The 61,313-nt window shown below is 35.8% G+C and overlaps 2 protein-coding genes and 1 pseudogene across 3 annotated transcripts; all 3 read left to right on the forward strand.

Moving 5' to 3' along the window:
* The first annotated feature begins 29,139 nt into the window (after nucleotides 1–29,139).
* On the forward strand, nucleotides 29,140–36,713 carry LOC143595453 (phospholipid-transporting ATPase 2-like). Its single transcript, XM_077074463.1, has 24 exons — nucleotides 29,140–29,608; nucleotides 29,683–29,896; nucleotides 30,001–30,117; nucleotides 31,070–31,162; nucleotides 31,258–31,432; nucleotides 31,538–31,704; nucleotides 31,800–31,904; nucleotides 32,055–32,152; nucleotides 32,249–32,391; nucleotides 32,481–32,577; nucleotides 32,741–32,850; nucleotides 32,932–33,096; nucleotides 33,178–33,332; nucleotides 33,407–33,487; nucleotides 33,562–33,682; nucleotides 33,762–33,868; nucleotides 33,936–34,067; nucleotides 34,149–34,302; nucleotides 34,396–34,513; nucleotides 34,598–34,771; nucleotides 34,855–34,906; nucleotides 35,505–35,632; nucleotides 35,726–35,876; nucleotides 36,263–36,713. The coding sequence occupies exons 1-24, from the start codon at nucleotides 29,484–29,486 to the stop codon at nucleotides 36,596–36,598; spliced, it is 3,318 nt and encodes a 1,105-aa protein (XP_076930578.1). The 5' UTR covers nucleotides 29,140–29,483; the 3' UTR covers nucleotides 36,599–36,713.
* A 3,046-nt stretch (nucleotides 36,714–39,759) lies between these two features.
* Nucleotides 39,760–47,346, forward strand: LOC143595454 (uncharacterized; annotated as a pseudogene). The gene is made up of 20 exons (XR_013146529.1): nucleotides 39,760–40,918; nucleotides 41,893–42,008; nucleotides 42,144–42,352; nucleotides 42,526–42,645; nucleotides 42,758–42,886; nucleotides 42,965–43,090; nucleotides 43,168–43,223; nucleotides 43,319–43,536; nucleotides 43,619–43,828; nucleotides 43,921–44,245; nucleotides 44,359–44,452; nucleotides 44,542–44,650; nucleotides 44,741–45,012; nucleotides 45,094–45,221; nucleotides 45,320–45,554; nucleotides 45,633–45,821; nucleotides 45,898–46,407; nucleotides 46,501–46,743; nucleotides 46,815–46,888; nucleotides 46,982–47,346. The product of XR_013146529.1 is annotated as an uncharacterized LOC143595454 (transcript).
* A 4,496-nt stretch (nucleotides 47,347–51,842) lies between these two features.
* On the forward strand, nucleotides 51,843–60,109 carry LOC143595450 (putative serine/threonine-protein kinase PBL9). Its single transcript, XM_077074460.1, has 7 exons — nucleotides 51,843–52,110; nucleotides 54,690–54,876; nucleotides 58,668–59,496; nucleotides 59,606–59,746; nucleotides 59,823–59,873; nucleotides 59,953–60,067; nucleotides 60,099–60,109. The coding sequence occupies exons 1-7, from the start codon at nucleotides 51,843–51,845 to the stop codon at nucleotides 60,107–60,109; spliced, it is 1,602 nt and encodes a 533-aa protein (XP_076930575.1).
* Nucleotides 60,110–61,313: the final 1,204 nt, after the last annotated feature.

Here is a 61,313-nt window from a genome sequence, read left to right on the forward strand (position 1 = left end):
TATATTTTTTTTACTCTTTTTTAAGTTAGGGGCATTTCGTAAAGAAAATAACTAACGAAGTTAGTGGTTTGTTAGATTGTTTTTCATTCGAACGGCATAAGCTTGATGACAGCGGTGTCTCTCTTAAAGGGTTAACCAACATCTTATCCATGGTTGTAAAAATTTTGACTAGTTGCCGATTAATCGTAATTTGGTCAAAATCGGTTAAAATTCAGTATATGTATGTATATTAGACAAACTACATATAAATTCAAGTTAGATTAATCTTGATTAAGCCCTATTTATCATAATCCATAATTATTAGTTCTTACCACACCGCTCGACAAGTGCCTAACAATTTTTATAATGATATCCTTACCCGAATTCGATCCTAGTGCATTGATGTTTTCCATCTTTTAATGACATACTACTTATTGGATTTAAACCTTAGAACCCAATAGAAAAGCTTATGACACACGTATATAAATTGATAACTTACCTTTAACTTTTATAACTATAGCCTCGTTCGCATAATTTTATAACAAAGTTCATAACGCTTTTATTTCTCTCCAAGAGCATTCTCAACTCAATCCTTAAAATTATGTGAGTGAAATTTGCAAATTATAGGGTGAGGTTGCAAGTGTAAATTATAGAAGAGAGAAAATGTAGTGATTTTTTGTAAATTTGAGAAAACTTTGTTTGCCCAATTTATTTTTTAATATTTGTTGAATTGGTTTTGAGTAGAAAAGAGAAAGAAATGATAAAAGTATAAAAAAATATTATTCAATTAAGCATGAGAGAGAATTGCAGTGTTTTTTTATATAATTATAAAGATAAGGATGAGTGACGAATGGGAATGCTCTTAAAGTGTACTTTATGCAAAAATGAGCCATATATACAAGAAGCGTCATTTCAAACCCTTATAACACATCAAGATACTATTTGATCATTTACCATTTTGAAACTTTGTTTCCTCTACTTTAAATCACACTTATAAATGTTTATAACTTAGAAAACCCCTAATCACACCCGCGTCAACCTTAATATCGCCTTGCCGGAATACACCAAAATTCCGATCAAAGGTGGTAGTCGTTTGAGCTTGGAACCCAACGGGTGGTGAGTAAGCGGATTACTTGCCGAATGCTACAAGAAAGAAATTGTGGGTGTGGATTAGAAGGTAGAGCAGTTCCCAGTTCGGCCAAGAATTATCGCCTTCATCAAGGTCTCTCCGCGCATAAATGTAAGCATCACGAGAATGTGGTGCGATGGAGTTTTTGAGCGTACCTTACCGCCTGGATGTGAGGCCCTATTTATAGTCGAATACGTCTGGTGGTGGAGGCCTGGCATTCGACTACGTGTTTAAGTTGGGTAAGAGGTTTCCTACCATTGCAGCCATGGTGGAGATCGCGGATGCCCATTTGCATTGGTCCCCACTCCGTGATACTTTTGGTCCTCTGCACGGGTGTCTTGACGAATTCGCGCATGGGGAACGTGCATGCATGTGTCGCTATTTTGTTGGTGTTCACCTGACATTCTTTCTCATACTCTTGTTGTGAGGTTTTTGTCTCCTTCCCTTCATATCTTGGATCCGAATTTGAATTTAATATCGGGTTTGATACATACCTCATCACATTGAAAACCTGCAGTTGTATGTAGCCGATTTTCGTCTCTATTATTTTCTGACATTGTTTCCTTTTGATTTTTTATAATTATAATATACTTAAAAAAATTTAATTATTGGTACAACTTTTTTACCTTCTTTAGTTTCTTCTTTAGTTTTCGTTTTCATCGAGCTAACCTTAACACTAGTGTGTGAATTTATCACATGAACACCAACAAGTTAGTTTAGTTTCTTCTTTAGTTTTCGTTTTCATCGAGCTAACCTTAACACTAGTGTGTGAATTTATCACATGAACACCAACAAGTTAGTTTAGTTTCTTCTTTAGTTTTCGTTTTCATCGAGCTAACCTTAACACTAGTGTGTGAATTTATCACATGAACACCAAAAAGTTACCTCAAAAAAATATTTTTGAGTAAATTACAAATTATGTTCATTATGTCTGTGCTAAATTTTATACTATGTATTTTAACTTCAATAAGTGAAGAGAACGTCTCTAAACTCTTATACTTCTTGACTAATTCACTATGCATCCTCTTCCTGATTCATCAATGCAATCATTTCACTCTTCAAAGGAAATGATAACATTTTTCAACAACTAATCCAAATGCTTAGCTTTATAATTCTTCAAATTATGTTCATTATGTCAAGATAGTGAACTCACTCAACAATAATAAACTCTATATCAAGATAGAGTTTCTCAACTCAATACAATAACAATAATATGTCAAGATAGTGTGTTCTCCTCTCAAATCATTACCAAAATGATGAATCCTTATCAAATTACTAGAACAATCTATAGTAATGACCCCTTAAATACACAAGCAAGTAATATGTGGTAGCTTTAAAAAGCTCTTCCTTATGCTCTAACTTTTAATATATTTCTCTTGATCTTTGAAGCTTGAATTCTTCTCGAATTATTGAAGACATTATCTTTGAAAGCATATTTGAAAGTTGAAGATCAAAGGGGTGAATACTTAGTTTAAATAAGCCATCTATTTATAACCAATCATGTGAGATGCAAGGTTTATTGGCTAGACGCTCAGCGGTTGATCCCCAAGCGACTGTGGATGTCCAATCCACTTCACATTAGTTTTGACAATGTAACGTTATGTGAATTATATATCTTGCTTTTTTACCTTCATTTTCAAGTGCTTCACATCTGGGAGAGAGTCTCTATCGCTTCCCACTTATCCTTTAGCTAAACCCAAGCATTTCACTTAATGAGTTAAGCACACTTTGATTTGTCTATCCAAAGCTTCAAACATTTCCTTCTTTGAGTTTGACTTAGCCTTTTGATTATGGTTAAGTCAATAATGTTATGCTTGAATGAAAGACATTCCCAACGACGAAATGTTTCTTTCAGTAATATTTGAGATTCAAATAATAAACATTTAAACAATATTGTTTAAATGTATTTTTATAAACTTTTCCTAAGTTTATAAAAGTTTATAACTTAGTTTGACTATGTTCTTATTAATCTCAATGGATTAATCTTGTTGTTTCACCATCTTCCATGTTGATGTATAAATCTTCATGTGTTACTTGTGAATTAAACTTGTTAATTCCGCTATCTTTAGTCTTGAGTGTGTAGTCTTCATTAAGCACACAATCATACTTATATATGATTAGTGATAATCAATAAAGTGTCAAGGGACATGTGTGTGACATATAACATCATTATTGATGAACTAATATTTTTTCATGCCACATAAGAGTAATTAAGTAATTGTCCACACACTAAGGTTGTTAAAAAATAAACGATTGTTTTCTCAACATATATGTTTATTAATTATTTTTGGGTTTGGTCTTGTATAATCATATATTCTTATCTTTGATGTGTTAGAAAATTTGGATCTAGCTTTTCATTTTCAGATTTAATTGTCATTTTTTTTTCATGTTCTTTGTTTCGTTGTTTATTTGATTAAAGAGTAAATATATAACACATTATTAGTTAAACAGTCAAGATTGTCATTTATTATACTACGTGCTATGAAATGTGTGATAAGTGGGTTGGTCATACAGGAGATACTTAGTAGAACTTTCACATATCACATTAAAAAAAAGATGTGTTATGAATTATGATGGGTGAAATTATGTGGATGAATAGTTCTTTACGGTATAGCTACTCTTCAGTTAAGGTTTGGACCTCTAAACAGGTTTGTATGGATTTTGGTTTATGTTACTTTGTAATTTTGGAATTCAACTTCCTATTTAGTTGCATATATAGACAAAGGGTATTTATTGTGTATCTATATACATGTATACTATATATAGACTTATTGAATTATTGATGCATTGGAAGATTGATTATGAGTTTATGACACACCGACTTATGGCTCGCTGAAAAACTGATTGTTATGCATCAAAAGGTGACGCGCTGAAGAAGTGTACGTGACAAAGTGACCAATTAGTTTGATTATGTAATGCACCGAAAGGTGTCTAGTGAATGTGATGCCCTGAAAGGTGTCTAGCGAATGTGATCAATTGACCAAGTGAATATCGATGTACCTAATGGTGTCCGGTGAATGCGAATTATTGAACGTGTACGTATATTGATTGATAGCTATTATTGGGTCATTGCATTCTTTTATAGATGTTGGTACACTAAGTAATTTTACTCAGACGTGCATATTTTCTTTTTATGCAAATTAGGTTACGGGTTCATTCGGAAATAATCGATCACGGGCTTGGGAAAATTTTTATAGATCATGTGTTTCCATAAACAAATAATTAAAAGATTGTTTTGTATTCAGTTTTCGAATTATTTTTTTGAAATGTGATGTTTTATATATGATGGAAATTAACGTATTGAATTCTACATATTGTATAATATACTATTAGTGACACATCAGTATTAACCAGGATCAGTATTAACCAGGGCTAGGTGTTACATATACACATGCAACTCGCACATAAAGAAGTGCGGTAATTATGTTGCAACACAATGACTCTAAAGTTCTAACCTGATTTAAAGCTACACATTGTAAAAAAAATTTAGGTTCACTTTAATTTAGATGCGACCGTTGTGTGAGAAACAAAGCCCTTAGCTAAATATAAGAGTGAGACTGAACGGATATTTAAGCATGCCAAATAATTTTTTTTAAAAAAAGGCAAACAGTTGCACATTGTCGAAATGTTGATTTGCTTAAGATACTAATAGCTTCGAATAACCCTTGTGCGCTCAGACTAAGCAAAAGTTTAAAAACATGACAATAAAATCATACAATGGTTCAAGGGTTTCCACAGTTCATATATGTAGAATTGTAGACAAAATTATTAAAATAAATCTAATTAGCCAAATTCAACATCATGTATGCATATTCGTAAACATTGACATGCATCAAGCTAGTAACAAGAAAATATATTATGTCAAAGAGGTGTGGATTTGAGCCGAATCAGATTAGTAGGCCAAACTTACATAGGATATTAAACCATTTCCCTTGTACATCACGTAAGAAAATAATTAAATGTCTTTTTAGATTATATTAAACATATTTGCTGTCATTTTCTTGACTTCAGTTTAATGTACATCGTTAGTCGTTATCAACGAAGGTAATTATAAAACCTAAACCAAAAGCTCACCCCCAAATCACCATCCTCGTTCACCAGAGTCAAAACGATTCGACGAATCCAATATGGAAAAAAGGTGGCCATTTGTGGCACAATGTAGGTGGTGTCATCGTAAATATGTGTGTGAGAAGTTGCATTGCTCTATTAGAATTAATAATGATTAATATTTAGCTAATATAAAAATAAATACTAAAGGGTATTTCAGCTAATGGTATCAGGTTGTTAGATTAAAGGGTTTTACATCCAAGTTATGAGGGTTTAACTCACGTTTCAAGCAAAAGTTGCAAATTTAGGATGAAATTAAAGCAACGTATAATGATATTAACAATAAATTTTAAAAATTAAATAGAGCTAAAATTTATTAGATGCACAATTAAGGGGCTAAAATATCAAACAATGGCGAAGCTTTGACTAAGACACCGGGGGGCGGACTCAAAATGTATACAAAATTTCACAAACAAAGGAGGGCGGACTTAAATTTTTGGCCGAAAACGGCTAAATTTACACTACACATAGAAAACTTTGGGCAAAAACGGCTAAAATTTATACTACGTATAAGAAATTCCGGGCGAAAACGGCTAAATTTTACACTACGTATATGAAATTTTGATGGAAAACGGCTAAATTACACTACGTATAAAAAATTTCGGGCGAAACGGCTAAATTTTACACTACGTATAAAAAATTTCAGTAGAAAACGGCTAAATTTACACCACGTATAAAAATTTCGGGCGAAAATGGCTAAATTTTACACTACGTATAGAAAGTTTCAGCCGAAAACGGCTAAATTTTACACTACGCATACAAAATTTCGAACGAAACTAATAAATTTACACTACGTATAAAAAATTTAGAACGAAACTAGTAAATTTACATTACCGCGTAAAAAAACAGGGAGGGCCGGAACCACCGGCCCCAGGAGTTCTTCGTCATTGACATCAAAAAAGATGTCCTAGATTAAAATTTAGATAAATACATCAAAGTTGAAATAAACTACTTATATTTTGGTAATGTGACGAAAAATAAACATGGAAGACATGGCCGTACGGTCCTAATGGAGATACAATCACGTGAGCAGCAGCTGCCGTGTGGCAAGGTTTACAAGTGGAGAGTTATTGGTGGCATTGGTCCCACCAACTAAAAAGATCATGATGACTTTGACCCTTGGAATTTAAGTTCACGTCTTTACCATTAAAATTTCCACGTCACCGTCTCTATCCACATTTGGATAACGTTTGGCGACACTTATATTATCCCTTCACTTTCATACAACTTATAACATGTATAAAATTTGGTTTAAGAGCATTTATAATCCGTCCATCAATATTAGTGAGGGATTTGTAATATGAAGAGTGGTTTGAGTGAAAAGAGAGAAAATTGAATGATTTTTTATATATTTGAAAATTTAATATAGCACCTTATAAATATTTTAATATATTTTGAAAGTGTTTGTGAGTGAATAAAATAAAATGTAATGATAAAAATATAAAAAATATTATTTAGTAAAAGATGAGAGAGAAAATGTAGTGTGTTTTCTTGTAATTTTGAATTTAAAGATAGAAAAATGATAAAAATGCTATAACTTTAAGGGATTGTTTGGTAGTCTCTTAATGACTGTTAAGATGCTACTAAACAACCCCTAAGTAATTTATAAGCTTAAAGGATACATGAAACAGTCCAGCTTCACTATTATGTAAAATAGAATTCAAACATAATCACAAAATTTAATTGAAATTCAACCAAAATCAAAAAATTTAACTGAAATTCAACCATAATCGACAAAATCAAATGGTTATGGTTATGGTTATGGTAATGGTAATGGTTATGGTTAAGGTTAAGGTGTCATTGTTAACCAACTTTAACCGAAAGCGAACCTGAAAATTGTGTGATTTTGATTTTTCAATTTTACAACTCTATTTCCAACTTTTGTACCTCCATTTCTATATTCGAACATTTAAATTCATGTTGTAACTATATATAACCGAGCTTGGAATACCATAACCAAGCTTAGAGTTAGAATTGACATATTTCAACTTCAAAACTTTATAATTGAGCTTGGAGCACCATAACAAAACATTTTCAACTTGAATCAAGAAAAAAAATATATGTATTTGACAATTAACTAAAAATAAATAAAACCAATGGTTAACAGACCATTAGGTTATAGTTAAGAAACTTTTTTTAGTGAGAGTCGAAAGTTTTGGGGAGTTGATTATCTATTGTTATATATTATGTTTTTTCGGTCGGTTTAGTTCAAGTCACATAATAAAAAGAATCTTTTAAGGGGAGGGTTAGTATTCAACGGATCTTTCAATATATGATTTTTATTTTTATATTCGCAAACCAGAAACTTTTATTGATTACTCATTTTTTCTTAATAATCAACACACTATAAACATGATAACGTACGCCTTTTAGGATTTGCACGTAAAGAATTTGATAAGTAATATTTTTGTATACTCAACAATATCCTTAGAAAAGGTCATCTCTATGTTATATAGAATGCTATTCAAACATTAGGAAAAAAAACCTTATTAATAATCTTATAACTAAACAAAAGGATAAACAAATAAGTTATAAAAAAAATAAACCGTAACAGAATATTAGATGAGAGGGAGGGAGAGATATTGACCGGTCATCTCTCACCAAGACATCTGTTTGATTTCAAGAAGGTAATATCTAAACTCTTCAGTCTTATAAACGTCAATAATCGATTGTTGCCGCTTGATTTGGATGTGTTTATAAGTTTCGGCAACTGAGTGTTAGATTTGGTAAAAAAACATTATAAGTAAAGAAAAAAAAATACATGCTATATACTGTCAAAACAGATTAATCTTATAGATTAATTATAACATTTTCTAATAAGTGGCTATATTAATTTCGTTTAGGTTATATAAGTTGAACAAAATAGCGTTCAAGTGAATCGCATAAAATCATTTCAAAAGTAACTGATGATGAAATATGAATAATTTGAGCGTGTTACTGTTGGGCTGGACCACCTAATGGGCCGGGGTTCAGTAGACATTTGTCGGTAGTTAAAAATCCAAAACACGAACCGTTACCGGACCTAATTTCATATTTTTGTCACCAAATAGATTGCCTGTTATTTTCACAAATTACAATTTTATAAATATTTATATTGTAAAAGAATTTCTTCTATTATTTTTTTTCATTTGAAAAATTAAAAATGATAAAAAAATATGACATTTAAACTAAAAGCATGCGTTAAGTAACTCGATTACATTTATATAAGTGTGCTAAAACTTGTAATAAGTATTTATTTGTCTTAATTAGTAAAATGCTTTAAAACCTTCTATAAAAGTTGTAACAAGTATTTGTTGCTTGGGACATGTAGGACATGGATATCACAAATGGAAACGGTCTCATTTTAGCAATGTGAGATGAGTAAATCACAAATGGAACAAAGGGAGAGGATAAATAAGCAAATAAGAAGAGCATAATTATCAAGTCTCGAACCCGTCACCCTACATATGACATGTAAGAGTCTAACCAGCGCTTGCCTTACTACTTTTCTTTTAAAATTTTAAATATAAAAAATAATAATTATATTCTTTTATATATGTTAAACGAGGAATAAAAATTTGGTCTCCCAAAATTTGGATCATGTATGGTTGCCCACCAGGCACATGCTTAGGGCCGGCCTAGGGTAAATGGTTATATACCTACCATCTCTCATGTATACAGGTTTAAAATGAATAATTATGTTCCGGTGTTACAAGGATAAATACAAAATATGTTACATGAGGAACATGCTTATGTTTAAGATAGAGGGATATGCTTGCTTTGAAAGGAAGACTCTACTTGACTTCTTGCACCGATAATAATCAAGTACAAGAGAAATATAAGTGTAAAATGTTATATGAATATTGACCGTTTAAGTATATACATAGCGAATAATAGAAGGGATACAAGAGTATTAAACATATTTATGCATCACATCTTATAGATTCAACTGTATATAGTAAATGATTAGTTGCAAATTGAGTACACGAGGCACATGGAAAACTTGTCATTGAAATACATGTAATGAGAATTTCAACCTTCATCTCAATTCTCACCTACTATGGTTTTGTACTTTTGCAATCAAGTTTGTATCGGGCACAAGCCACTTTTAATTAAGAACTAGGATTTTGGCCCTCCCACGTTGTGGTGCAGGCGGTTGATTTCAATATCATCATCATCATCATCGTACTCAGTAAATCTCACCAATAGCAAAGCTACGGACCTACGATAGGGTCTGCAGAGGGTAAGATGTAGACAACTTTACCTCTACCTCGTAGGTATAGAGATGTTGTTTCCAGTAAGACCCCGACTCGATAGTAGTTTTGAATAAAAAATAAAAAAACTTATGACTAACTGAAGTTAATCGAAACCGAAAAATAAATGCAACGAAACACATTGTACTAGCAACTCATTTTCTAAAGGGGTTGTGTTCGGTTGAACCTAACGTGTTCACACAATAAGTAAACAGTGACACTCGTCAATTTCAGGTTAACTCCGTTAATCTGAACTCCGTTAATTCAAACGCAAGATCACACGAACTATGTCATTCCAGTTAACGCATATCTCATTACATTTAATTAGGGTTTAAATGACGCATGACAATCATTACACAAGTAGTTTTTCGGAGTTTCACCAAAACACACACGAGTCGACTCAAACTGTTGGTGAACAAACAATAAATATTATATACAAGTACTTGATATAATTAAGTGTTACGTTTATATGTGTAAATGTGTGCTTGTATGCATGTCATCATATTATGGAGGTGATTGATGTTTTATGCTAGAATTATACAAAATAGAAGTTGAGGGTCACTATGTGAATATCGACCTTCGGCCACACATGTGGTCTGGGCGATTTGCCACACTTTGGCTTAAATGTGTGGCTAAAAGGTCTTTGACCATGTTGAAAAACCTTCCAGAATGTTTTGGCCACACATATTATTCTTCAAGTGACCATTGTATACCTAGTCAGGTACTTTTCGCCACACTTTGAAAATAACTATGACAAAAACTAGCCACATTATAAAAACGTGTGGCGAAATGTAACCTACGGTCATAGTTTGTTTGATCGTTGATACATGTGACCAAAAACACATGCATTAGCTACAAACTGTGACATTTAACTAGCCACATGTTTTAAAAGTGTGGCCAAATTTGACAAACGGCTACTGTATTGATAAGAGATGTGTCTAAAAGGTAAAAGATATAGCCACTTATATTACGTTGTGTGACCTAATGTCACATTTTCTAGCCACATTTTTAATAAAGTGGCGAAATATGACGAACAACCATTGTATTTATTAGTTATGTGGCTAAAACGCTTAAAATATATGGCCATTTACACGACGTTGTGTGACCAAAGAGTAGTTTACTTTTATTTTTCATAAGTTTTTTATTGTCACGGAAACACATATTATGTGTAGCTATAAGTAATAAATGGTCACATTAAAATACTTTTAAGTGTGTCCAAATGTAATAATGGCCACTTATACTAGGTTGTGTGACCAAAGAGTATCTTAGTTTTGCTTTTTATAAGTTTTTTATTGTCACGGATACACTTATTATGTGTGGCTATAAGTTATAAATTGTCACACTTAAAGGATGTTTTTGTGTGTCCAAATGTAATTAATGGCCACTTATACAAGGTTGTGTGACCAAAGAGTATCTTAGTTTTGCTTTTTATAAGTTTTTTATTGTCACGGATACACTTATTATGTGTGGCTATAAGTTATAAATTGTCACACTTAAAGGATGTTTTAGTGTGTCCAAATGTAATTAATGGCCACGTATTCGAGGTTGTGTGACTAAAGAGTATCTTAGTTTTGTTTTTATAAGTTTTTTATTGTCATGGATACAGTTATTATGTGTTGCTATAAGTTATAAATTGTCACACTTAAAGGATGTTTTAGTGTGTCCAAATGTAATTAATGGCCACTTCCCGGCAGCACTAACTGTCACAGCAGCAGTATCAGCAACAGCAGCATCAGCAGTCTCATCAAGTCCCTTCCCGGCAGCACTAACAGTCACAGCAACAGGAGCAGCAGCAGCCGCATCAATCCCTTTCCCGTTAACACTACACGTCACAACAGCAGCAACAGCATATTCTTCTAAGGGGGGACCATTATTCTCCAAGTATTTTTCCATCTTATTAAGAGTAGTTGTTGTTATGTAGTTAACTGCAGGCGTTGTGACGGGAGTCCCAAATGGACCATATTTTTCCTGGTATTCATGCGTGTAAATCATCACAAGGAAGGTGATCGGACCGTTGTATTGAACGTTGATACCTTTCCATTCTTCCTTTGTCATTTCAAGTTTTCAATAACATAGCTCACCAGTCCATATTTGGAATATCGGAGGTTTTATCAATTGCGGCGATGAATCGTTGATTGACTGTTGTTGATTTTGTCACAAATCCTATACAGGTGTTGACCAACACAAGGAAATTAATCTTAAACAGTTCACCAACTCCTTGATCCGCGACCAGTTTGTCTTTCACATTCTTTATACTTATTCTTGTACTTGTCGGGAATTGAGATTTGAACAAATCTGTAGTAACATCTTCCCCCAATCTTGGTCTATTCTTGCCTAAAACAGGAATCTTACCCATTGGTATCCCCAACACTTCATGTACTTTTTGTGGTGTTATCTTAATAACACCGCTCCCAATGTTCAATTCATTTAAACGGTTATTATAGTTCATGAGCAACCAATATCCCAAAGTTGTTGGAGTTTGGGTTACTTGAAGTCTTAACATTGACCCGAACCCCATTTCTTCTACACAAGTTCATTGCCTTCACTGCATCAACAATATTAATAGGTGCGCACTTATTCATCAACATTTTGTCTACAAATTCAACAAAAGGTTGTCCCCTCTCGGCTGACTTCTTTTCTTTAACGGCTCTCTTTTTCGGACGCTGAAAGTCCGGGCCGGAGGTGCTGGGTTCCACCTGTTTCCGCTTTGACAACAACCTGTCGATTTTTGTGTCAAGGTCTGAATCAGAATCTGCTTCCACAACATGTTTTGTTTTCCCCACCGGGGCAACTTTTTTAGTCTTCCTTTTATCAGTCTTGTTTTTTTCTTTAACGGCTCTCTTTTTCGGACGCTGAAAGTCCGTGCCAGAGGTGTTGGGTTCCACCTTTTTCCGCTTTGACAACAACCTGTCGATTTTTGTGTCAAGGTCTGAATCAGAGTCTGCTTCCACATCATGTTTTTTTCCCCACCGGAGCAACTTTTTTAGTCTTCCTTTTATCAGTCTTGGTTTTTTCAACAACTGAATCACATACATACAATAAAACATACGGGGTAGGGGATAACAACACGAATCACAAGGAAACAAAAAAACTCTTATAAAAAATCACAGTGATAAATTCTCATACCAAAGCCATAACACGCTAATCATACGCATATAACATGCTTTAATATTATACATAGATTTAAAAAACAATGATATGTATTACAACAACAACAACACGCTTATCAAACGTATTATTACATAAGAAGATTCAAACAAATGCTTACATTTTAAAATTAAGTAAACCTAAAACGCTAAAAAAAATCATAAAGTAACACCTGTTCTATCTTCATTCTGAGACCTATCGTGATTTTGCTTCGTCCTTGGTTCCGTTCCAGAAGTAGATGAGTTTGGGTTCTTCATTTTGGTTCTGTTCCAGAAGTAGATGGGTTAGGGTTTTGAGACCTATCGTGCTTGTACTTGTGCTTCACTGTAGAAATGAATCGTCGACGGTTCCAGAAGTAGATGAGTTACGTGGGTAGTTATTTGACCCTTTTAAAAGAAGGCGCGTGCTTTTAAATTTTAATCGTACGGTAGTTATTTGACCCTTTTAAAAGAAGGCGCGTGCAAAATATATATATAATATTAGTGGGTGGTGGTGGGTTCAAGTGGTCATGATGGTGGTGGACGGTAGCGGAGGTGCGGTGGTTCGTGGTGGCGGATGTGTGGTGGTGGTGGGCAGTGGTGGTGGTGGCGGAGGTCGGTGGTGGTGGTGGCGGGTGGTGGTGGTGGTGGGTAGTGGGTGGTGGTGGTGGACGGGTATAAATAAATGTATATATATTTATATATAATATTAGTGGTGGTGGTGGTGTGGTGGGTGGTGGTGGAGTGTGGTTAGTGGTTGGTGCTGGGGGTCGTTGTGGCGAATGTGGGCGGTGGTGTGTAGTATGATTGCGGATATGTAATACATGAGACAATGACGGTGCTATCCCGTATGATGACCATGATGATTGGCCTAATTATGACGAGACGATGCTAATATAACTACCTGGGTTGGTGGTGGTTATCATATTGATGCTGCTAACCTATATATACAGTTTGCTTACGCCAACCCATACGATGGCGACTATACCTCGTACGACGAGCATGACGTCTATGATGATGATCACACATATATATGATGAGGACCAATTATATGTACCTATATGACAATACGCCACACAGGCGCACACACACACATATATGTTGATGATAATAGTGACACCAATGTTTAATGACATGTAACCCGTATGATCGACGACAACCATGATAACGTATACGATGGTCATACTGATGGTAGCATGTACGAATGATGATGTCGTTTGATGACGACAACAATTCATAAGATGGTGCCGACAGTGATCGCTAATATTGGGCGTTTTGTTTATGATAACCCATACGATGCTGACTACATCCCGTACATGGCAATCGGATGATGATGATGATGATGATGATGGAGATGTGTAACGATGATGGCGACACTGATAGCGAGATATATGTTTGAGCTCGTATGATCAACGCCGACTACGATAGCCTATACAATGACCACGTTGATTACCCGCACGTCTGATGATGATGCCGTTTCATGGTGATGGTGATCGATGATTATGATGATGATAACCACTATAATACATGATAACGATGATAACTTTATGATGTTGATCATCATCATAACACGTATGGTGATGATGATAACCTAGAAGATGATAATGATACAAAGTTGTAAATCTTATCCATAAAATCTTACTAACGGTTAAGATAATACTTAAATAATGGATAAAATTTTAAATTTATTTAAAAAATACGATTTAATAAACGAACTCCTCTTTTAACGAAATTTAATACCGGGGTGTTAGTAAAAAAAAACTAAAAGTAAATGTTTTTATACTATTTTTAAAAAGTTATAAAACAAAAAACTAAAATATATAATTAATTAAATGTGTAGAAATAAATAAAACCAAAATTCAAAACCCTTTTAACTTCAGAACCCTTTTAACTTCAAAACCCTAAATCGACTTCTACTTTGCTCTACTATAATTCGTAGACATTGCTTTACTGTAAGAACATAAAAATGTCACGCCTTAATAATGGAGTTAAGTTCCTGGTAGATATCGACAGCGATTCCATGAGTAGGATGGTATGTTAATATTGTTATCTAGTTAATTTTTTTTATGAAACATTTTAAAGTTTTGCAACAAATACATTCTAAAAGCATTTTTTGTGTTACTTATAGCTCATTCCTAAAGTTGTTCAACCAATGTTTGCTGACATGAAATCGAATACCGGCTGTTGTTTGATTTACGATCAAAGTGGTAGAACGTTTTCTGTTGTTATAATCAAAGTACTTGATGACTTTTATTTTGGAACCGGTTTGACTGAATTAATCAGAGAATGTTGTATAGAAGCTGGAACATATGTTGTTTTTGAGATTAAACCAAGATCTATGTTGAATACGTTTACTTTCAAAAGAAACGTAAATGATCAATCCGGTACTATGATATGTATTACAGTCAGAAACCGACACGTCCATTACTTGGTAAGTTTTAATTTCTGTTTTTAATGGTTGTTTCCAAATACAAATGTCCTTTAATTAATATTTATAATAGGATTTCCCTGAGTGGTACGTGATTCAAGAATTTGGTGACAATTACATGAATTCGCTTTTCGAGCTTATTGCTCCAGATAGATATATGTTTAAAGTTTCATGTCTTAGGGATGGAATGGGTTGTAGGCTAGAGGATGGATGGAATGAGATTTTTAAACAAAGCAACTTGAAAGGTGGCTCGTTTGTTGTGTTTGAAATCATATCAGATAAGACATTTCATATTAATGTCTTTCATGAAGATGGCATAGAATTTATCCTTCCTGGTCCAAATCAGCTGTTTCTCAACTATCAATCAAGCAATCAAGGTAGTTCCTCCTAAAACCCAATTCATCTTGATGACTCTAAAATCGTCTTCCACATGAACGTACCCAAGAAATTGGTAAATTGAATTTTTAAATTTCTTTTTTATTTACAAGTATATTTGAAATTTGTTTTTCACAGCGTCTTCCGCGTCACATTGCCACCAAGATTGATGCCTATGTTGGAATGCCAATCACTTTGGTCAATCTCGAAGGTCGTAAAAAGAAAATGAGACTTCATGGTGAACTGTTGTTGGTGCATTTTGTGACCGTCGCTATGCAATTCTGATAAGCGGAAACGAAGTACGAAGTTAGAACAACTTCACCATAGGCGAAGTTATAACAACTTCGCCATAGGCGAAGTTATAACAACTTCTGCCATAGGCGAAGTTGTAACAACTTCTGCCATAGGCGAAGTTAGAACAACTTCGCCATAGGCGAAGTTATAATAACTTCGCCTACTGGCCCAAGCCCAAGCCTGAGAAGTTGTTTTGTCTATATATATATGTGTCTTGTTTAGGTTTGAGAATCCAGAAAGTTAGAGTTGTGTGTTATCAGTTTAATTGTCTAGAGAGAAACCGAGAGGGAGAGTCGTGTGGGACGGCCCGAGGTAGAGCTCACCTCGGGTCGGCCGTGTCTTTGTTTTCGTGTTTGGTATGTAACGAGTTATGATTATTATATGAAAGGATCTGCAGATGTGTTTATCCCATTCGTGTGTTTGTTCGTGTATGTGTTTGTGTGTAATTGTGTTCTTCGTCTTCTACACCATTAAACGAGTCTAGGAGGATTCCGCACTCCTAGACCTCGTGCGGATCTCGTATCGATCGGCGACGCCCCAGGGGGACTTACAAGTGGTATCAGAGCCTTAGGCTCTTATGCTATGGTTCGAGATCTGCGTTTTGGTGTTTCTGGCACGTTTCTGATGCGTTTTTGGCCGAACAGCCGCCGCAGGCGAAGTTATGGGGTTCAGGCGAAGTTGTCGCTTAAATTTTAGGGTTTAGGCGAAGTTATCAGTCAGGCGAAGTTATGGACAGGCGAAGTTATGGAGGGGCGAAGTTGACTTTTAGGCGAAGTTGACTTTTAGGCGAAGTTAAAAAAAAAAAAAAAAAAATTGTTTGGAGTTTTCGTCTGTATGGCAAGGTGTACACGATTATTGTAAGACCGAAGACGTTGTTCCGTCAACGAGTGAAACTTGTTATCTCTTGGTCTTACGTGTGAACAAATACGTGTCAACTATGGATATGGAGTTGAGGTTGTGAATGGGATATTGATTGAAACTGGATATTGACACATATTTGGGTGTTTGTGGGCAATGAAATAGTTGTTGTTCGAGGTTGACCAACTGAAGAAAGTCAAATTGAACTGAAGGTTTTTGTCATTTCTGGATTGCGGTCAGAGCATATTATTTATGTTATTTTCAAGGCGTTCGAGAATTGGATCCTGAAACGTGATGCTTATTTATTAAAGTGAAAATTCTGGAACAAGTTGGATTTAATCGGGAATTAAAGTGTTTATGTTCTTGATCGTTATCCCTGGTGATTGAAGATGCTTCGGATTAATTAATGGTCATGTGTGTTAGATTCTGTCAAGGTGGTTTTGTGATGAAATTGATCACTTGATGTTGAGTAGTTGAAGGTTAAACCTTATCGTATGCCGACGTGTTGGTGAAGTTGTGGAGGGAGCCCAACTTCACGTGTTGTGAAGTCAGAAGGACTCACGTGATTGGTTGAGATGATCAATTAGGCACGGGGATGCATGCATTTCAAAGACCTCAATCTATATAGTCGGAGAAGCTTACACTGAAGGGGAGATCTGATATGGAGAGCAACGGTCAAAGGGGAGTCTGTTGGTGCATTTTGTGACCGTCGCTATGCAATTCTGATCAGCGGAAACGAAGTACGAAGTTAGAACAACTTCACCATAGGCGAAGTTATAACAACATCGCCATAGGCGAAGTTGTAACAACTTCTGCCATAGGCGAAGTTAGAACAACTTCGCCATAGGCGAAGTTATAACAACTTCGCCTACTGGCCCAAGCCCAAACCTGCGAAGTTGTTTTGTCTATATATATATGTGTCTTGTTTAGGTTTGAGAATCCAGAAAGTTAGAGTTGTGTGTTATCAGTTTAATTGTCTAGAGAGAAACCGAGAGGGAGAGTCGTGTGGGACGGCCCGAGGTAGAGCTCACCTCGGGTCGGCCGTGTCTTTGTTTTCGTGTTTGGTATGTAACGAGTTATGATTATTATATGAAAGGATCTGCAGATGTGTTTATCCCATTCGTGTGTTTGTTCGTGTATGTGTTTGTGTGTAATTGTGTTCTTCGTCTTCTACACCATTAAACGAGTCTAGGAGGATTCCGCACTCCTAGACCTCGTGCGGATCTCGTATCGATCGGCGACGCCCCGGGGAGACTTACAACTGTCGGACCTGAACTTCAGATATCGGTTACCAAAATGGAAAAATTTCAAGGTGGAAAATGAAATACAGATTGGTGATAAGTGCAGATTTGAATATGACTTCAATGAATCTACTTTGTTAGTTTCAAAAGTTGATTAGTGATTTGGTGATGTTTGGAACATTTTGGAAATATTTGGTGATGTGTTTGGTGATTTTTGGAACATTTGTGATTGGGTCACTTTGGGTAATATTTGTATGGTTGTATTGTTACACTTTTTAGTTTATTGCGTTGAATGTTGGTTGGTTAATTAGCTTTTAAATGCTTTAATTTTATAGTTTCCTGTATCATGTATTTTGTTATTCACTCTTATTTTTGTTTCATGGAATGTATTGTAATGGTGCCTTTTGTATGAAAACTTTTAATGAATGGTAATTATGGTTAAATATAAAAATAAAACAAAAAACACTTTGTTAAAAAACACTATTACGCTTGTCACGCGCTAATTTACATAGACATATATAAATATCCTAATACGCAATACACGCTTATTCAACCATCTTCTGGCAAAGTGCCTATTTTCAGCCACAGGTTCTCTACCGTAAAAACTATGCCAATAATTAATTAAAAGGGAGGCAAAACTCAAAAAGCTTCAAAATATTGGCTCCAAATATTCAAAAACTCCAAATTACATTTAACACTCCAAAAATCAGCCAAATTATTAAAAATTTTCCACTACACAAATCAGCCAAATTATTAAAAAAAACAATCGAAGATGAAGCTTATAGATGAAAGAATCGAAGAAGAACGCTACTCCGATGAGGAAGCCAACTACGACGACGACGCTCAATCAGACGACACTGAAGGCTACTCCAGCGAGGAAGCCAACGACGACGGCGGTCAACCAAATGATGTTATAGGGACGATGGTTATCAAACCCCTCAACAGTTTGGAGGCTATCGAACCCCTCAACAATTTTGCTTCTACGAAAAAACCTACAAGGGGGTTGACGAGGTTACCTAAGCTGCGTACTCAATATGCAAACTTTGGTGGTGTCAAACTGGCAGTGGAGTTTGATAATCTGGGTAGGTTCACTGGCCAAAACAGATCAAAGTTTGCAAGTTTTTTAGGGGATGTTGTAAGGGAAATAGTTGGCTTGAGACATTTAAGTTGGAGGGAGGTCACAAACGAGCTTAGAGATAAACTGTGGGAACAAATAACGGTTATTCTTTATTTATATTTGTGCATTTTATATTTTGAGATATAATTTACCTTTACTGTGTTATATTATGCATAAATATTTTGAGATTGAGGCTTGTCACAGGCCTTCTGTGATGAATCGGCTCGGACACCTTCTTCGGGATTTCAGAAGAAAAATGTATGCCAAATACATTATGCCGAACATCGGTAAACCTTTGAAGCTGAAGGCGATACCCAAGGGACACTGGACGATGATCAGGCAAGAAGACTGGGATCGCTTCGTTGAGTACACACAATCAGAGAAGTTTCAGGTATAAATCCTCTACTCTGCAAACGTAGATTGATCGACTATATATGGTTTTTGTTTTTTGTTTAAATATAATGAAATGATTATAATGTGTGGTTGAAGAAAAAATCGGCTTCATCAAAGGGAGCTCGAGCAAAGAATGTTTTTGATCATCACATGGGACGAGGGGGTTATACCTACCTTCGAGAGAAACTGGTAATCACCGTCAGCTGTTTTCTCTCTAGTTCAATGATTTGTTGGTTATGTGTCTAACGCATGACCGTCAGTTGCTTTCTCTTGAATATTTTACAAGGTTAAAAAGAAGGAAATTGGACCGGATGAGATCCCCGGCCGTGCATTAATGTGGATGAAAGTAAGGGAGGACAAAGATGGTGCATACAAGAATGCTGTTGTCGAAGGCGTGACAACCAAATTAGTATGTTTTAGTATTAAACTTTTTAAATCATGTTAAAATCAATTCATTGCCTTATATTGGTGTCAAAAAACTTGAGTCTGTATAACTTGTCTCAACACTTTATGTGGATGCATAAGCGTGTTACAAGTGTATTAGAATATTTGTTTTCTTGCAGGTTGAGCATGAGGAGCAGATCGCCTCTGGAGCCCTGGCACTTTAACCGTGCACAGATGCCGTCACCTTAGTGCTTGGCAAAGAGAAAGGTGGGTTTTTAAAAGGGATTAGGTACGGATTGACAACAGGTAAATATTGGGGTGTGAGTCGGGTAAAAGGCTTGTTTAAGCAACGGATTGCCCAACTTAAGCATGAGGCGGTGCAGAGAGATGTAGTGGTGAACAGGTTGACGTCTCTACTTGAATCCACGAATGCTATGCTAGCAAGCCGTGAGAAGGAACGGTTAGCATTTGAGGCCAGGTTCAGACATCTCGAAGGATTGTTGCCGAAAATGTCGGCAAGTCAAGTAAGTGACGTATGCTACATATTAATTAATGCATTCGACATACATAATTGGCACTGTTTTTGTCACAATGTGTAGGTAAATCCTGTTCCCAACCAGGTTGGTTCTAGCCAAAGTACTAGTGCTGTGGCGCAAAATAAAATGCCAGGACCAGTAAGTATCTGACAGTTTCTTTGTTTTTTTTTTTTTTCATTTTCCATGTGATTTTTCATTTTCCATAACCTAATAAATTGCTTTGTAGGCCAGTTCTGTGGGAAACATCTTAACCTCAGGGGAGGCTGTGCAAAAAGAATCCGCTTCTCAGATAACCATTTGACAGTTTGATTGATTTGTTTTAATAATTAACTTTCCATGTGAGTGTGCTGATTTTGCATAAGTTAATTGTAGCCCAAGTATGCGGATAAAATAGTTGTCGAAACGTTACCCGCTCCCCATATCGCGACAATAGTTAGTATTTGACAATTTCAGTACTTTTTATAATTCATTTCCAATGTGAGTGTGCTCATTTTCTATTACCGAATTGCAGGCCAAGTCTGTGGAAAAAAGTGTTGACCAAACGGTACCCGCTACCCATATCGCGACATCAGTAAGTATTTGACAATTTCAGTACTTTTTATAATTCATTTCCAATGTGAGTGCTCGTTTTCTATTTACCGAATTGCAGCCCAAGTCTGTGGAAAAAAGTGTTGACCAAACGGTAGTCGATCCCCATAGCGTGACATCAGTAAGTATTTGGCAGTTTCAGTTTTTATATTTTATAACCTAATAAGTCCAAACAATTCCAATTTCTGTTATATTACCAATGAAGCCTGTAGAGAACAATGTTGACCAAGCATCAACACAACTACACCACACTCCGGATAGTAACGGCTCGAAAAACCATCAGTAAGTATTTGGCAATTTCAGTTTTTCCTTTAATTGTTGATTGATTCACTGAATGGTTTTTAGGTAAAACGGAGAAGCCGTAAAAGAAAAGTTGATGTATCTATGGATGAAGCTTCCCAACCTGCTGAAATAACAGTATGTGTTGCGCGAAACATTGTTAATTTCCCACCAACATGGGTATATACTTATATATTGACTTCAACTAAGCCATCTTAATTTCACATGCTGGTTTATAGGTGTATGAGTGTCGTTTGTGTGTGCATGACAAGCGTAACAAGGTGGTAAATGGTAAAGTTTATTGGTCACCGGTTCCACAACAGTTGCATGGAAAAGCAATCCCGGAGGGTTGCTATAAAGTTAGTATTGATGGAGCCATAAAGGAACAAGCAATTATTCCATGTGAGGCAGGTGAAATTACGACTGTTGGCAACACAATTGGTACTTGTTGCTTGGCCGGAACACCTAATCGTATGTGACGAGGAAGTTTATTCCCTTTTAACTTAACCGAACAAATATCTATGTTCTTTTTGATTTAGTTTAAAAAATGAACACTTGTGTTCGTTTATGTTCGTTTGTTTATAATCTAAACTAACGTAATTGAACAAAGATAAACGAACATAAACGAACTTCCCGCCGAAAGGTTCACGAACAGTTAAACGAACGTTCGCTATGTATGTATGCATACTATTTTGTTCTATTTGATTACAAAATACGACATTAATTATACATATTTGTTTTTCATATTCTGTTGTTCCGGCTACCACCACTCCCGTCCTCAAAAGATCCAAGCAGAGCTGGCAAGAAGACAAAGGTAAAGTACACAACGATAGACCGGGTGACCAAACAGAAGACAAGGAGCAGCGCCAAGAAAACCGACGCCTTAGCTAGTATATAGGTAGTCGCTATTTCTGTATTTTGTAAGATATTTTGCATATACATTTGCTTAAGTGAATATTATTGTTAATATAATAATTTTGTTTTGTTGCTTATAGCTGTTTTATATTACTGCACAAAAAATAAAAATAATTATATATTGCCTAATTACACACAATTTGGCCACATAGAACACATTAAATAGGTGTGGCCAAAAGTAAGACAATAGCTACACCTGAAATTACAAAAATTAGAGTCTATAAATGACCATTAGCCACAACATAAACATTTTTGTGTGACGAAAAGTTTGACAATAGCCACACTTTATATTACAAAAGCATTATGTGTGACAAACGGTAAAGACAATGGCCACACCACAAACTACAAAAGAGTGTTTGAGTGGCAACTTCACAGTTTTAGCCACATTGACAACAACCTCCAGTGTCTATATGATATTATTAGCCACACAGTACCTAACTATGTGTGACGAAAAGTTTGACAATAGCCACACTTTAAATTACGAAAAGCATTATGTGTGACAAACGGTATGACAATGGCCACAACACAAACTACAAAAGAGTGTTTGAGTGGCAACTTCACATTTTTAGCCACATTGACAACAACCTCCAGTGGCTAAAAAATGATATTATTAGCCACACAGTACCTCACTATGTGTGACGAAAGGTTTGACAATAGCCACACTTTAAATTATTAAAAGCATTATGTGTGACAAACGGTAAGACAATGGCCACACCACAAACTACAAAAGAGTTTTTGACTAGCAAGTTCACATTTTTAGCCACATTGAGAAAACCCTCCAGTGTCTATATGATATTTTTAGCCACACAGTAGCTCACTATGTGTGACGAATGGTTTGACAATAGCCACACTTTAAATTAGGAAAAGCATTATGTGTGACAAACGGTAAGAAAATGGCCACACCACAAACTACAAAAGAGTTTTTGACTAGCAAGTTCACATTTTTAGCCACATTTACAATAATCCCCAGTGTCTATAAGATATGATTAGCCACTCAGAATTTGAATACGTGTGACGAAAAGTTTTACAATAGCCACACTTTATATTAGGATAAACATTTTGTGTGACAAACGGTAAGACAATGGCCACACAATAATCTACAAAGGAGATTTTGAGTGGCAAGTAAACATATTTAGCCACTTTGAATGTAAGATCTAGTGTCTATATCATATAATTAGCCACCCTATTATTAAATTTAAGTGGTCATTTCTTTGCTATATTCACACGGTATAGATCACAATGTAAGCTTAACACAAACCTATTGGCCACATTAATATAAAATTCATGTGGCTTAAACATAAATTCATGTGTCTATATAGATGAAATGGTCACTCATAGTAAATTGACATGTGGCCATTTTCTACCATTTAGCCACACTTATTAGAGAGGCTTCTTGATGGCCAGCAATTAATGTATGTACCCTTTAGCCACACTTATTACCACATAAGGCCACTAAAAACTGTGTGTGGCCATATCATACCACGGTGTCGCGACCTTTGACCACATATGACCTGAACCAAATGTGTGTGGCTAAAGGCCTACGGCCACACTTTTTTCGTGTGGCCGAAGGTCAATTTTCACGTAGTGGGTGCTAGTTGTAACTTGTAATTTATTTAATTAATATATAAACAACCTTAACCATAAACCCTAACTCTCCCTCTACCTTGCAGAGGCAACCCTACCCCCTCCCCTCTCCCTTGATCAGCCAACAATACACACACACACACACGCATGCAATCATCTTTGCAAGCTTGTTGAAGGTTTAAGGTGCTAACTAGGTAATTAAACACTCCCTTAATCCATTCCATTGATTTTTTTGCATGATTAAACATGATGATCATAAACCCTAAGTGTTAAACATTATTGATGAGCTAGGGTTGTATGCTTGATTATTAGTTCATAGGTTAGTAGTTTGTTGAGTTTTTGATGAAAACTGATGCTGGACAGATTCATAATTGCATGTTAAAACGACTGTAACTTGATGTTAATGACGTGTTTTGAAGTGATTATTGATTCTATGATGTAGTAGGTCGAGTCTAGTTTCTAAAGAGTCTGAGTTTGTAATTTTCGGACGTGTGAAAGTTAGTTTGTCCGAGTCTGATTCGGGAAGCCTTCTTGTAGGCTGTTTTGTAAATAGTATATCTCACAAACGACAAGACCAATTGGGTTGATTCCACTTCTTAAAGTTAATAATTTGAGTAAGGAATCTTACCCAATAGGCCTTGCATTAATTGGATTAACCATGTAACGGTAACAGTAAATAACGTTTTGTTGCGCATGATAATGACTGATGTGTGCTTACTGTGTTGTTTTGATCATTATGAGAAAACCATATGTAGTAAAAATATAATAAAAATATTTTTAAAAACCTAATTCACGTGTGCTTCTGTGATGATTTTTGGTGATTTTATTTACATGTTATGATTTATGAAATAGAGAAATCTTGACATGTTAAAATCTGTCTCGGTAACTTAGTTGTTGTATTCCTTGAGTTAACATGAAAAGTGATTAATTGATCGATGTTTGCTATGTGTTTGACATATTTGCCCTTGTGGGAGATAATTTATTGGTAATGTACCATGGTAACACTTAATACTATACTTGTTCACACATGTAACTTATCACCAACGTGTTTGTCGAGTCGCACTTGTTTCACAAACGAACACATCTATTGCATAACCTTTATGTGTCGAGTCTAGAGACTCACTCGTAGTTCAAACACTTAGAAATCTCATTCTTGTTTTTTAGAGCACTAGTGAGGATTTATGTGACACACACTTTTCTCGGATCTTTTTGTTAACTTCGCGAACAGTGAGTTTCACGGCCCCTTTTACTCTTTAACGTTTTTATTAGGGGGAGATAACATAATCCAACGCTTTAGATTTTGTTTAAACTTTATATATCACTTGTAAGGCTTAGTGGCAACAAACCAACTAAGTCCTTCTGAACAATCAAACCGGTTAATATTGGATAATAGCGAATCACCTTTGAGTAGTACTACTGGGTTTGACAAACCCCGCCCAACTCTAAACTCGACTGTAGGTCGAGTGAGTGTAATTTTGGCTAACACATTACCAAGGTCGTGGTTGACATGGTGGCAAGGCAATCATATAAACAGTCAGCTTCGGTGTCGAACACTTAGTAATACATGCTTGATAGGTTAGCTACCTATTTATATATAATTGACATAACACTATCTGGTAACGCTAAAACGCAACGCTTAATTTATGTAAACCTGTGAACTCACCAACCCTGTGTTGACACTTTTAGTATGTTTATCTCAGGTAGCCGAGGCGGGCGGGCGAGCGGTATAGAACATGCATTCACTGAACTCTTATGCTTTAAACTTCTTTTAAATTTTATTATGATAACTGTGTTTTAAGTCGTCCTGTGTGGCGCAACTATTTGCTTTTCAATACGCTTCCGCATTTTTACTTAAGACTCGTATGTCTTGGTTGTTTTTGAAAACTTTAATTTTGGTGTTTGATATAACTAATGATTCCGATCTTGTTAGTTCACACCCTCTGACTGTAAAACTCCGTTAGTGAATTTTGAGGGTGTGACATGAATCAACATTACCATTGTTCAGAAACAATCATCTTATACTGCAAATTAGACCTAGGCTAGTAAGATGCTTAAGCCTGATACAAATCATGGTTGCTGGACTAACATTATCCTCATTTATTGGATCGCCTCTGGTTCCACCTCCATTATCCAAATCACTATCGTCTCATCCAACAATGTTGGAATCAACATCAACAACATGCTACAAAAGTATTTTGAAGCATAAATCATCTTTCCTTCAAAGATGTTAGACACTTGTATAACTTCTGAAAATGATGCTCCCTAGGAAAATAAATGAGAATCATCATTATTTATAGTTTATTATTAATATGATACAAAAGAAAAATGAAACTACTATACGAGGCTTGCTATTGACTAAAAACAATATATAACTAACATCCATCAAGAGTGGTCAATCTGCCTCCACATACTCTTCCACATTAAATCATTAACATTCAGTTTGCATTAATGTTGTATAATAATAATAATAATAATAATAATAATAATTATTATTATTATTATTATTATCTTCATTCAATGATTCACTCACCTCTACTATTAGGCGTGCACTATCTTGAACATGTTGTAACGGCTAAGCATGTTATGATTTTAACTATATGTGTTCACTTTATTTGTCTTCTGGAATAAAGCAACTTCAAGTGCTTCAAGTTGATAATGATCCAGAGTTTTGAAGGTATTCATTATAATACAATTATAAACTATAACATTAAACACCATATGTTATAACTAATTTGTTTTATTACCACTAAACATTAATTCAGTGACTCAGAGTTCATCTCTTGTGTTAATTAAGCATGTTGCACGACCCTTCACTTGTACTATTCCTTCACCATCAATGTCACGCAATCGGTTTTAGCTCGTCGTGAAGTTTTTGAAGATCTTACCTAAGCAATTAAACCAAGTATATTATTTAAGCAATGTAATATAAAGTTTAAAGTGTAAAGGAATAATACATACCTATGAGTTGCCTCTACTTTCCCCTTGAAACATTTGGTTTTGATCTTGAGAAAACACATAGTATAACAACAAAACTATTAATTATTAATTATTAATATAACACAATAAGGCTATGTGTAGTGGAGGAGCTACAAAATGAGAGGTTTTGTGCTATATAACGCTCAGTCAGCAAATGTGGGGCTTTTGTTTTAGGAGTGTAATGGTGTTGTAAACCCAATATATATATATATATATATGTATATATATCACACACATACTAATATATTAATATTAAAACCAAACCCACACCCGGCGACAACTTCTCGCCCCCCCGGCGCGGTGTTCTCACCCTCAAACCCAAATTGTCGCCCAATTTTGCCGCCCATTACACATACCATAATATAACTAAAAAAAACTAATTTATATAATAAAAAAACATTAAACATCCCAAAAACATAAAAAAACACAGATTAAAAATAAAGATTAACCATCTTAAAAACATAATAAAAAATATACAAATTTAATAAAAAAAAATGCAAATTCATTCCTTATCTTCGTCGCCTATTGCTCTTCGTCGTCGTTTTTTATCTGCTTTAACTTCATCTAGAACAAGCACTTATTGTTGTTCGAATACCTCTCGACACATGGGATCAAGGTTGCTAAAGTCCTTGGTAAGACAATATAACTTCTTAAACCTTTCCTTTGAAACTTTCATCCTGGTCGCCACTACTCGATATTTTATGCACGTCTTCAACAAAATTCGGATCGACCTCATTATTTGCGATTGATCTTTTTCCCTGGCCCCTTCCCATTCGACGACGTAGGACTTGTTGTTGATCTTCTTGAATATTGACCAACCACGTTTAGGTCGATTCCTACATGAGCATCGGAGCTACTAGATGAGACATATGCACCGGAGGAAGTAGTTTTCGTACACTTTGGCATTGTGCCACCATCATGGTCCGGTGAAACTAACTCGACCAATTTCAAGCACGACTTGAGTATTTGCTACAAGTAGTCATTATCCCTCGTTTTTAATGTTCTGTGCTTATTAGACACTTCGGCTTTCCATTAGTCGCATTTGAGTTTGTAGACTTCAGGATCATCACTCCTGCTCGCCCGCATTTGACGGCTGTTTCCGTTGTGTAAATTTGTAAAAAGTCAGACAAATTTGCGAGTTTCATACCATCTTCCCTATATCATATGTTCAGTACGTTTGATTATTGTCGTTTGATTTCGCAACACATAATACAAAGCAATCCTTTAGGGTTACAATCGATTGTGGAAACGCACAAACCTTCTTCATCAAAGGATCTTCGGGAAACCTGAACATAATGATTGAAGGGAGGATGTTAGTGATACCTAAACATAATGATTGAAGGGAGGCATCATATATAATGATGAATGATTCACATATTCAGATATTAGGATTTAGAATTGATTTTAACACATTTAATGAATGGGTTACTTAATTAAATGGATCACAATCGGGTTAAAAAAAGCGGGCACGTGTATTCATTTATAAGTTATGGATTTAGAATTGATTTTTTATTTAAATTAATTATTGATTGAAGTGACAATTATATATATAAATTGTATTATGTGGAAGCATATGTGGATACCCTAGGAAAGTGACATGTGAAATCATCATGCTGATTTAATAGATTAATAAGATACTAACATGATGTCGATAAAAATATCATAATGATTTTTCTAGTTTCGATTTTACTCATTACACTTTAAATAATATCTTAAATAATATGCCTTTAATCAATTTAATTGTCATTCTAATTGAACTTTTCTCAGATAAAGTTCGCTCTATAACTTATAAAAAATGCCGAATACTTGGAGTGTTTAATGTATTTTCACGACATTACGTTATAATTTTGTTGAAACCAGAGATGTATTCAAAACTGAGTATTTTTTTTGGTATCGTAAGCTATACATTACTGTATTGATACCATGACGAACCAAACCGATTCCAACCGAACAACATCAATTCCGATATCAATATTATCAACACCATATCGAAATTCGTTATAAATTGAGAATTGTGTTTAAATTTTATTCTCAGCATTTCGGCATAAAATCCATCGAATCCTGAATTGGTATTATCAAAACTGATACTCTTATGTGTCTTTATGATTTTCAATCGAATCGATACCGACCGAATACCCATGGTATTATAAATGATTTGTGTCATTAGAAACAATATAGGTATTTGTTTTTATGATGTAAAACAATTTTACATTTTATATTTTATATTTATCATAAATATAAATATAAAAATAAATTAAAAAAAAAAACAAAGAAGAAAAAGCCTCCCAAGTCCCAAATGCCATTAATGGCAGTTTCACACATCTAGATTTGCCTGTAATTCTTGGGGCTTTTGGGGAAATGAAATGATTTACGATTATTATTATTAACCCACTCAGTCACCGATCACAAGCTGACTTTTGCCATTAATTGAAGCTTCACTGGGCCACCGTTTCCATAATAGCATATTCTCTTCTTCTTCAGGTATCATCACAATTCCTGTTTACTTTCATTCATACGCCTTCTGATCTGCTTTATTTATTCCTTAATAATAATAATAATAATAATAATAATAATAATAATAATAATAATAATAATAATAATAATTTCATTCTCTGATCCGTATGCACACCAACTGTTCGACGTAATTCCCAGCCCACCTTACTTCTTATTATTCAATTCCATCTTCAGATCAAGTAATTTAAGTAAAGTTAATATTTGTTTTGTAGTTAAACATATTAGGAATAATACCCTTTATTCTAAATTATAGAATTTTTATGTTTGTGTGAACAAATTTATAAAAGTTTTGGTTTTTGTATGATGGGTTTGTCGGTTTTTTTTCGTTTGGGTGAATAGTTTTAGTGCATTTCAGATTTGCAGGATTAGGGTTTACGGTTAACTTGAACGTATTTGGAGTATGATCGTTACGATCGTATAAAGTTAAGGATGAAGCGGTTTGTGTACGTCAACGATGACGAGTCGTCGCACGAGCTTTATTGTGATAACCGTGTGTCGAATAGGAAGTATACGTTGTTAAATTTTATTCCGAAGAACTTATGGGAACAGTTCAGGTAATGATATTGTTTGAGGGATGTAATGGATTTGTGTATGTATAGTGACTTATTGTGTGAATTTTGGTTTTCAGCCGGTTTATGAATCAGTACTTTTTGTTGATTGCTTGCCTTCAACTGTGGCCGCTTATAACGCCTGTCAATCCTGCTAGTACGTGGGGTCCGCTTATATTTATATTTGCAGTGTCGGCAACGAAAGAAGGGTGGGATGACTACTGTAGATATCTGTCTGACAAGAAAGCGAATGAGAAAGAAGTATGGGTTGTAAGACAGGGTTCTAAGAAACTAGTAAGTCAATATATCACAATGTATATGTATTGTTATAAAAATTGGTCTCATGAACTCGCTAACCATCAGCATTTCACACTTACATAATTGAACTTAATTTGAAGATTCAAGCACAAGATATACATGTCGGTAATCTGGTGTGGCTGCGTGAAAATGATGAAGTTCCATGTGATCTCGTTTTACTCGGTACCTCTGAACCGCAAGGAGTCTGTTATGTAGAGGTATATTTCCTGATTTATTATTTGTTGTATATCTATTGAATTCTGATTAGCTTCGGTAAAATGAGTATTATTTTTAAGACATCTTAGTTGTGCGTTAAACTCTAAGTTGAAGGGTTACTATCTAAATAACAAGGTGCTGCTTTAATATCATTGTCTCCAAGTTTTGGGAGCATTTAAGATTTGCAATTTGGTACTAATGTACAAATAAATGTTTTTTTACTTAAATGAACCGAATGCTCAGTAAGCAGTTCAAGAACTGTTTGATGGAAACTTTGTCTATTTAATAGATGAAAGAACATGAACAAAAAGTTTTGTTCATTTAGTTAAATGAAGAAACATGAACACATGTCTCGATCGTTCATTTATGTTCGTTTGTTTCAGTATCTGTTTTATGTTTGTTTGTTTACGTTCATTATAAATGCTCATTAAATATTTATTTGCCTGTTACGACTTAGTCTAGTTTTAACAACCCTTTAGGCCCAACCGACCAACTCATTGTCTTCACATTACTTTTAACCAGTTTAGCTAAGCTATGTTTGTTTGTTTAAGATTGTGAACCGTTAGTTTATACTGTTAACGAACGAACAAGAACATGTTCATTTTCTTAACGAACGAACATGAACATGAACATGAACAAGAAAACCTCATTCGTTCAATTGTTCGTGTTCGATCATTTGTTAAGTTAAACTTAGACAAACGAACTCGGAGATGTTTCGTTCGTATTCGTTTACAAGCCTGTTTACAATCATGCCATATGTTAAAGTTAAATTCTAACTGAATTCAAAAAATCCCATCAGTTCTATTGGTGAAAACTAGAGCAAATAGGTCCAATTATTCATTAGTTTTGAGACTATTTAAGTGCAATGATATTCAAGTTTCCCAGTTTTCTGATCAAATTATTCGTTACTAAGTTTTTGTATTTATAACCTTAAATATACAACATAATATGCAGACATCTGCCCTAGATGGTGAAACCGATCTTAAAACAAGGAGCATACCTCCCTCTCTCATGGGTATTGACTCTGATTTGTTGCACAAAATCAAGGTAAGATTTTCATATACTTTGTAAATTGAGGCATTCTGATCATCTTCTCACACCTTTTAAATAAATATTATAAATTTGTGTCTTTATTTTGGCAGGGTGTGATTGAGTGCCCGAACCCAGATAAGGACATTAGAAGATTTGATGCAAATCTACGGCTTTTCCCTCCATTTATAGACAATGACATGTGCCCTCTAACCATCAAAAATACAATCCTACAATCGTGTTATTTAAGGAATACAGATTGGGCTTGTGGTGTTGCTGTCTATACAGGCATGTTTTTATCTTTTCACTAGCATATACTTCTCTTCAGTACAAATGATTTGTACATTCTTATTTATTCCTAATAAGTGTACATGATACATGGTTTGTTTATAGGCAATGAGACGAAATTGGGCATGAGTAGAGGTGTAGCAGAACCAAAGCTGACTGCTATGGATGCAATGATTGACAAGTTGACCGGTGCTATCTTTATATTTCAGATTGTAGTGGTAATTGTTTTAGGTATAGCTGGGAATGTGTGGAAGGATACAGAAGCAAGAAAGGTTTGTCACTTTCATCATTTGCAAGAAAAATAATATATAATTATTGTAATAGCTATGTGATCTTGATTTAACTCATTTACATCTTCTTTATGCAGCATTGGTATGTTCTATATCCAGACGAGGGTCCATGGTATGAACTACTGATAATTCCTTTGCGATTCGAGCTTCTTTGTTCTATCATGATACCCATATCTATAAAGGTAAAAACTTTATGGTGTCTTTATATTTTGCATGTGTTGTTATATATGAACTTTTCCATTATGATTAACTATTTTTTAGAAGATATGTGAAATATAATTGAGCAGGAATTGCAGTGATGGTAAAGAGGCTGAATTTCTCTATTTTGACAGGTGTCATTAGATCTAGTTAAAAGTTTGTATGCAAAGTTTATTGACTGGGATAAACAGATGGTTGATGTAGAGACTGGAACTCCAGCAAATGCAACAAAGTAAGAAAAGTACAGTTTGTTTGTTTGTTACTTTGTTTACACATATTTACCTCACATTACTCAATTTATTGCTGTGTGTTTTCTTATATATGCCAGCACAGCAATTAGTGAAGACCTGGGACAAGTTGAGTACATACTCACAGATAAAACTGGGACACTGACAGAAAACAAGATGATTTTCAAGAGATGTTGCATAGCAGGGACATTCTTTGGTAATGAGAACGGAGATGCTGTAAAAGGTTACTTTTTTCATACCTTGACTACATTGGCGTTTTATGTGCTTTTGCTTTCGTATTTGGAGTTTCTCTTAATGTTTTGATTGTTACAGACGTCGAGCTACTCAGAGCCATCAATACTGGTTCTCCAGATGCCATTAAATTTTTAACTGTCATGGCAATATGCAATACTGTCATTCCTATCAAAAGGTTATTTCTACTTTTGGCTTAAATTTTTTCTTCTTTATGTCATCTAATTTGGACACATTGTTGATAAGTATATTAGTAGATGTGGCGTTTTCAATTCATTATGGTTTTGTCTCATTGGCATGATCTATTTGTTCTTGCAACTGAAATTATCTTCTGATTACAGTCCAAGTGGCGTAGTTTCATATAAGGCTCAGTCTCAGGATGAAGAAGCTCTAGTGCGTGCAGCTGCTTCAATGCATATGGATTTTGTCAACAAAAGTTCTAATATTCTTGGTAAAAGTTCTTCTTTAGCTCTAAGCTTCGCCAGATTAATACAGTGAAACTTTTAATGAACCACTTGTTGATTTTTTGCAGATATCAACTTCAATGGTTCATTAATTCAGTATGAGGTGCTGGATTATCTTGAGTTCACCTCTGACAGGAAAAGAATGTCAGTGGTTGTTAGAGATTTTAGTACCAACAAAATCATCCTTTTGTCCAAAGGAGCAGATGAAGCTATTCTTCCTTGTGCATATGCTGGTACTCATTAATTTGCAAAGATTATATCATTTTTTTTGTAACAAGTTTTAAATTTTAATCAAACCGTGTAAAATGTGGTAGGGTTTCAAACGAAGACATTTTCTGAAGCTGTAGATCAATATGCCCAAATGGGTCTTCGTACATTCTGTTTGGCATGGCGTGAGTTAGATGAAGCTGAGTATCAAGAATGGTCTTTGATGTTTAAAGAGGCTAATGGTACATTAGTTGATCGAGAGGTACAATAAATACCCGAACATTCTCTCTGTTTGAGGAGTATAAATGTGATTTATAACTCAAGTTGGTTTTGTAGTGGAGAGTAGCAGAGGTCTGTCAAAGATTAGAACATGACCTTGAAGTACTGGGAGTTGCTGCAATTGAGGATCGTTTACAGGTAATGAATGCTATATTTTCTTCAAAAAGGAATAATAAGTAAAGAAGCTGTATTATATCTTGTATATTGTTCAGGATGGTGTACCAGAAGCTATTGAAACCCTAAGAAAAGCTGGTATAAATTTCTGGATGTTAACTGGAGACAAACAGAATACTGCTATACAGATTGCTTTGTCATGCAATTTTGTTTCTCCAGGTAAACCTTTTACATATACATACATTTTATGTATGTAACATAGAATTTCAAGCTTTTACAACTTGCTGAATATATGCAGAACCAAAAGGCCAACTTCTATTGATTAATGGGAAAACAGAGGATGAAGTTTGCAGAAACCTTGAAAGAGTTTTGCTTACGATGAGAATAACAAAAGCAGAGCCTAAGGTAAAAAGTAAAAACTCACATTTATTATATAACAAACCTTATGTTTTTTACTTTTTTCATTTTACAGGATGTGGCTTTTGTCATTGATGGATGGGCTCTTGAAATTGCACTAAAAAATTACCGGAAAGCGTTCACCGAGTTAGCAATATTGTCAAGAACAGCTATATGTTGTCGTGTCACACCATCACAGAAGGCACAGGTACACTTTTTACTAATCACCTTTTGTTTTTAAGCTTTAATCTTAATCTTAAATATTAATTAATTTTGCTACAATTTGTAGCTTGTAGAGCTTCTTAAATCTTGTGATTATAGAACTCTGGCCATTGGGGATGGTGGGAATGATGTGAGAATGATCCAACAAGCTGATATTGGTGTTGGAATAAGTGGAAGAGAAGGATTGCAGGCAGCAAGGGCTGCTGATTACAGTATTGGAAGTAAGATAAAAAACTTAACTAACTAACCAATGTGTGATTTAGATTTAGATCTAGATCCCTAACTGAAAGCTTACAGTTTTGTTTCATTTACAGAGTTCAGGTTCCTTACAAGATTGATACTTGTTCATGGACGGTATTCATATAACCGTACCGCGTTTCTTTCACAATATTCGTTCTATAAATCCCTGCTCATATGCTTCATCCAGATATTGTGAGTTTGGTCATTAGAATGTTTAATTTATTTGTATTAATCTATTAATCTTTTCATGCAAGCACTGACTTAAATTCTTTTCAGCTTCTCGTTTGTTTCCGGTGTTTCTGGTACCAGCCTTTTCAACTCTGTCAGTCTTATGGCTTATAATGTTTTCTACACGAGTGTTCCTGTGTTGGTTAGTGTTCTTGATAAAGATTTAAGTGAGAAAACCGTTATGCAGCACCCGCAAATATTGTTTTACTGTCAAGCAGGGAGGTTAGGATTGACTGAAACCTATAACAACATTTTTTTGTGATTCTAATTTTACAATCTACATGGGATTGATAAATATGTAACAGGCTTCTGAATCCTACCACATTTGCTGGGTGGTTTGGCCGTGCTCTTTTTCATGTGAGTCGTATTTCCTTAGCATTTTCGTCATCATTACACACACACACAGGATCAGGAATCAAGATCATTTGAGAGCTTCCAAAGAATTAATGAACTTCAAGAACTCCTAACAACCGATCATTTTATTTATCTATTTTATATATTTAATATTATTTTAAGGGTAGTTTGGTCATTTATTATATGTAATTTTGTGATAACATATCACAAAATGTAATCGCAAGTATATATATGCGTAATAATCAATTTACATATAAGTAATCATAAAATTACATTTAAAAAATGACAAAACTACCCTTATATAATATTAAATATATCATCATCATCATCATCATCATCATCATCATCATCGTACTCAGTATATCCCACCAATAGCAAAGCTATGGTAGGGTCTGAGGAGGGTAAGATGTAGGCAGCCTTACCTCTACCTCATAATATTAAATATATACAATAAATAAATAAATAAAATATTGGCTGTTAAGAGCTCTTAAAGTTCTCAAATTATTTGGAAGTTCTCAAATGATCCCGATCCTGTATATATTACACACATACATTTATATGTTGATATAGACTTTATTGTTATGATAATTAATTTTTTCAGGCAATTGTTGTGTTTGCGATAACCATGCATGCATATGCATTTGAGAAAAGTGAATTGGAAGAGGTTTCAATGGTGGCGCTTTCTGGGTGTGTTTGGCTGCAGGCTTTTGTAGTTACATTAGAAACCAAGTAAGTCATCTCACATTCTATGCTCATGTGCTACTTTTTTTCAGTTATCTGTTTATGATTCAGTTTGGTTATTGATTTTTATCCGATGTGCAGCTCTTTTACAATATTGCAACATGTTGCCATATGGGGGAATTTAATAGTTTTCTATATTATCAATTGGATTGTGAGTTCTTTGCCACGATCTGGGATGTTCACAATCATGTATCGCCTGTGTAGACAGCCGGCTTACTGGAACACCATGTTTGTAAGTAATCCTACCATTTATAAACGAACGTATATAATGGAACATAGATGAACCATAAATGGACATAATTGAGCAATCACAAACTAAAAGTAAATGTGAGCAACACTAAGTTGTATGGACATGAAAAAATCAATCGAATATATAAACGAACAAACATAAACAAACGCGATCTGATTAACATAAATGAACGTGAACGAACAAACATAAATTAACGTAAACGAATGAACATAAATGAACCAGCATAAATGGATTTAAACAAATGAACGTAATCGAACGTTTATGAGACATGTGTTCATGTCCGTTTGTTTATTAAACAAACGAACTTTTCGCATAACAGTTCGCAAACTAATGATTTGTTTTTAACGTAAGTTGTTTTTTCTTTTCAGCTCATAGTAGCAGCAGGGATGGGCCCAGTACTAGCTTTGAAGTATTTCAGATACACATACAGATCAAGTAAAATCAACATTCTCCAACAAGCCGAGCGGTTGGGTGGGCCCATCTTGTCACTGGGAAACATAGAACCACAACCAAGAACCTTGGACACTGATAATCTGTCCCCCTTGTCGATTTCTCAATCTAAAAACGGGAGGAATTCGGTATTTGAGCCGCTTCTTTCTGACTCCCCGAGTGCAGTGAGACGGTCGTTTGGACCGGGTGCTACATTTGATTTTTTCCAGTCTCAATCCAAATCTTCAAATTATCCAAGAAATAAGGACAATTAACACCACATTTCTCAACTTTATGATAATATAGTATAAAACCATAGAGCCCGTACATTTTGTAAAGTTGTACTCGAGATTAGCAATGGGTTTATTCAGTATGTCGAGCGGCTTTTTTTGCTTTCTATGTTCTTATCATGTCAATTTTACTCAAGTTTTCAGATGGCATGATTAAAGAATGCATAGGCTAATTATATCACAAAAACAAGCAAGCATCTTTGATGAGAATCTATAGCTCTTTTTTACAGTATTGGTTTGTACTCGGTTACCGTTGACCTGATTCAATGCATTCGAGTGAAGAAACAAAAACAAACGTACTTAGTATGATCATGTATTTCTACTTATAGCGGAAGCTATTGGTATAAGTATGGTATGTGGATGGTAAGACGAGGGCAAACGTTTCCTCTTTCTTGAAAGATAGAGACCCGCATATCTTGAAGAATGAAGGTATTTAGATAATATAAAGTGTACCTCCATAGGGAGTCAACACAACAAAACAATACGTACTAAAAATAATAGCAATGCAACTACTGATAAGTGATAACTCAAAATATATAAAAGATAAAAGTAGGAGACATGAATGAGGTATCACAAAACCCTCTTTAAAATACGTATACTCTCTCTTATAACAAATTTACGCGTCAAGATCACGCTAAAACAAAACTAAGGCTAGCCAATTAATAACTAGCAAATTTATTTGCCCAGACCGAGTAAGACAAGGCTAAAGCTAAGACAATTACAATGGAAAGTTGGTCCCTAAGAAAAGATTAGGAAAAGATTAGTGATTAATACATATACAACTAGTTGTCGTTGCTCTGTATGATGCAACAGAAATTTTGTACATGTATATCTACAATCTGACCTATCAAAGTAAGTGCGAAAGTCGTTTATGATACAAGAAAATACTTTACTTTGAATACGACCCAGTCTCCAATAAAACTTTGTTTCCGATTATTTTCATAATCACAAATGTGAAACTAACCAATAACCGAATCAAACCCATATGTAAATCAAAACCAAAAAACAGGATCAATGGTTTCCTAAATCAAAATATCAAAGTTTTGTTTGAATCCGCTTTAAATCCAAAAACCGATCCACACATCTCCAACGTAAATCAAATATAGAATTGAATGTGTTCTCAAAACATATTTGACATTCTTACAATTACGTTTTGAATAATAATTTTATCATTATCATTTTGGATGATAAATTCGTTTAATTAGGGTCCATCACTTCATCTCTTTTGCTAAATGTTTATGAAATACTTAAATTATGGAATATTGGTTTTTAATACTCCCAACTTTCCCTCATTGGTTGATAACACTCTCAACTTTTGATTTGTCACAAACCACTCCCAACTTTCACCCTATTTTCATGTACCACTCCCCGTCTAAATGAACACTAACCTCGTTAATGTTTTGGACTAAAAATGTCATTCAAATTAGTTGAGGGGGTAAAACAGAAGTTTTATTTTTAACACACAACCTCCATTTCCTGTGACCTCGTTTTTCCGGCGACCTCGTTTTTTTCCGGAGAATTTGAGTTTTCCGGCCATCTCGTCATTCAGAACACCATATCCATCATTTCACCAAGCTTCACATATGAATTTGAGTTTTTCGGCGAGTTGCAGGTTTCCGACGAACACCATATCTATCATTTCACCGCCCACCGCCCCAAAACCGCAACCCCCGCCCCCCGCCACCACCAGTGTCTCACCTAGCCACCTTCCGGGATCGCTTGCGTGCCAGAAAATCGAGTTGTAGGTTTCCGGCGAGCACCATCTTCATCATATCTCCACCGGTGCACAATCGTCATGATCTCCATCACCTTTTTACACCTCTGAACCATCTCCATTTTCTGAAAGACGAGATAGTCGGAAAACTCAAATTCGCCGGAAAAAAAAGAGGTCGCCGGAAAAACGAGGTCACCGGAAATGGAGGTTGTGTGTTAAAATAAATTTTCTGTTTTACCCCCTTAACTAATTTGAATGACATTTTTAGTCCAAAACATTAACGAGGTTAGTGTTCATTTAGACGGGGAGTGGTACAGGAAAATATGGTGAAAGTTGGGAGTGGTGGGTGACAAATCAAAAATTGAGAGTGTTATCTACCAATGAGGGAAAGTTAGGAGTATTAAAAACCAATATCCCTTAAATTATTTTCCTATGAATTATATGGTGTTTGGTCCATCATTTATATATATGAAATTAAAATATTAAAAAAAAACTTTACAAAATTGCCCTTTGAAACCAAAAAGATTTCCCAGCTGCTCCTTATCTCTAATTTCTTGATCACTAGAATGAATCAGTGTAACAGAAAGAAGTTATAACTGAAAACTGATCTGTAACTAACTCATACAACTGATAACTAAACTAATTGTAACTAACTTATATAAACTGAATCGGTGTAGTCTTCAACTCTTCATAGCTGGTCAAACATAGGAGAGTTTTTTTTTCTTTTGTTTTTGAAGTTTCTCCATTATTATAAAGGAAAGTGAGATCTCTATAAATTTGATGGACATGGTTTTAATATTATTAACCAATCAAACACATTCCTTGATGGAATATTTTCCATTTCTAATTGTAGTTCCTTCACGTTATGTGACAGAGATTAAATTATATAAAGTATAATTGTTGAAAAAGTATACCATTTTCTATATTTGTCTATAAAGTTTGTAAAGGGAAATGTATATTCTATGACAATTTATACCATTTTCTTCATTTTGTCCATAAATTTTCAAAAAGGAGAATGTATGACAAATTATACCATTTTCTTTATTTGTCTATAAACTTTAAAAAGGAAAATGTATAACACATACAAAATAGATAAACTAAGGTACAATTTAATATTGCAGTACGATAAAGTAAAATACAAAAAATAGAACGCCCTATAGCCTATGTGTAACATATAAAACCACAAATTAATCAAAAACAAAAAAAACCTTGAGACTCCTTATAATTAAGTTAAGCGATCAAAGAATACGTTAACTTGAAAAGTAATTATAAATATACCGACGATGCTGATATGTTCGATTGCAAGAAAAACAACATACCATCTTTCTTTCATTCTATAAACAATGAACTTTGCATGCTTTTATAAGTTAACCCTACACCCGAACGAAAGTTTCTTATATCGAGTTTAACTAGATTCGTTAACAAACATTATATCATGAATAATAATAATAATAATAATAATAATAATAATAATAATATTGTTGGTATAAGTAGATTCGCACGTGCGCATCTACCTGCTAAATCACGTGCTAACCTCCAGTATTAGATTTCAAATCTCTCTTAATCTCTCTTCATCATCATTTCCACTTTCTTCTTTCTTATTTTTCATTCTCTCTCACACACTAACACACCATAAACACACACACACACACATCAACTTCCTTCACAATCATCAATAACCGTCACTTAGGGTTTCCATTATTCCCAATTTCCACCATCAAAACCCTAACAATTTCATGTAATAACAACAACAACAATGACTCCTCGTTATTGATAACAATAGCAATAATAATAATGGCGCGGAATCTGTTTTCGATTACCGTGTTATTGATTCTCTTTGTTCCGATCGTTGCGGTATTGGATTGGAATGATGTTGATGTTGACGGCAGTTTGTTCCGGCAGGACTACTCGCCGCCGGCTCCGCCACCTCCGCCGCCGCGTCCGCCGTCGGCGTCATGTGAGGATGACCTAGGTGGAGTAGGCTCGTTGGATACTACTTGTAAGGTTGTTTCTAGTTTGAATTTGACTCGGAATGTGTATCTGGCTGGGAAGGGGAGTTTTATTATTCTTCCTAATGTGACTGTCAACTGTTCGGTTGTTTGCGGTTGCGAGATTGGCGTAAATGTTAGTGGTAATTTTAGTTTAGGTGAGAATGCGCAGATAGTTGTTGGTTCATTTGAGTTAGTGGCGATGAATGCGGTTTTCGGAAACAGGTCGGTTGTGAATACTACTGGTTTGGCTGGTGATCCGCCGGAGCAGACTAGTGGGACTCCGCAGGGGGTTGATGGATCGGGGGGAGGGTATGGCGGACGAGGTGCTGGGTGTTTGGCGGACGATACACAGGATGCGGATGATGTTTGGGGTGGTGATTCGTATTTTTGGTCGAGTTTTGAGAAGCCGTTGAGCTATGGGAGTAGAGGTGGGACTACGAGTAAGGAGGTGGATTATGGAGGCGGTGGCGGTGGGAAGATAATGGTGGTTGTTAATGGTAGTGTGGAGATGAATGGTTTTTTGTTGGCGGAAGGTGGAGATGGGAGTCTGAGAGGCGGTGGTGGTTCGGGTGGCAGCATCTACATCAAGGCTTCTAAGATGTAATATCTTTTTCCTTTTTAGAACTGTTTATTAGATAATGTGTATCTTGATTGGATCATTGCATAGGTGGCAAGTGATCTCTATTGCTGTTTATAATGTAACAGTAAATGCCATTGTAGTAGTCATGTGACCTGCTAGATTTTATTCTATTTATATCATTTGTGTTCCATAATCTTGCTGGATAATTACATGATATTTTGAAGTTTCTTTCTATGTTTATGTTCAATTCAACTATGAAATATGAATGCTACTTTTCGATATAACTCTCTTCTTTGGTGAACATGTTACATGAATTCTTCCAGTGGCAATATTATTGTTCACAACTTAGAAAATATGCGTTGAAATCCTTACCCTATATTATGGCTTCTGCTGGTAAATTCTCCCATGACGCATCAATAACCAAAAGAGAAGTAATCTTGATGATAGTAATGCTAGATATGATGCTCTAAGTTTTAAAAGAACTTTGGTGCATAATTTTGTGAAATGATATAAAACATTGGTAAACTAAGGTAGGTAACTAGATTACTTAAGAAGCAGAATATGGTGTTTGACTAATAATCTTATTCAAAATAGATTGGTTGTCAATGTTTCTACTCATATCAGTTGATCATTTACATGGATTCTTAATTTTCACTTATGATAGATTGCTTGACAGTTATATTTTTTTCTATAAAGGATCCTTGCTTTAATAAATCTCTTTATGGTGTATGAGGAATTAGACATGTATATGATGATGTTCCTCATGTTTTACACTTTTCAAGTGCCCCTATATCTGGTATGCTAGTTTATCGATTTCTTTTTCCCATGTCACCTTTGGGTCCCAGTGCATAACACTGATTTAGTACGCATGTGAAGTTGAAGATATCAATTAGTTCAAGTTCAATGGCATTGGTCATGCCTTTTAAAGTAGGTGAATTCTCATAATGTGTATGTACAGTTTGACTTAGTCTGAGCCTTTTGTTTTTAAGTGCAGGACTGGAAGTGGCGAAATAAGTGCTTCTGGAGGTAATGGTTTTGGTGGTGGTGGTGGAGGGAGAATTGCTACAGATGTGTTTAGCAGACATGAAGACCCTAAAATCTTTGTTCATGGTAGGAGTTATACGTTCTTGTTCTGTTGACTTTAATTTCAGAATTATGTCCCTTTTTATCTGCATATGCTTGTAGTGTTCATTCATGCAGTCTTTTAGCCACAGTGAGTCTTTATCTTTCTGTACTCCTTGGCAGGTGGAAATAGTGTTGGCTGTCCATCAAATACGGGTGCGGCAGGAACCTTTTATGATGCTGTGCCCCGAAGTCTTATAGTTGACAATTTAAACATGACAACTGATACTGACACACTCTTTATGGAGTTCCCAAATCAGCCTCTTTTGACCAGCATTTGCATTCGGAATTCAGCTAAGGCTGCAGTTCCCTTACTTTGGAGCCGTGTTCAGGTCAGTAAAATATATGTTGAAATGGATAATTTTTGTATCATATATGTACCTTCTCTGGCTATGCTGTTTTTAATTTGATTATTTACAGTATCGTATCTCGTGTTTGTTTTATATAATGAATGAATTACCATTTGATATGATTTTTTGTTGTTTTGTAATTTTTTTTTGTTTAGGTACAAGGCCAAATTAGTCTCCTGGATGGAGCTATCTTGAGCTTTGGGTTGAATCATTATTCTTTATCAGAATTTGAAGTACTTGCAGAAGAGCTGTTGATGAGTAATTCTGTCTTAAAGGCAAGCAACTACTTTATTCAACTTTAAATTTTGTCTAGTGTAATATGTAACATTTTAATACAAGTTCTGCATTCTTTAGGGTATATGATAATGTGGTTATTGGTATTTTTAGGTTTACGGTGCGCTGCGTATGTCTGTAAAAATGTTTTTGATGTGGAATTCACAATTAATTGTTGACGGTGAAGGTGATAGGACTATGGGGACCTCAGTTATTGAGGCTAGCAATCTTATTGTTCTCAAGGTACTCAGGAGACTATGTTATTTGCTATTTTCTGTATTCTTTAATGAACCCCTGTACTGACCACACATTTGTTTTCAGGAATCTTCTTCAATACATTCTAATGCAAATCTTGAGGTTCGTGGCCAAGGGTTTTTAAATTTGTCAGGGCCAGGCGACTGTATTGAAGCACAACGATTGGCTCTATCACTGTTCTACAGTCTCAATGTAAACATCTACTTTTTTGTGACCTGATAATGTGACATTTGAATTAAAACTGAAAAAACCACATTTGTTGTTTGAAGGTTGGTCCGGGTTCTATCCTGCGCGGTCCCTTAGAAAATGCTACAACTAACGCTATGTAAGTTGATTTCTCTTTTAGTTTACTTAATATGATGAAACCTAAAAAATGTTTTTATTGGAATCAATGAAATATTTTTATGTTGGATATTCCAGGACACCGAAGTTGAACTGTGATCTTTCACAATGTCCAGATGAGTTACTTCATCCACCTGATGATTGCAATGTGAATGCTTCATTGTCCTTCACACTTCAAATATGTCGTGTTGAAGATATTCTGATTGAAGGCCTTGTAAAAGGATCCGTTGTGCATTTCCATAGGTCAAGGACTGTTACTGTTCCCTCTACGGGTACAGTCAGCACATCTGAGATGGGTATGCTTATAAAATGAAATATAGTATTTATTAATGGAAGCCTCTTTTTAGTTAACTGGTGTGTTAATTGTTTTCTTGACAGGCTGTACGGGCGGTGTTGGTAGGGGACAGTTATTAAGCAATGGGATTGGGAGTGGGGGAGGATATGGTGGTACAGGTGGGCATGGTTGTTATGGTGCGACTTGCATTGAAGGCGGTCTTCCTTATGGTGATGCTGATTTGCCATGTCAGCTAGGTAGTGGAGGTGGAAATGATAGCAGTTCTGACTCAACTGCTGGTGGTGGTGTTTTAGGTGTGTGAAACTGTGCAAGTTTTTCGTTTAAACCTTTTTATTCACAATTCATCTTTTTTTTTTGGGTTTATAATTTGCAATGTAACGTGCAGTAATTGGTTCGTTGGAGCATCCAATATCGAGTGTGAGTGTTGATGGATCAATTATTGCTGATGGAGGAAGTTATGTAGACAAGACCGCCAGCAAATTATACAATTTTGGTGGCCATTCTGGTGGTGGATCTGGTGGCACGATTCTTTTGTTTGTGAATTCTCTGTCTATTGGTGAATCTGGAGTTCTTTCAAGTGGCGGTGGTTATGGTAATCCAAATGGGAGTGGCGGTGGAGGCGGTGGAAGAATTCATTTTCATTGGTCACATATTACAACTGGCGATGTGTATCAACCAGTTGCTAGTGTCAAAGGGAACATATCGATTGGGTTTGTGTCTCATTACTTTCTGTTTGTTTTCGAAAACTTCAATATGACAGATTATGATTCAAATCACTTATCATTTTTCCTCTAAATGACATCAATGTATGCTATCATTATAGGGGAGGGCTTGGTGGAAATTATGATGGTGCTGGTGAAAATGGAACTGTCACTGGAAAGTCTTGCCCTAAAGGGCTTTATGGGATATTTTGTGAGGTGTATTTGTGGTTTACATTTGGATATATTTTCATTATGTTAACAGTATTTTAAATATTTTTCTCTTTTGTTTTCATGCATTTTTACAGGAATGCCCTCTTGGTACCTACAAAAATGTTACAGGATCTGACAGGTCTCTGTGTATTCAGTGTCCATCTAATGAGCTTCCCCATCGTGCACTTTATGTCCCTGTTCGAGGTATTGAGTTACTTCTGATTAAATATATAATCTTCTATGCCAGTTTAATTATAAAACATGATTAAACTCATGAATGCTTATTTGTCACAGGGGGTACAACCGAGACACCCTGTCCTTACAAATGTGTTTTAGACAGATATCACATGCCAAACTGTTATACAGCTCTTGAAGAGTTGATTTACACATTTGGCGGGCCTTGGTTTTTCGGTCTACTTCTATTGGGCCTTCTCATCTTATTTGCTCTTGTGCTTAGTGTTGCAAGAATGAAATTTGTAGGGTTTGATGAGTCATCCGGCCCCGCTCCTACTCAACAAGGATCTCATTTGGATCATTCTTTCCCTTTCTTAGAATCATTAAATGAGGTTTTTTATTATAAATATAATTAAGTTTTCATAACTAGTGAAAATGTTCCTATCATAATTATTATACATTCTGGCTTCCAGGTTCTGGAAACCAACCGAGTCGAGGAATCACATGGTCATGTTTATAGAATGTACTTTATGGGTCTAAATACTTTTAGTGATCCTTGGCATCTTCCTCATGTGCCTCCTGAGCAAGTGAAAGATATTGTGTAAGTTCGTTTTCGATATTTCTTACTTCTATCTGTTCAACTGTTCCATTAGATTTCGTGGTGGTGATTATATTAAGATCACTAAATTGAACATGCAGATATGAAGGGGCGTTTAATAGATTTGTTGATGACATTAATGCGTTAGCTACATATCAATGGTGGGAGGGATCGATCTACAGCATTCTTGTGTTTCTCGCTTATCCTCTTGCATGGTCATGGCAACAATGGAGAAGAAAACTAATCTTACAAAGAGTACGTGAATTTGTTAGATCTGAATATGACCATGCCTGTTTACGTTCTTGTCGGTCACGTGCTCTCTATAAAGGACTTAAGGTTAGTTTTTTTTACCAAACACTATCATTTCTGTAAGGAAAGATAATCTAAAATCTTGGATGTCTCTTGAATGTGTAGGTAGCTGCAACATCTGATTTAATGCTGGCCTATGTGGACTTTTTTCTTGGCGGTGATGAACAAAGAAGTGATCTTCCTCCTCAGCTTCATCGTAGATTCCCATTGTCTTTCTTGTTTGGTGGTGATGGAAGTTACATGTCACCTTTCTCACTTCAAAGTGATAATACCATTACTACCCTCATGAATCAGGTTTGTTATTTCACCCTCAACAATTTTTCTTTCAAAATTACAAATTCAAGACAACTTTTCACAATGCCTTTTTCAGGCTATGCCTCCGACCACTTGGTATCGGTTTGTTGCCGGCTTGAATGCACAGTTGCGGTTGGTTAGACGGGGTCGACTCAGAGGAATGTTCCAGAATGTTGTGATGTGGTTAGAAACATATGCCAATCCTACTTTAAAGAATTATGGTGTACGTGTCGATCTTGCCTTCTTTGAACCTACGAATGGTGAATATTATCAATATGGACTACTTGTATCTTCTGTTGATGAACCTGATCTTATTTCCTTTGAGAATATTGATACAACAAATAAAGAGATCCAACAAGCGAGGTAAGTAAGTGTATTTCATGACATTCATGTCGTTTTCAAAGTTATGAACTAAATAACAAGTTCTCTTTCTGTCAGTAATGATTCAACACGAAGGAATACAATACAAAAGGGGAGTTATGGTAGGATTTTAGATCTTAACAGTTTGCAAGCCTTCAATGAAAAGAGAGATGTTTTATTTCCCCTCTCTTTTATACTTCACAACACAAAACCTGTCGGCCATCAGGTTTTTTCTAGTTCCCTTTTCTTATATGTATTTGGTGTGTGTAACTGTGTAATAACAATATGTGTGAACATGTGATGTTGGTTGCTGGTGCAGGATCTTGTTGGATTGGTGATCTCAATGCTACTTTTAGGAGATTTTAGTTTAGTTTTACTTACACTGCTCCAGTTATATTCAATTTCATTTGGGGACGTATTTCTTGTTGTCTTCATATTGCCACTTGGGATATTGCTTCCGTTTCCAGCTGGGATTTATGCTCTGTTTAGTCAAGGACCGAGGCGTTCTGCGGGCCTAGCTCGTATGTATGCTCTCTGGAACGTAACATCCTTTGTTAATGTGGTATGCCACCTAAAACTAAAATACTCACAAACTTGTATTTTGTTAGCCATACATGACTTATTTTCTTTCAGGTGGTTGCTTTTATCTGTGGTTATGCTCACTACTTCAGTCAACACAGTACCAAGTTTCCACAGCCATGGAACATGTGAGTCAACTTTGGTGGTCTCATGCATTATGTTTTAAAACACGTTTATATTGTTGTTTACTTAACATTTTGGGCGGTGGTATTGATGTACAGGGAGGAAAGTGAGTGGTGGATTTTACCGGCTGCACTTGTTTTGTGTAAATGCATACAATCATGCCTTGTGAATTGGCATGTTGCTAACCTGGAGATTCAAGATCGATCGTTGTACAGTAATGACATTGAGGCATTTTGGCGAGCATGAGAAAATATATTTTTGTTCGTTTTGACAGCGTGGGTATTTCGGGAATTTGAATATAGCTGACACAGATATATAGAGAGAAAGATATGATTTAGAAGGTAAAAAGTGTGAAACTTGAATCAATGCTGTTAATTGTAGTTGATGCTTGTGTATATACAAACTGGGGGCAACTCCCACATACTTTTACAAATGGGAAAGTAAAAAGAAAGAAAATATGATGATGATGTATCATTCTGTTCTTGTTCCTTTTATCATTCGCTTAAGGGCACTGGCCGGGTTATGCGCGTAATGTGCCAGTTATTCGTCGGGCCCGAGTTATGGGTTAGTTTACTGGCCTTATTTTGCAAGCGTTGAACTCATCAGGTATGCTAAAGTTTTCTGCAGTTACTTCAAATCAACTTTTTTATGTAATATCAATTGGAATTACATTATAAATGCTTTTTTCCCCTGTACCTCTCACTGAATAATACATTTTTATGCAACTTGCAAGCAATGAAATTAAATATAACACCTAAGATTATTATATAGCAAACAAAGTTAAACTGCCTCAAAATTTTTCTACCTCTATAATCTCTAGTCATACAATTTGCAATCAGAAAATCAAAAAACCTATGTCTTTGTTTGGATCTCCACAATCCACATGTATAATTCTCAATTTTTTATTTCACACAACTGCTAAATGTAAATCTCGATTAGAGTAATCTCCCACACAATACTTCAAATAAGACCACTCCGAAAGAGTATATGTAATACCCTTTTACCAAAAGCCTATCTCTTAATGTAAGAGACCATGATTCTCAAGTTACCAACGACAACATATAAGGGATACCGATGTTGATGGTTAGCAGATCGAGCATGTTTCTGATAAACCAACAAGAAGGTTATTCAGGGCCTTCCCCATTAGATTAGAAGTTTGAGCTTTTGATGTGGTGGTGGAGAACTCTTTGTTGTGTGGTGAGGAGATTATGAAGGTAGTATAGCTCACGCATAACTCCAAACAAGCATACATGATATGCTTCTTCCATGCTAGCCATCAAGGCTCCGACTACTACGAGGTTTATACTTCGCTCACAAGGATTCTCTCCACATCTTCGCTGCAACGTATAGAAAATAGACAACGTATATATGGTTCTCTTGTGTATACCCTTATGAACCCACAAGCTCCATTAGCTGATGTATAAAACCAATATTGGCCGGCTATCTTAGTCTTGAGGTGTTAGAATTTAATTATATGGAATTCAGATGTTAATTTGTGGATCGATAACAGAACAGCTTGAACTTAACTCTTAGGCAGCTTGCTCTGAATGTACTTGAATAAATGAGGCAGTACCCTTTGGTGGTGGATCTTAGCAAATTAAAGTTTATTTATTAAGATCAAGTTAGTGGGTATTCATAAATGTTGTCTCTTCGGTGTAACTAATAAATTAACATGCTTACACTTAGCAATTGATCTTCTGGTTTAATCACATGGGGTGATGGTTGGCTTGAGATCTTATGGTTTCAAGTTTAAAACCTGGCTTAAGGGTGTTTTCACACAGTGGTGGTGGGTTTTATTTCTGATAGTTTTTTGATGAGTTAGATCTTAAATGTCAAAATCAATATAAACAGTTGACATCCCGTCTCTGACAGATTTACTTGGGGCGGTTCCAAATTAAAAAAAAGGCAGTTCAAGAAAAAAAGGAATTGAATACTGGGCACAACATGATGGTGGTAAACCATGTGCAAGCCCACTCTTTGTGTTACCGATTTCCAGCTTTATATTATCGTGACATGTTCGTATGGTACGAATAATTTAATACTGTCACCAGAAGGGTCGCGAATCATCAATTTCGTTGATTAAAATATAAGGATAATGTAATAAGTAATTCGACTGTGCACTGCTTTCAAATATTCTTAAATTTGACTCATAAAGTTACCAAGTCTGTCACAATTTACCAAAAAATTTTCCAAAAATAGACACTAAATTTTATCTAAACAACACGGGCTAAGCCTTAGCCGGCATCCATTAAGAACGAATTGTTAACAAGAAACGAAATTAAACACACAAAACAAAGACGAGAACTGGATACCATCCAGCATTATTACTTAGGAAATCTCACTCAAAAACCTCTCTTCATACTTCACGACACATGAATTACTAAAGAATCCCAACTTTTTGATGGTTTACAGCAAAGAGATCATGAGGTTTGCTTTGAATACTGTCACAATGGCTCACATCCAAAAGTTGTGCTTACTTGTTCATTGTAATTAGTATGCTTTGACAGTTACTAATGAACATCATTCTTTTGATACAGTATACTGTGAGAAGGGACATAAAAGAAACATACAGGTTTACCAACAACATTCATATCCGTTATCCAACGTTGTAGGTAAACCAGAGTATCCGGGCATTTGATAAAAGGGTATTGCATATACTCTTTTGGAGTGGTTTTATTTGAAGTTTTATGTGGGAGATTATTGTGACGGAAGGTTTAAATTTTAGTTACATGTCAGGATTCAAAGGAACATACAGGTTTGATTTATTGATTACAAATCCATGCAGAAATGTAGATGATAAAAGAAAAAAAAAATTGTTACATCGATGGAGAATTTGTGCACACTAATAGACATTGATGAATGAGATATCGATGTGTGATTGTGTGTATTTGAAAGAAAATACTATAGTGGTGTATCCCACATTGGTGGGATGGAGAACTTGTGCCTTGTTTTTCCTCTATAAATAGAGAGATAAACTAAGTTGCAACATACACCAAACCTTACACACAACACAAGCATTGTTGCAAGGTTTTTCCAACTTCTTCTTCTACATTTATGGTTTCTTTTATTCGAACTTTTTTTAGGTTTACGGTTAACTCCGGCAGTACTACTGCTCCGGCTGTTGTACCCTGGGAAACAACGAGTTCTCTTGGGAGACTCAAAATATTGTTTTAAGGGCCCCGTGTTCAACACGATCCTCAGCCAAACCGTTTATATTTTTTTTGTATTGTATTTGGTTTATTTTTTTGATTATGTATTGTATTTCAGATTCTTGTATTGTATTGTATGAGTAATAAAACTGTTTGTTAATTTTCTGTTTATTTACTCAATTCACGAATTCGGTTCCTACAATCTTAAAACAATATTTTAAAATCGTTTCGTGAAAACTTTGTTTAAATTTTCAGAAACTATTCTGTTTTGATCCAAACCAGTTTTGTTTCAAAATAGTATATGTTTTAAAAAACAGTTTTTTCTTTTCTGTTTTGGTCTCAGAATCAAGAATTGGATCTTCAAAGTTGGACTTAGACAGATTCGTTCTTGGTTTAGCATTCTGAAATCAGAAAAGGCTCCTTTTTTGGGCTGTTTTTGGCTATCTAGCACGAGATAGCTTATCGTGAAAACTTTGTTTAAATTTTCAGAAACTATTCTATTTTGATCCAAACCAGTTTTGTTTCAAAATAGTATATGTTTTAAAAAACAGTTTTTTCTTTTCTGTTTTGGTCTCAGAATCAAGAATTGGATCTTCAAAGTTGGACTTAGACAGATTCGTTCTTGGTTTAGCATTCTGAAATCAGAAAAGGCTCCTTTTTTGGGCTGTTTTTGGCTATCTAGCACGAGATAGCTTATCGTGAAAACTTTGTTTAAATTTTCAGAAACTATTCTATTTTGATCCAAACCAGTTTTGTTTCAAAATAGTATATGTTTTAAAAAACAGTTTTTTCTTTTCTGTTTTGGTCTCAGAATCAAGAATTGGATCTTCAAAGTTGGACTTAGACAGATTCGTTCTTGGTTTAGCATTCTGAAATCAGAAAAGGCTCCTTTTTTGGGCTGTTTTTGGCTATCTCGCACGAGATAAAGCTATCTCGCACGGGATAAATTTATCTCGCAAATTTCAGAATTTTCTGAATTTTTTTTCAGAATGCTAAACCAAGAACGAATCTGTCTAAGTCCAACTTTGAAGATTTTTCTGAATTCTGTGTTTAAGAATGACAGGACCAACCCCAAACACTTCTAATGCTACCCCTGCTGTCCATTTGACCCCAGCCAATGTGGGAGCGACCACAATGGCTAACCATGCTGAAAAACCCGAAAAGTTCACTGGTGTCCACTTTACGAGGTAGCAGCAGAAAATGTTTTTCTACTTGACAACCTTGAACTTAGCACAGTTCTTGGAGAAAACAGCCCCCATACCCACTGCCCAAGATGATGCCCAAAGTGTGAGTGCTTTGGACGCTTGGAAACATTCTGAATTTCTATGTCGTAATTACGTGCTCAATGGTTTGGCGGATCCATTGTATAACGTCTATTGTGGGATAAAGACTGCCAAAGAACTATGGGAGTCCTTAGACAAGAAGTATAAAACCGAAGATGCGGGAACAAAGAAATTTGTTGTGACCCGTTTTTTGAACTTTAAAATGGTTGACTCCAAGACTGTGATCACTCAAGTCCAAGAACTACAAGTTATACTTCATGAAATTCATGCCGAGGGTATGACACTTAGTGAAACGTTCCAAGTTGCAGCCATAATTGAAAAGTTGCCTATTAGTTGGGTTGAGTTTAAGAATTATCTTAAGCACAAACGAAAGGAGATGACTATTGATGAATTAATTGTTCGTCTTCGAATTGAGGAAGACAATAAAACGGCTCAAAAATCAGCTCGTGCGGAGCCAATGGCTAAGGCCAACATGGTTGAACTTGGACAATCTTCTAAGGGGGGGGGGGCATAAGGGTAAGGGTAAAATGGATAAGGGAAAGGGAAAGGTGAACCTTGGACCGAAGAAGGAGGTTGTGAAAAAGAAACCTCAATCTTCAAACTTCCAAGGTGTTTGTTACAATTGTAATGAGAATGGCCATCGTGCGAACCAATGCAAGAAGCCTAAGCGTGAGCGTGCGCATATGGTGGATGAAAATGGTGAATCGTTGGTGGCAATGATCACCGAGCTCTCGGAAATAATTGAAGAAATCAATATTGTGGGGGACAAAACACAAGGATGGTTCATTGATACGGGTGCGACCCGTCATGTGTGTGGTGACAAGACCCTCTTTAGCACCTTTAAGGAGGCTGCTAGTGATGCTAAGTTGTTTATGGGGAATCAAGCAACGGCCGACATCAAGGGTGCAGGGAATGTGATCTTGAAGATGACTTCGGGAAAAGAGCTTACTTTGAGCAACACTTTGTATGTGCCCGAAATTCGTAAGAATTTGGTTTCGGGTTGGTTGCTTAATAAGTTTGGTTTTCGTTTAGTGTTTGAGTCGGACAAGTTTGTCTTGACTAAGCGTGGAATGCATGTTGGTAAGGGCTATGCCCTCAATGGTATGTTTAAACTTGATGTAACCGTGATTGGAAATGAAATGAATAAGGCATCTACTTCTGCTTATATTATTGAGTCTTTAAATTCAAATGTTTGGCATGGTAGATTAGGACATGTAAATTTCAATTCACTTCGTCGTTTAATTAAATTAAAAAGCATACCAACATTCCACATTGATACAAACTCGAAATGCGAAACATGTGTTGAATCCAAACTTACAAGATCATCCTTCAAATTGGTTGAAAGAATAACCGAAACACTTGATTTAATTCACACCGATGTGTGTGATTTAAAAATGTGCCCAACAAGAGGGGGAAACAAATATTTCATCACGTTTATTTATGATTGCTCAAAATATTGCTATGTATATTTACTTAAAAGTAAAGATGAAGCAATAGAAAAATTTATCTTGTTTAAAAATGAAGTTGAGTTACAACTTAACAAGAAAATTAAACGTGTGAAAAGCGATCGAGGAGGTGAATACGTTTCACCATTTGCGGATTTATGCGCACAAAGTGGCATAATACATGAATTAACCGCTCCTTATTCTCCACAATCAAATGGCATGGTGGAACGAAAGAACCGTACATTGAAAGAGATGATGAATGCCATGTTGGTTAGTTCTGGGGTGAGCCATGACATGTGGGGGGATGCCATTTTAACGGCAAATTATCTTTTAAATAAGATACCTCTCAAGAATAGGGACGAGACTCCTTATAAGTTATGGAAGGGAAGAGAACCTTCATACAAATACATGAAAGTGTGGGGGTGCCTAGCTAAAGTCACCGTACCACCTCCTAAGGCTCGTAGGAAGAAGACCGGGGTATGTTTTGAGTGTGGCGAGAAGGGGCATTATAGTACTGAGTGCCCAAAGAAGAAGCCAATGGTAGTGACGGTTGGTGCAAGTGGCAGTGGTGTGAAGATCGATGCCAAGAAGGGAAATGCCCGTGTTTTTATGCTGGACACCTAGAAGGCAGCTGAGATACCGGATGTGATCACCGGTACATTTCTTATAAATAATGTTTATGCTAGAATTTCATTTGAATCGGGTGCAAACCAAATCTTTATAGATTATAAGTTTTGTGGTCTATTAAATGAGCCCTTAGTTAAACTAGATAAACATTATGAAGTAGAAACTGCTGATGGGAATATAAGTAGAATAACCGAGGCTTTAGAGAATGCCACAATATCTTTAGCCAATCACGTCATACCTGTACGATTGTTGCCTATGACATTAGCAGGTTTTGATGTAGTATTAAGTATGGACTGGTTATCGTTTAATCAGGCCCGTATCTTATGTAACGATAGAGCTATTGAAATTTCGAACCCCTAATAACAAAACCATTCGTATAACTGGAGACAAAGAAGGAGGAAAAGTAGGAATTATTTCCAAGATCAAAGCAAGTCATTGTATAGGTAAGGGATGCATTGCATTCATGGCCTATGTAACTAAGGAACCCGAACCCAAGAAGATGGAGGAAGTGCCGATCGTGTCTGAAATCAAGGAAGTATTTCCTGACGATTTACCAGGAGCCCCGCCATATAGAGAAGTAGAATTCAAGATCGACCTTATACCAGGAACTTCACCAATAGCTAAATCAGCTTATCGTCTAGCACCTACAGAAATGAAGGAATTGAAGAAACAATTGGACGAGCTATTAGAAAAAGGATTTATACGGCCGAGTTCGTCACCATGGGGAGCTCCAATTCTGTTTGTTAAGAAGAAGGACGGGTCGATGAGAATGTGTATAGACTACCGCGAGCTAAATAAAGTCACGATCAAGAACAAGTATCCATTACCCAGAATCGACGACTTATTTGATCAGCTTCAAGGAGCAAGTTGTTTTTCCAAGATTGACCTAAGATCGGGTTATCATCAATTGAAAGTGCAAGAAGAAGATATACCTAAAACAGCGTTTAGAACCCGATACAAACATTATGAGTTCACCGTGATGCCTTTTGGACTCACTAATGCTCCAGCAGCTTTTATGGACACGATGAATCAAATTTGCAAGCCATACTTAGACAAGTTTGTTATCGTTTTCATTGATGACATTCTTGTTTACTCAAAATCCAAAGACGATCATCAAATTCATCTTAAGATCATACTTGAAACCCTAAGTAACGAGAAATTATACGCCAAGTTTTCTAAATGTGAATTTTGGTTATCCGAAGGAAGGAAAAGCCAATGTAGTGGCTGATGCCTTAAGTAGAAAAGAACATGAAAAACCTAAGAGAGTCTGAGCTCTTAGATTAGAACTTAAAGTTGATTTAGCTAGTCAAATCAAAGAAGCTCAGAAGTTGGCACTAGAGGAAGGAAATATAAAAGCCGAGAAAGAGAACGGTATAATCGATCAGTTGACTAAAGGAAGTGATAAAATACTTAGACTCGGTACAAGGATTTGGGTACCGATGGTTGGAAGTCTAAGGGATAAGATTCTAGAAGAAGCTCATAAGTCAAAGTATATGATGCATCCGGGAAGTGACAAGATGTATCACAATCTAAAGGATGATTACTGGTGGATCGGTATGAAGAAGGATGTTGCTTTGTATGTAACTAAATGCCTAACATGTTCAAAAGTGAAAGCCGAGCACCAAAAGCCGTTAGGATTGTTACAACAACCTGAGTTACCAATTTGGAAATGGGATATGATAACTATGTATTTCATCATGAAGCTACCGAAAACTTCACGCCAAAATGATGCGATCTGGGTTATTGTAGATAGACTCACCAAGTCTGCCCATTTCATTCCAATTCAAGAAACGTTTAGTATGGATAAGTTAGCACAATTATATGTCGAAAACATTGAATCATTGCATGGTGTGTCGCTATTCATCATATCCGATAGAGATAGTCGTTTTACTTCAAACTTTTGGTCAAGTTTTCAAAAGGCTATGGGGACTCGATTAAACCTAAGTACTGCTTACCATCCCCAAAATGACGGCCAAAGTGAACGCATGATTCAAACATTAGAAGATATGCTCCGTGCTTGTGTCATCGATTTAGGAGGAAGTTGGGACACACATCTCGCGCTAATGGAATTCTCATACAACAAAAGTTATCACACGAGTATCCAAGCAACACCATTTGAAGCATTGTATGGTCGTAAGTGTAGGACGCCTGTATGTTGGTCAGAAACAGGTGATGCTCAGTTGTCAGGACCTGAGATTGTCCAAAGAACTACGGATCAAGTTATACAAATCTGGGAACGATTGAAAACGGCAAGAGATCGACAAAAGAGCTATGCGGACATTCGCCGCAAGCCTTTGGAATTCAAAGAAGGCATACAGTGTTATTGAAAGTGTCGCCTTGGAAAGGTGTCGTCCGATTTAGAAAGAAAGGAAAACTGAGTCCACGATTTGTCGGGCCATTCAAAATACTCGAACGAATATGACCGGTTGCTTACCGCCTAGCGTTACCCAAGGAGATGAAGGGTATTCACGACGTGTTTCACGTATCCAATCTTCGCAAATGTTTAGCCGATGAAACCCTTGCAATGCCATTAAAAGATGTTAAGATCAACAAGAAACTTAAGTTTGTGGAACAACCAATTCAAATAGAAGATAGTATGATCAAGTTCCTCAAGCACAAGCGACTCAAGCTCGTAAAAGTCAAATGGGATTCAAGACGTGGACCCGAGTATACGTGGGAGCTCGAGTCAGAAATGAAGAAGAAATATCCCTATCTATTCCAATAAATCTCGAGGACGAGATTATTCAAAAGGTGGGGAGGATGTAACACCGTGTCTTTTACCCCTTACAATTAATGCTTAAAAATACCAACTTAGAAAGTACAGGGACCAAATTTGTAAATTCGGAAAATATGCTCCCGTCGCGGTACGCGACGGGGGTAACAATCAACCCATCGCGTAGCGCGATGGGCATGGTGAGTCACCTGACACGTGTCCAACAACGTGTCAACATGTGGCGCGTTGTGACAAGCCACGTGTCATCACCAGATAAGGCAGCGTTATTTTGCAGCACCGCGGTACGCGACGGGTCCCAAGGAACCCATCGCGTACCGCGATGGGGACGAAAATTGGCTATAAAAGGGGGGTGACGGGCATGAGTCCCATTCATCCCAAACACACCTTCACTTTCACACACATAGCCTCGAAATATGTGCCCCGTTGCCGTAGCAAGCCGACGTGATGTTTTCTCGTAATTCGTGCAAACGAAGTTGGAATTAGGCTAGCAATCACATAAGCGAGTAGATCAAGTCCTGCCTTATCTTGTTATCACTCTAAGCATCCAATCTAAGGTAGGAGTTATGTTTAAGTTATTTGAATTATAGCTTAGACTATCAATCGAGGCTATGGCCTTTAACCTTGATCGTATTTTACAAACATTCATTCACAATCATGTTTTCATAAACGTTACTTCATGAAGAAGTAATGTCAAACAAAAGATATATTTTGATGGGCATGTAGTAACTGGAAGGGGGATATCACTAGTAGTAAGTTTCTTGCCTAAGGAAAAGTAATTCGCATAAATCCCAATCAACCGAGGGACCCGTTTACTTACCTGGAGAAACTTACCAACGTGTTAGAACCTATTAGGCCAAAGCATGCTATATCAAACGTCACATAAAACCAAGTGTTTTCAATCACAATCAAAGATAAACGATTTCAAGGTTAAGCTTACAATCATAGCTTAATCATCATTCAAAACATTCATACGAACCTATTTTGTATAGGTTAAGTATCATTCACAATCAATCAATCAATCAGTCAAGGTTTTCCAACACCGACAGTACATGTGAATACGTTAACCTTTTCAATCAGTCAAAACTTATTTATACTCAATGAGACGAACGAGTGTTTGTCTTAACGAGTCAATCAATGTCTACATGAGATAACGAAATCTCTAAAACGTTATAATACAAAATAGAGAATAATATCAACTCAGACCGAATACGCATGTGTATGGATCCAAACATAACTGTTAAAGCTCAATCAATCAATCAAAGGCAATGAAGCCGCGAGCTTAAACGGTCATGACCAGTTCTCAGTTCAGGGCCGTTTGGCTCGGGGAATACCGTTGTGTGTGTAGGGCAGTGGTACATATACCGGAAGTAGAAATGCTTCCGCTGAGATTGTCAAGAAAACTACATTTGTATTGTAATCGTCATTCAAAATGTTTTATTGAGTCATACGTGTTCACCAGCATATAGCTGACGTATTTTTCCAACCCATTGCAGGTAGTTAAGCATAAGTAGCATTAACAAGGATTGGAGTCTTAATGAAGATAGAAACGCGTACAAGATGGCTCCGTTTTTGATATATAATCCTTGTAATATGAAAACATAACTTTTGTAAACCAATACTCGGGTATTTAATTCCCGAGTATATTTTCAATGTAAATTAATATTATATTCAACCTAAAGTCTTCCGCTAAAATTAACCCATAAACTCTGATATATTTACAAAACAGGTACCAACTTGTGGTCACACGCCTAGGCCCTAAGTCGGGTGTGACATCACATTTGGCCACATTATTAAAACATGTGGCTAGTTAAATGTCACAGTTTGTGGCTAATGCATGTGTTTTTGGTCACATGTATCAAAGATCAAACAAACTATGACTGTATGTCACATTTCGCCACACATTTTTATAATGTGGCTAGCTTATGTCACAGTTTTTTTTTTCAAAGTGTGGCGAAAAGTACCTGAGTAGGTATAGAATGATCATATGAAGAAAAACATATGTGGCCAAAACATTTTGGAAGGTTTTCAAACGTGGTCAAAGACCTTTTAGCCACACATTTAAGCCGAATTGTGGCAAATCGCCCAGACCACATGTGTGACTAAAAGGCGATATTCACGTAGTGACACGGGTTTATAACCTAGTATTCTAGTATTAGTTGCATGGTTAAGGGGTTAATTGTATTAGGTAGGAATAAAAATGTAAATAGCAACTTTTGGTTAAAGTCAAATATTAGTTAAGGGGTTAATTGTGGTCATTTATAAAAGAGTAAAGTCAAATGTGTTGGTGCTTGAGAAGGAAGAAGATACGAAACCACCAAGAAAGATGGATTCTTTGACTACTGACTATCGGCATGCGACTCAACTGACCGACCACTACCGGTGCCTGGCTTGTATCCTTTTCAACTTAATTTCACACTTTGAAAAACTAAGAGGGTATTAATTATTATTACTATTATTCTGTTTTATCAGAATATGTAATAAATACTTTGTTATGGAAGAGTTTGATCACCTCAAAATTCAATTGGAAGATGTTATGTTGGCAACAGACACCTTTGCACCCAACAAACGTATTGGGAGTGGAGGGTTTGGGTCGGTGTACAAAGGCGAAATCTCGGACTTGTAACGGTAGCTTGTAAGCGTTTAGATCCTAGGTTCGGGCAAGGGCATGTTGAGTTTTTGAAGGAGATTGTGATGCTTTCCAAATACAAACATGAAAATTTGGTCTCTCTCCTACACTTTTGCATTGAGAGGATTCTCGTGTACGAGTTTGCATCTCGTGGGAGCCTCGATTGCTATCTAAGTGACCCTAGTCTTACCTGGATTCAGCGTCTCAAGATATGTATCGGAGTTGCTCGAGCACTAAACTATCTTCATGATCCCTCGGACACCCACCAAAGAATACTCCATCGAGACATTAAAAGTGCCAACATCCTTTTGGATGAGGAATGGAATGCCAAGGTTTCGGATTTTGGCCTGTCAAAAATTGGCCCCGCTAACCAACCTCAAACATATCTTATTTCAAATGCAGTCGGTACGCCTGGATATTGTGACCCGTTGTACTGGGAGACGGGTATCCTATCAAAAGAGTCTGATGTGTACTCTTTTGGAGTTGTGTTGTTTGAAATTATGTGTGGGAGATTTTGTTGTGAATATCGTGATGGTAGTCTACTTGGCATTTTAGTGCCTTTGTGGAAAAAATGTTATGAAGAAAAAAGACTAGATGACATAATTTTTCATGGTATAAAGGAACATATGAAACCTGATTCTTTGAACACGTTTTCAACCATCGCTTATCAATGTTTAAAGAGAGCTCGTAAAAAACGACCAACAATGGGGGATATCGTGCAAAAACTTGAGATTGCACTTGAACAACAAGTAAGTACTTTTTCTTACCATTTTATTAAATGTGCCATATGACAAGTCTGTAGTTGATTAATATGCAGACACATAATCGATTCAAAGTAAAAAATTAATATTGTGGCAGGAAATTTTTGATAATGGGGAAAAGTTTGAAAGAATGCGGGCGAATGCAGATCTTGCTGTATCTCCTCTGTCCTACAAAACCGAAAGCATGAAGTCTGTTGATATGGTGGAAAATATGAAGATGCCCGACTCAGAGAATGAGGTAATATTACGTTATTGCCTTTCATGGCTACATGTTTTCTTGAAATCTGACTGGTTATATGATACATCTTTTGTAGGTTAATATTGGACTACCTTCTCCAGATAGTGTTGATTTCATTTCTTTGCAGGTATGATGACATGTGTCAACCTCTCACTGGTTCATATTAAGAATCTTGAAATAACATTGGTAAAATACCGTTGTTGCAGATAATAAGAAATGATGATCTTGAAGAATTAAAGGAGCTTGGTTCTGGTACATTAGGGACGGTTTACTATGGAAAATGGAGGGGAACTGATGTGGCAATTAAGCGAATTAAAAAGAGTTCTTTGCAGGTCAATCATCCGAGCAAGAGAGATTGGTTAGTTAGTTTGTTACTCATATATTCTTTCATTAATCTATGTAATTTTGGTAACTTAGGGTTTATGATTTGATTGCAGACAAATGAGTTCTGGCGGGAAGCTGTCATCCTGTCAAAGCTTCACCATCCAAATGTTATAGCATTTTATGGTGTGGTACTAGACGGACCTGGTGGGGACAGTAGCATCTGTCACTGAGTTTGTGGCTGATGGTTCACTAAGACGTGCTTTACTTCGCAAAGATAGGTATTTTTGTTATATTATTAGTATTATTTTTTAAGACATACATATTGCATATATTTTTTATAACTAATCCTTTATATGTGATTTGCAGGCATTTGGATCAACGAAAGACACTCTTAATTGCTATGGATGCAGCTTTTGCGATGGAATATTTACATTCTAAGAACATTGTGCATTTTGATGTTACTTGTGAGAGTTTATTGGTCAATATGAAGGATCGTTCACGCCCTATATGCAAGGTTAAAATATCATCAACTATGCATTTTGACATACTAATAATATATACTGTTTTTTTTTTTCCAATTATTATTTTATATGCAGGTTGGTGGTTTGGGCTATCAAAGATCAAGCAAAATACTTTGGTTTCAGGTGAAGTTAGGGGGGGAGCTTTGCCCTGGATGGCTCCAGAGCTACTTAATGGCAGTGATAATAAAGTTTCTGAAAAGGTGTTTATAATTTAAATTATAAAGTTACAAATAAAAAGTTTAATCATATAATGTTACTTTTCGTTACAGGTTGATGTGTTCTCTTTTGGAATTGTGTTATGGGAGATCCTGACTGGTGAGGAGCCATATGCTAACATGCACTATGGTGCTATTATAGGCCGGGTTTCAATTAACGGCTTACTGTGCTACTCCGTATTATTTATTTATTTATTTGTTATGTTAATGCGTGTATTTGCAGGATGCATTGTTAGCAACACTATGAGACCTGAGATTCCGAAAGATTGTGACGATGAATGGAGAAGGCTTATGGAGCAATGTTGGGCACCTGACCCTATGGTTAGGCCATCTTTCACTGAAGTAACCAGTTGGTTACGTCTTTGTCAAGCACCAAACCGTAGGCGGTCATGGCCACACGGGATCTTAGCTAAATACAAACTTACAAAATAGATGTTAAACTTTGGCACAAGGAAAATCAGGAAAAAAATTGATTTGTATTTTTTTAGATTGTGTGAAGAGTTGTAT

Source organism: Bidens hawaiensis, unplaced genomic scaffold (assembly GCF_021521415.1).
Source record: "Bidens hawaiensis isolate Kalapana, Puna unplaced genomic scaffold, B.hawaiensis_p1.1 tig00045217_1, whole genome shotgun sequence".
Lineage (NCBI taxonomy): Eukaryota > Viridiplantae > Streptophyta > Magnoliopsida > Asterales > Asteraceae > Bidens > Bidens hawaiensis.

Excerpts from the sequence above, each read along its gene's own strand:
- LOC143595453 (XM_077074463.1), top strand. The coding sequence starts at position 29,484 with ATGAAGCGGTTTGTGTACGTCAACGATGACGAGTCGTCGCACGAGCTT. Across the intron at positions 29,897-30,000 it reads GACAGGGTTCTAAGAAACTA|ATTCAAGCACAAGATATACA; the intron begins GTAAGTCAATAT and ends CTTAATTTGAAG. Across the intron at positions 30,118-31,069 it reads AAGGAGTCTGTTATGTAGAG|ACATCTGCCCTAGATGGTGA; the intron begins GTATATTTCCTG and ends CATAATATGCAG.
- LOC143595450 (XM_077074460.1), top strand. The coding sequence starts at position 51,843 with ATGGATAAGGGAAAGGGAAAGGTGAACCTTGGACCGAAGAAGGAGGTT. Across the intron at positions 52,111-54,689 it reads AGGATGGTTCATTGATACGG|CTAGTCAAATCAAAGAAGCT; the intron begins GTGCGACCCGTC and ends AAGTTGATTTAG. Across the intron at positions 59,874-59,952 it reads TTGATTTCATTTCTTTGCAG|ATAATAAGAAATGATGATCT; the intron begins GTATGATGACAT and ends CCGTTGTTGCAG.